Below are 72,089 nucleotides of genomic sequence, written 5' to 3'. Positions count from 1 at the left end.
GGTGTAGAAAGACGGCCACTTGATGAAGGTTCAGAAGGCAATGAACCAAGATAGCTAATAAACGACAAATAAATATTATATAAATGTGAAATAAACTTTTAACTAATTAACAAAAAAAGAACGGGAAGTCAATATAAATGAAAACAAAACCTCATCTTGAATTCATTGATTTCATGCATGTCTTCGTTGATGTTACTAACATTAAGTGAAATGAAAACAGCGGGACGCCCTTGAAATAAACAAAAATAATAAAGTATTCAAAAATTTCATAAATTTAAAAGGTAGATAATTTTAACATTATCAATACGAAATAATCAATGTATCAAACCTTCACGTATCTTGAATAACCCAAATTGTAACACGACAACTACGAGGGCTTGATTAGGATTTGACAGAATATAATTTGACATGTCAAGCGCGTATGATCCCCATAGAGTTAAAGGTAGTCTCTTGTTGTTTCTAAAAAAATGTGAGCAAGTTTTATCATATACAAAGATAACATATATTATAATATGAAATAAAAATGAAATTACCTCAAACCCTTTAACCTTAGATACATCATCTTGGTCTTAACACCATTAGATTTGATTTTGTCCTTAATTGGTGAGTAATTAGCTACAACGCCAATCACATCTATATTGCAAAAATTACATTAGAAATAAGTAATGACAGTAATAAGTAAATAAGCTCAAAAACCACTACGACAATTTAAAAACAAATATGATGGTTATTTTTTGCACTAAAAGAATTCAATTTGTATTTATTGTTGTGTTACACATATAGAAAATGTTACTAACCTACAACAAAAATATCCATATAGAACAATATATATATATATATATAACGTATAAGAAATTGTTACTAACCTACAACTTGTTTACACTTACAAGAGCTCGAGGTATTTAATGTTTGTTCTTGTTTTAAGTTGGTTCAAAGCTAAAGACGTATAAGAAATTGTTGTCAAGCTCTATTACTGTTCATTTGACTTACTGCTAATAAAAAAAACTGGTTTTTTGCCTTTCTCACTCTTCATTATCTTTTGTTTTGTATATGCTAAAATTGAAAGATCATGAAGAGTGAGAAAGAAAAAGAAGGAGATCATGAGAAGTGAGAAAATAATATAAAGTTTCTTTGACTTGATGGTAAATTTTAAGATTTTTAAGTGAGTTAGTTGTAAAAATGTTATAAGTTAGCTTAACTTCAATCGATGTTATTTGACATAAACTTATAACATCTTGCAGATAGACTTTTAAAAATAATCACTAAAATAGGTTTGCTGTTAAAACATTCTTTTTCTGACTCTATATTTTATTGGCTAAGGATAAAAATAATTTATATTAAAAAACATATATAACAAAAAAGGAATTGGATATTTTCAATCACGTACATTTTTATCTAAAAAAAACATATTTAACTCGTTTTTCTCAAAGTACCAGGAAAAAACTATTGTTTCATATTATCCATAATATCATTACTTGGTCTAATGAAATCAGAAAGACCGAAATCGATAAGCTTCATATCAGAATTGTCACTTTTGGACACGAAAAAAACAGGTGTTAACGATCTATAATCGATATCTAGAGGATGTGGTGGCGGTGATGGTGGCGGCCGTGGAGAGGGGCAATAGTAGTGGTGGCGGCGGCCGTGGAGAGGGGCAATAATAGTGATGGAGTTGGGAGAAGTTTGGGATTTAAGATTTGATTAGAATAAAAGATAGTAGGTTTGGATAACAATAAACTGGGTGGGTAATGACCCATGTAGAATCCATATTTTAAGAAATGGGTTAAAAAGTATGAGAATGGATGAGAGTGTGACAAGTGGCATATACACTACGTGAAAATTGACCTTCGGCCACACGAAAAAAGTGTGGTCGTAGGCTTTAGCCACACACATTTGGTTCAGGTCATATGTGGCTAAAGGTCGCGACACCGTGGGTATGATATGGCCACACACAATTTTTAGTTGCCTTATGTGGTAATAAGTGTGGCTAAATGGTACATGCATTAGTTGCTGGCCATCAAGAAGCCTCTTCAATAAGTGTGGCTAAACGGTAGAAAATGGTCACATGACAATTTACTATGAGTAACCACTGCATGTATATAGCCACATGAATTCATGTTTCAGCCACATGAATTTTATATTATTGTGGCCAATAGGGTTGTGTTAAGCTTGCATTGTGACCTATACCGTGTGGATATAGCAAAGAAATGTCCACTTAAATTTAATAATAGAGTGGCTAATTATATGATATAGACACTGGATGTTACATTAAAAGTGACTAAATATGTTTACTTGCCACTCAAACACTCCTTTGTAGATTATAGTGTGGCCATTGTCTTATCGTTTGTCACACATAATGCTTTTTGTAATTTAAAGTGTGGCTATTGTAAAACTTTTCGTCACACATAGTGAGGTACTGTGTGGCTAATCATACCTTATAGACACCGGAGGTTATTGTGAATGTGGCTAAAAATGTGAACTTGCTAGTCAAAAACTCCTTTGTAGTTTGTGGTGTGGCCATTGTCTTACCGTTTGTCACACATAATGCTAAAAATGTGAACTTGCTAGTCAAAAATGTTTATGTTCTGGCTAATGGTCATTTATAGACTCTAATTTTTGTAATTTCAGGTGTGGCTATTGTCTTACTTTTGGACACACCTATTTAATGTGTTCTATGTGGCCAAATTGTGTGTAATTAGGCAATATATAATTATTTTTATTTTTGTGCAGTAATATAAAACAGCTATAAGCAAGCATGACAAAACAAAATTAGAAACAAATTATAATAACAATAATATTCACTTAAGAAAATGTATATGCAAAATATCTTACAAAATAAAAAAATAACGACTACCTATATACTAGCTAAGGCGTCGGTTTTCTTGGCACTGCTCCTTGTCTTCTGTTTGGTCACCCGGTCTATCGTTGTGTACTTTGCCTTTGCCTTCTTGCCAGCTCTGTTTGGTTCTTTTGAGGATGGGAGTGGTGGTAGCTGGAACAATAGAATATGAAAAACAAATATGTATAATAAATGCCGTATCTTGTAATTGAATAGAACAAAATAATAGGCCTGCAGACGAACCGAACGTTCGTTTAACTGTTCATGAACCTTTCGGCTGGAAGTTCGTTTATGTTCTTTTATCTTTGTTCAATTACGTTAGTTTAGATTATAAACAAACGAACATAAACGAACACAAGTGTTCATTTTTTTAAACTAAAGGAAAATGAACATAGATATTTGTTCGGTTAAGTTAAAAGGGAACAAACCTCCTGGTCACATAAGATTAGGTGTTCTGGCCAAGCAACAAAAGTACCACGTGCGTTGCCAACAGTCACAATTTCACCTGCCTCACAAGGAATAATTGCTTGTTCCTTTATGACTTCATAAATACTAACTTCTCCGAGATTGCTTTTCCATGCAACTGTTGTGGAACCGGTGACCAATGAACTTTACCATTTGCCACCTTGTTACGCTTGTCATGCACACACAAACGACACTCATACACCTATAATCAAGCATGTGAAATTAAGATGGCTTAGTTGAAGTCAATATATAAGTACATACCCATGTTGGTGGGAAATTAACAATGTTTCGCGCAGTACATACCTTTATGACAGCAGGTGGGGAAGCTTCATCCGTAGATACATCAACTTTTCTTTTGCGGCTTCTCCGTTTTACCTAAAAACCATTCAATGAATCAATCAACAATTAAAGGAAAAACTGAAATTGCCAAATACTTACTTATGGTTTTTTCAAGCCGTTACTATCCGGAGTGTGGTGTAGTTGTGTTGATGCTTGGTCAACATTGTTCTCTACAGGCTTCATTGGTAATATAAAAGAAATTGGAATTGTTAGACTTATTAGGTTATAAAATATAAAAACTGAAATTGCCAAATACTTACTGATGTCGCGCTATGGGGATCGACTACCGTTTGGTCAACACTTTTTTCCACAGACTTGGCTTGCAATTCGGTAATAGAAAATGTGCACACTCACATTGGAAACCAATTATAAAAAGTACTGAAATTGTCAAATACTTACTGATGTCGCGATATGGGGAGTGGGTACCGTTTCGACAACTATTTTATCCGCAGACTTGACCTACAATTAAATTATGCAAAATCAGCACACTCACATGGAAAGTTAATTATTAAAACAAATCAATCAAACTGTCAAATGCTTACATGAGAAGCGGATTCTTGTTGCACAGCCTCACCTGAGGTTAAGATGTTTCCCACAGAACTGGCCTACAAATCAATTTATTAGGTTATGGAAAATGAAAAATCACATGGAAAGTTGTAATAAACAAAGAAACTGTCAGATACTTACTGGTGCTGGCATTTTATTTTGCGCCACAGCACTAGTACTTTGGTTAGAACCAACCTGGTTGGGAACAGGATTTACCTACGAATTGTGACAAAAACAGTGCCAATTATGTGTGTCGAATGCATTAATTAATATGTAGCATACGTCACTTACTTGACTTGCCGACATTTCCGACAACAATCCTTCGAGATGTCTGAACCTGGCCTCAAATGTTAACCGTTCCTTCTCACGGCTTGCTAGCATAACATTCGTAGATTCAAGTAGAGATGTCAACCTGTTCACCACTACATCTCTCTGCACCGCCTCATACTCAAGTTGGGCAATCCGTTGCTTAAACGAGCATTTTACCCGACTCACGCCCCAATATTTACCTGTTGTCAATCCGTACCCAATCCCTTTTAAAAACCCACCTTTCTCTTTGCCAAGCACTAAGGTGACGGCATCTGTGCACGGTTCAAGTGCCAGGGCTCCGGAGGCGATCCGCTCCTCATGCTGAACCTGCAAGAAAACAAATATTTTAATACACTTGTAACACGCTTATGTATCCACATCAAGTGTTGAGACAAGTTATACAGACTCAAGTTTTTTTTACACCAATATAAGGCAATGAATTGACTTTATCATGATTTAAAAAGTTTAATACTAAAACATACTAATTTGGTTGCCACACCTTCGACAACAACATTCTTGTATGCACCATCTTTGTCCTCCCTTCCTTTCATTCACATTAATGCACGGCCGGGGATCTCATACGGTTCAATTTCCTTCTTTTTGACCTTGTAAAATATTCAAGAGAAAGCAGCTGACGGTCATGCGTTAGACAAATCATTGAACTAGAGAGAAAGCAGCTGACGGTGATTACCAGTTTCTCTCGAAGGTAGGTATAACCCCCTCGTCCCATGTGATGATCAAAAAATTCTTTGCTCGAGCTCCCTTTGATGAAACCGATTTTTTTCTTCAACCACACATTATAATCATTTCATTATATTTAAACAAAAAACATAAACCATATATAGTCGATCAATCTACGTTTGCAGAGTAGAGGATTTATGCCTAAAACTGCTCTGATTGTGTGTACTCAACGAAGCGATCCCAGTCTTCTTGCCTGATCATCGTCCTATGTCCCTTGGGTATCGCCTTCAGCTTCAGAGGTTTACCGATGTTCGGCATAATGTATTTGGCATACATTTTTCTTCTGAAATCCCGAAGAAGGTGCCCGAGCCGATTCATCACAGAAGGCCTGTGAGACGCCTCAATCTCAAAATATTTCTGCATAATATAATACAATAAAGGTAAATTACTTCTCAAAATATAAAATACACAAATTAAAATTAAGAATAACCGTTATTTGTTCCCACGGTTTATCTCTAAGCTCTTTTGTGACCTCCCTCCAACTTAAATGTCTCAAGCCAACTATTTCCCTTACAACATCCCCTAAAAAACTTGCAAACTTTGATTTGTTTTGGCCAGTGAACCTACCCAGATTATCAAACTCCACTACCAGTCTGACACCACCAGAGTTTGCATATTCGGTACGTAGCTTAGGTAACCTCTTCAACCACCTTGTAGGTTTTTTCGTAGTAGCAAAACTGTTGATGGGTTCGATAGCCATCGTCCCTATATCATCGTCCCTACCAGTCTCACCGTCGTCGTCGTTGGCTTCCTCGCTTGAGTAGCCTTCAGTGTCGTCTGATTGAGCGTCGTCGACGTCGTTGGCTTCCTCATCGGAGTATAAAACATGTTCTTGTTCGATTGTTTCATCTATAAGCTTCATCGCCGTGCTGATTTGTGGAGTGGAAAATTTTTAATAATTTGGAGTGTAATTTGATTTTTGGAGTGTTAAATGTAATTTGGAGTTTTTGAATATTTGGAGCCAATATTTTGGAGCTTTTTGAGTTTTGCCTCCCTTTTAATTAAGAACCAATAGATTATTGGTATAGTTTTTACAGCAGAGAACCTGTGGATGAAAATAGACACTTTGACATAAGATGGTTGGATAAGCGTGTTACTTGCGTATTAGGATATTTATATATTTTTAAATAGACACTTTGACAGAAGATGGTTGGATAAGCGTGTTACTTGCGTATTAGGATATTTATATATTTTTTGTACATTAGCGTGTTACAAGCGTAATAGTGTTTTTTAACAAAGTGTTTTTTGTTTTACTTTTAGATTTAACCAAGTGTTTTTAGTTTTTTCGATTTGTTTTAAGATACTCCATAATTACCATTCATTAAAAGTTTTCATACAAAAGGCACCATTACAATACATTCCATGAAACAAAATAAGAGTGAATAACAAAATAGATGATACAAGAAACTATAAAAGTAAAGCATTTAAAAGCTAACTAACCAACATTCAACACAATAAACTAAAAAGTGTATCAATACAACCATACAAATATTACCCAGAGTGACCAAATCACAAATGTTCCAAAATTCACCAAACACATCACCAAATATTTCCCAAATGTTCCAAACATCACCAAATCACTAATCAACTTTCGAAACTAACAAACTACCTTCATTGAAGTCATATTCAAATATGCACTTATCACCGATCTATAAATCATTTTCCTCCTTGAAAATTTTCCATTTTTGTAAAGAATATCTGAATTTCAGCTTCGACACTTCACCATGGAGTTTCATTTTTTTACGACCTTCCAAAGTGATTAGCATTCCATCATAGGCATCAATCTTGGTAGCAATGTGTCCCGGAAGACGCTGTGAAAAGCAAATTTCAAATATACTTGTAAATAAAATAGAAATTTAAAAATTCAATTTACCAATTTCTTGGTGACGTTCATGTGGAAGACGATTTTAGAGTCATCATTTTGCTCATCAAGATGAATTGGGTTTTGGGTGGAACTACCTTGATTGCTTAATTGGTAGTTGAGAAACAACTTATTTGGACCAGGAAGGATAAATTCTATGCCATCTTCATGAAAGACATTAATATGAAATGTGTTATCTGATATGATTTCAAACACAACAAACGAACTACCTTTCAAGTTGGTTTGTTTAAAAACCTCAATCCATCCATCCTCTAGCCTATAACCCATTCCATCTCAATGACATGAAACGTTAAACAACATTCTATCTGGAGCAATAAGCTCGAAAAGCAAATTCATCCAATTTTCACCAAATTCTTGAATCACGTACCACTCAGGGAAATCCTGTTAAACATGTTAATTAAAGACATTTAAATTTGGAAACAATCATTAAAAACATAAATTAAAACTTACTAAGTAATGGACGTGTCGGTTTCTGACTGGAATACATATCATAGTACCGGATTGATCATTTACGTTTCTTTTGAAAGTAAACATATTCAACATAGATCTTGATTTAAGCTCAAAAACAACATATGTTCCAGCTTCTATACAACATTCTCTGATTAATTCAGTCCAACCGGTTCCAAAATAAAAGTCATCAAGTACTTTGATTATAACAACAGAAAACGTTCTACCACTTTGATCATAAATCAAACAACAGCCGGTATTCGATTTCATGTCAGCAAACATTGGTTGAACAGCTTTAGGAATGAGCTATAAGTAACACAAAAAATGTTCTTAGAATGTATATGTTGCAAAACTGTAAAATGTTTCATAAAAAAATTAACCAGATAATATTAACATGCCATCCTACTCATGGAATCGCTGTCGATATCTACCAGGAACTTAACTCCATTATTGAGACGTGGCATTTTTATGTTCTTATCAGGATAAGCGATCGATGTCTACGAATTACAGTAAATACGAATTACAGTAAAGCAAAGTAGAAGTCGATTTAGGGTTTTGAAGTTAAAAGGGGTTTGAATTTTGGTTTTATTTATTTGTACACATTTAATTATATATATATATTGGTTTTTGTTTTATAAATTTTTAAAAATAGTATAAAAACATTTACTTTTAGTTTTTTTTTACTAACATTCCGGTATTAAATTTCGTTAAAAGTTGAGTTCGTTTAATAAATCGTATTTTTTAAATAAAATTAATTTTTTTCCATTAGTGAAGTATTATCTTAACCATTAGTAAGATTTTCTGGATAAGATTTACAACTTCGTAATAGAGAAGCTCATAACATTCTAGTGTTATCATTATCATATGGTTATCATCATCACCATATGTGTTATGATGATGATCAACATCATAAAGTTATCATGGTTATCATGTATTATAGTGGTTATCATCATCATAATCATCGATCAGCGTCACCATGAAATGGCATCATCATCAGACGTGCGGGTAATCAACGTGGTCATTGTATAAGCTATCGTAGTCGGCGTTGATCATACTGGTAACATATATCTCGCTATCAGTGTCGTCATCATCGTCACACATCATCATCATCATCATCATCATCATCATCATCATCATCATCCGATTTCCATGTACGGGATGTAGTCAGCATCGTATGGGTTATCGTAAACAAAACGCCCAATATTAGCGATCATTGTCGGCACCATCTTATGAATTGTTGTCGTCATCAAATGACATCATCAGTCGTACATGCTACCATCAGTATGACCATCATATACGTTATCATGGTCGTCATCGATCATACGGGTTACATGTCATTAAACATCGGTGTCACCATCATCATCAACATATATATATATATATATATATATATATATATATATATGAGTGTGTGTGTGTGTGCCTGTGTGGCGTATTGTCATATAGGTACATATAATTGGTCATCGTCATATATATTTGTGATCATCATCATAGACGTCATGCTCGTCGTACGAGCTACAGTCGCCATCGTATGGGTTGGCATAAGCAAACCGTACCATATAGGTTAGCAACATCAATATGATAACCACCACCAACCCAGGTTGTTATATTAGCATCGTCTCGTCATAATTGGGCCAATCATCATGGTCATCATATGGGATAGCACCGTCATCGTCTCATATATTACATATCCACAATCATACTACACACCACCTACTACCACCATCCACCGCCCACATTCTCCACAACGACCTACAGCACCAACCACTAACCACTCTCCACCACTACCCACCACCACCACCCACTAATATTATATAAAAATATATATTTATTTATTTATACCCATCCACCACCACCACCCACTACCCACCACCACCACCCACCACCACTACCACCACCGACCTCCGCCACCAACACCCACCCACCACCACCACCACCGACCTCCGCCCCACCACCCACTGCCCACCACCACCACACATCGGCCACCACGAACCACCACACCTCCGCCACCGTCCACCACCATCTAATATATATATATATATATATATATATTGCTAATATACAATACAAACCGTACAATTAAAATTTAAAAGCACGCGCCTTTTTGCTACTATACAATACTAACCGTACGATTAACTCATCTATTCTGGAACGGCGATAATTATTCCCAAAATTCAACCTCGTAAGTCAATATTCATAAAAACCATCGACGATTCGTTTCTACTGTGAAGCACAAGCACAAGCCCCAGTGGTTTAATTATTCTAGAACGGAACCAAAATGAAGAACCCTAACTCATCTACTTCTGGAACGGAACCAAGGACGAAGCAAAAGCACGATAGGTCTCAGAATAAAGATGGAACAGGTGTTAATTTATGATTTTTTAGCGTTTTAGATTTACTTAATCTTAAAATATAAGCATTTGTTTGAATCTTCGTATGTATTAAAGCGTTTGATAAGCGTGCTGTTGTTGTAATACATATCTTTGTTTTTTTTTTAAATCTATGTATAATATTAAAGCATGTTATAAGTGTATGATTAGCGTGTTATGGCTTTGGTATGAGAATTTATCATTGTGATGTATTGATGCAGCGGTAAAAACCAAACAGAAGATCGAATCACGTTGATTCAATTCGAATACCGTGATGAACTTCCAAACCCTAAAAATCCCACCCAAAGGTCAGGAAAAATGAAGAGAAAAAAATAATTATTATAAAATTAAAGTCTATCTCTTCAGATTACATCAACATAATATAAATAGAGTTTCAAATACGAAATGGGCCTAATATGGGCCATGGGCCAAACACAAACCCAAAAACAAAAACATAAAAACTGACAAAAAAACATAAAATGGCCCATAACTTTATTTAGGAGTCGTTTTAGGGCTTCGGACAGGGGTAGGCTATTTGCCACAATGTACTCCTTGTCTCAAGCTTCGATTTGACTGGTAATGGGCCTGAAATGGAGTTTCGTGGGCCAAGTTATGCCCGTTTTCGTGGGCCACCTTTGGAGACACGATCATGGGCCTCCAAATATAACATGGCCTGTTCTTCAATACTTGGGCCTTCATCATTCCCTCCTGGATAGACAAAATTCGACCTCGAGTCTACAATGACCTCATCATCAGACGAATCCCCATAAAATGGCAGCAAGAGTTTGACATTAAAAACATCCGAACAACGAATATGACTTGGTAACTTCAGACGGTAAGCATTCGGATTTATTTTCTGCATAATCTCCACTGGCCCGATTTTCTTGGCTGACAATTTTTTATACTCCCCAACTGAAAAACGATCTTTAGTTAAAACAGCCCACTCAAAGTCTCCTACTTCAAAATCAACTTGTCTTCGCTTTTGATCAGCAGCCTGCTTGTACTTTGAATTGGCTCGAACCAAGTTGTCATGCACATCTTTATGAATCTCATGTAGCCCTTCAACAAAATCTTTCACCTTCTTAGGTACAGAATCAGAAACAGGAAGTGACATCAGGTCAAGGAGACCCCGTGGCTGAGCAGAATAAACCACCTGAAAAGGACTAAACCCGGTACTTCTATTGACAGCATGATTATGAGCAAACTCAGCTTGACATAGCTTTTGATCCCAATACTTCACATGATCACCCACAAGACAGCGTAAAAGATTACCAAGTGACCGATTAACAACCTCCGTTTGCCCATCCGTTTGAGGGTGATAGGCACTACTGAAGTTAAGCTGAGTGTTCACCATTTTCCATAGGCTGCGCCAAAAATGACTCAAGAAACGAGTGTCCCGGTCAGAAACAATAGAATATGGCAAACCATGCAAACGATAAACATCCCGAAAGAATAATTGAGCCACATTAACTGCATCTGTCGTCTTTTTGCAAGGAATAAAGTGCACCATCTTGGAGAACCGATCAACAACAACAAAGATCGAATCGTTACCCCTCTGAGTCCGAGGTAACCCCAACATAAAATCCATACTAATGTCAGTCCAAGGCTTTGAAGGAACTGGTAAAGGCATATAGAGACCCGCATTAGTAGCAGTGCCCTTTGAGACTTGGCAAATTCGACACCTTTTGACATAACGATCTACCTCTTTCCTCATAGTAGGCCAAAAGTAGGAAGACTGCACCAAATGTAAAGTACAGTCACGACCAACATGACCCTCCCCATGTAACTCCTGAATAATTTTCAACCGAAGACTGGAGTCAGGAATACATAGCTGATTCCCTTTGAACAAAAATCCATCATGCAGAAGAAAATCTGACTTCTGACCCGCTTGAACATCCTGCAACACAACTGAAAAATATGGGTCAGTGGTTAACTGCTCACGAATAACATCCAACCCCAGCACATTGATTCTCACAGCAACAAGCAGATTCCCCCTCCTGCTCAAGGCATCAGTAACACGGTTTGAAACACCAGTTTTGTGTTTAACCACAAAAGTAAACTTTTCAAGAAAAACTAACCAACGCCCGTGCTTATGAGATATCTTGTCTTGCGTGCGAATATGCCTTAGATAATCATGATCAGTGAATAAAACAAACTCTTTATGAAACAAATAGTGACGCCAATGCTTTACAGCTTGGACCACTGCATAAAACTCCAAGTCATAAGTACTATATCTCAACTTTGCCCCTGTTAAATTTTCACTATAATAAGCAATTGGTCGACCCCCCTGACTGAGGACCCCGCCAACCCCAACCTTCGAGGCATCAGTATGAAGTTCAAAAACTTGTGAAAAGTTAGGCAATACCAGAATTGGTGCGGTAGTGAGCTTTTCCTTGATAACCTGAAAAGCTAATTCTGCTCCCTCTGTCCATACAAACGTCTTTCCCTTCATGCAATCTGTCATAGGGGCCATAATGGAACTGAAGTGTGGAATGAACCGCCTATAAAAAGAAGCAAGCCCATGAAAACTGCGGACTTCGGTAATGGTGGTAGGAGTTGGCCAGTTTTGAACAGCTGCAATTTTAGATTCATCCACCTGTATCCCATCACCTGAAATAACATACCCTAAGAACAAAACTTTAGGGGTCATGAACACACATTTCTTTGTTGCTGCATAGAAACTGTCTCTGCGAAGCAAGGCCAAAACTTTCTTAACATGCACGACGTGCTTACTGAAAGAAGCACTATAAATAAGAATATCATCAAAATATACCACCACGAACTTCCCAATAAAAGGCCTGAGCAACTGATTCATCACACGCATAAAAGTACTAGGCGCGTTTGATAAACCAAAAGGCATCACCAACCACTCATACAACCCTTCACGAGTCTTGAAGGCTGTTTTCCACTCATCCCCAGGTCTAAGACGAATCTGGTAATAACCACTCTTCAAATCTAACTTTGTGAAAATAGTGGCACCACTAATCTGGTCAAGCAAATCATCAAGGCGAGGAATAGGAAACCTGTACCTCACAGTAATCTTGTTGATGGCTCGACTATCGACACACATCCGCCAGGTACCATCCTTCTTTGGAGTTAACAAAGCAAGGACAACACATGGACTCATACTTTCACGAACATGACCCTTAGAAATCAACTCCTCAACCTGCCTACGCAACTCTTCATGCTCTCTCGGACTCATCTTGTAATGTGGCCTATTGGGCAATTGTGAACCAGGCTCCAAATCAATATGATGTTGGATGTCACGCAAAGGTGGCAGCCCATCCGGCAAGTCATCAGGGAAAACATCAGAAAATTCCTCAAGTAAAGGAATCATAGCTTCAGGAATCTCAACTTCCTCAGGCACCGGTTTCCCTATCAAAACAAACACATTGTCTGCCTCCACCAACTCATCTTCAAACTGACTAATGGTCAACAGGTTACCCGACTGCTTTGTGGCTAGCTGCTTCGGCTTGCTAGGGACAAGCGTTATCTTTACCCCACCAAACATGAATCTATAAGAATTTGACCGTCCGTCATGTTCTATACTTCGATCATACTCCCAAGTCTACCCAACAACAAGTGACACGCATCCATAGGAACCACATCACACACAACATCATCTTTATATGTGGTACCGATAGAAAAATAAACAAGGGCTTTTTTGAGACAGTTACCTATCCCCCCTTTTTAAGACATTGAAGCTTATAAGGCTTGTGGTGACTCTCCGTCTTCAAGGCCAACTTTTGGACTGCCTCTTCAGAAATCAGGTTGTCACAACTTCCTGAATCGATAACGAATGTGCAAACCTTCCCGAGAATGGTACATGTGGAGTGGAAGATGTTATGCTTAAGCCACCCGTCTCCATCAGCCTTTGGTGTATAGCAAGAACGCCTAACCACCAAGTTCAACCCCACATCACCGGTCACAAACTCCTCCTCGTACTCGGGTTCTTCATCATACTCTGGGGCCTTTTCATATTCTTCATAATGTTCATCTTCAGATTCAACAAGCAAGTGCCTCTTACCAACCTGTTTACAGTCAACTTGCCGATGACCCGTCTCACCACATTTGAAACACTTCACCCCGCTACTACTAGCCCCCTTAGAAGTCGAACCAGTGTTGTTGGCCCCAGACCTCTGTTGACTAGGCACGACATGAGGTCCTCCACTACCCGACCCCGAATTTCCTCCAGCAGGGGCTAGTGAATACGAACCGCCCACCCGACGGTTTTGTTTTTCAAAAGCCAAGGCCCTTTGGTATGCCTCGGCGACCGTTAACGGATCAAAAAGATTTACAGAGTCCATGATTTGAACCCTTAAACATCCAATATACCGAGCAACGAGTTGTTCATCAGTTTCTTGAATAACATTACGAGAAATCAAATGATAAAACTCGGTCGTATATTCATCAACCGACTTGGATCCCTGTTTCAGATTCTGAAAACGTTGATACATCAACCGTTGAAAGTTGTGAGGTAAAAAAGTGTCCCGCAAACACTTCCTCATCTTGGCCCATGTCACGACCCGTGACTTCCCGAGTCTATTTCGTGTCATCTTCAACTGTTGCCACCATGTTGACGCCCTCCCACGTAGCCTGGTAGCAATCAAAGAGACCCGCTTATTTTCAGGGACCTCTCAGAACTCAAACACCTCTTCTACAATAACCAACCAATCGATGAACCCCTCCGGATCCAAACTAGTCCCATCAAATTCCGAGATATCAGTACGGATCCCAGCATCCCAACGCCGGTTTCCATCTCCACATTATGGTCTTGGTCCCCTCTCGTAACCTTCTTCGGAAGACGAACCATCATTACCAAAAAACGGATTATCGAAATCCCTATTTTCTGGGGCCGGCCTTCGACGATTCATCAAGTCAGCCATTCGATCAGTGAGTTGATCGACCACTTGATCCAGTCGTTGCTCCACCCGCACCATAAATCATTGTTCTAACTCTCGTTCGTAAACCTCATCGACCGGTCTTCTCCTTGGAGGCATTTTTGAACCAGAAATTCGGCTCTGATACCAAATGATGCAGCGGTAAAAACCAAACAGAAGATCGAATCACGTTGATTCAATTCAAATACCGTGATGAACTTCCAAACCCTAAAAATCCCACCCAAAGGTCAGGGAAAATGAAGAGAAAAAAATAATTATTATAAAATTCAAGTCTATCTCTTCAGATTACATCAACATAATATAAATAGAGTTTCAAATACGAAATGAGCCTAATATGGGCCATGGGCCAAACACAAACCCAAAAACAAAAACATAAAAACTGACAAAAAAACATAAAATGACCCATAACTTTATTTAGAAGTCGTTTCTGGGCTTCGGATAGGGGCCAAACCACCATAGGCGTTTGTCACAATGTGCTCCTCATCTCAATCTTCGATTTGACTGGTAATGGGCCTGAAATGGAGCTTTGTGGGCCAAGTTATGCCCGTTTTCGTGGGCCACCTTTGGAGACACGATCATGGGCCTCCAAATATAACATGGCCTGTTCTTCAATAATTGGGCCTTCATCATGTTTGATAAGAGTTTTCTATTTCCTTGTGATGTGATTCGTTTTGTTATCCCCTACCCCCGTGTTTTATTGTATGTATATGATTCAGTTGTCGAAAAAAACAAGACTGATAAAAGGAAGACTAAAAAATTTGCTCCGGTGGGGAAAACAAAACATGTTGTGGAAGCAGACTCTGATTCATACCTTGACACAAAAATCGACAGGTTGTTGTCAAAGCGGAAACAAGTGGAACACAGCACCTCTGGCCCGGACTTTCAGCGTCCGAAAAAGAGAGTCATTAAAGAAAAGAAGCCAGCTGAGAGGGGAAAACCTTTTGTTGAATTTGTAGACAAAAAATTAAAGAACAGGTGTGCACCTTGTAATATTGTTGATGCAGTGAAGGCAATGACCACTGCCCAAAAAACTTGTGTAGAAGAAATGGGTTTTAGGTCAATGTTAAGACTTCAAGTAACCCAAACTCCAACAACTTTGGGATTTAGGTTGCTCATGAACTATAATAACCGTTTAAATGAATTGAACATTGGGAGCGGTGTTATTAAGATAACACCACAAAAAGTACATGAAGTGTTGGGGATACCAATGGGTAAGATTTCTGTTTTAAACAAGAGTAGACCGAGATTGGGGGAAGATGTTACTACAGATTTGTTCAAAAATCAATTCCTGACAAATTCAAGAATAAGTATAAAGCACGTGAAAGACAAACTGGACACGGATCAAGGAGTTGGTGAACTGTTTAAGTTTAATTTCCTTGTGTTGTTCAATACCTGTATAGGATTTGTGACAAAATCAACAACAGTCAATCAACGATTCATCTCCGCAATTGATAAAACCTCGGATATTCCAAATATGGACTGGTGCAGCTATGTTATTGAAAACTTGAAAATGACAAAGGAAGAATGGAGAGGTATCAATGTTCAATACAACGGTCCGATCACCTTAATTGTGATGCTTTACACGCATGAATACCAGAAAAAATATGGTCCATTTGGGACTCTCGTAACGCCTGCAGTCAACTACATAGCAACAACTACTCTTAATAAGATGGAAAAATACTTGGCGAATAATGGTCCTCCCTTAGAAGAAGATGCTACTGAGGTTGCTGCTGTGACGTTTAGTGTTGACGGGAAATGGATTGATGCGGCTGCTGCTGCTCCTGCTGCTGTGACCGTTAGTGCTGCCGGGAAGGGACTTGATGAGACTGCTGATGTTGCTGTTGCTGATACAGCTGCTGTGACAGTTAGTGCTGCCGGGAAGAGACTTGATGAGACTGCTGCTGCTACTGCTGCTGTGACGGTTAGTGCTGCCGGTAAGCCTGGAGTTGAAGAAAACACTGCAGCTGAGGAGAAACAAGAACATGGTATTAAACTTGTTATTTTCTTCTAAAAAACTCTCATATCTCTTATCTCTACATGCATTTTATGTAATACAACATTATATGTAATTAAAAAACAGATGGTCAAAGTGCATCTGAAACAGATAATGCCGATCAAACAGCTGAACAAGATTTGGATGATTATGTAAGCGATTATTCACCTTTAAGTTTGCAAATGCCTATCGTGCTTGTTGACTATTATTTAACTCCATTACAACTGGCTGGGATAAATTGAAAATGTTTTGAATTAACAATAACTATATTACCTCCCTGTAGATTCCGTATCCGAATCTACATCCGGATTCTCTTCTGGAGTATGAGAGGGCATGATCCTCTCGTACATGCCATCCGAGGTATAGGTGGAGTCCCTAAGCCTTTGGAGGCGAAGGTTCACCTGACTACAGAATGCCCCATAAACGGGCACCGCCTTGAAGTTCTCCAAGTCGTTCAACTCGATGTACGCCACCTCTATTCCCGGCACTACCATATCAATGCTGAAATAATCAGCAGTCGTGTACCCAAGCCACCTAACCATTCGGTTAAGTTGTTGGTACGTGAAGGTGTGAGGGTGGACATAGTCCACATACCTCACCCTTTTATTCCTCCGGACAACGCCGGAAGAAAAGTGGAATCGTATGGTGAAAAATGTGGGGTCGTAGTAGATGGGGGCATGAGCACCCGGTGCACGTTCGACCCATGTTGAAGCCATTATCGAAAATTATAATCGAAAGAAAGGTGGATTGTGATTGTGATTGTGGATTGTGATTATGGATTGTGATTGTGATTTGTGGATTGTGACTGATATTTAAACACCATCGGAACCCGGCGGTACATCTCCCTGACAATTTGAATTTGGCAGCACAAGAAACTGTAAAGGCAATGATGACGTCGCCACTCGTCAAATAAACGTGCGGCCATTAATTACGTTTTTGACACGCTTAAACATATTTTAGTGTGACTATTTATCACTTATAACCACACATAATAAGTGTATATGTGACAATAAAAAACTTAGAAAAAATAAAACTAACATACTCTTTGGTCACACAACCTCGTATAAGTGACCATTAATTACATTTGGACACACTTAAAAATATTTAAGTGTGACCATTTCTCACTTATAGCCACACATAATAAGTGTATATGTGACAATAAAAAAACTTATAAAAAATAAAACTAATATACTCTTTGGTCACACAACCTCGTATAAGTGGCCATTAATTACATTTGGACACACTTAAAAATATTTAAGTGTGACAATTTCTCACTTATAGCCATACATAATAAGTGTATCCGTGACAATGAAAAACTTATTAAAAACAAAACTAAGATACTCTTTGGTCACACAACCTAGTATAAGTGGCCATTAATTACATTTGGACACACTTAAAAATATTTAAATGTGACCATTTATCACTTATAGCCACACATAATAAGTGTATCCGTGACAATAAAAAACTTAGGAAAAATAAAAGTAAACAACTCTTTGGTCACACAACCTCGTATAAGTGGCCATATATTTTAAGCGTTTTAGCCACATTACTAATAAATACAATGGTTGTTCATCATATTTCGCCACTTTATTAAAAATGTGGCTAGAAATGTGACATTAGGTCAAACAACGTAATATAAGTGGCTATATCTTTTACCTTTTAGACACATCTCTTATCAATACAGTAGTCGTTTGTCACATTTGGCCACACTATTAAAACATGTGGCTAGTTAAATGTCACAGTTTGTGGCTAATGCATGTGTTTTTGGTCACATGTATCAAAGATCAAACAATCTATGACTGTAGGTCACATTTCGCCACACGTTTTTATAATGTGGCTAGTTTTTGTCAAAGTTTTTTCAAAGTGTGGCGAAAAGTACCTGAGTAGGTATAGAATGGTCGCATGAAGAATAATATGTGTGGCCAAAACATTCTGGAAGGTTTTCAAACATGGTCAAAGACCTTTTAGCCACACATTTAAGCCGAAGTGTGGCAAATCGCCTAGACCACATGTGTGGCTGAATGTCGATATTCATGTAGTGATAGTAGTAGTTATTTATTAGAGTAGTAAGATAAGATTGTCATTTGTAACACAATATAGATCAATATGTTGTTTTCTACTTATCTACAACTTATAATTCTTTGCACCATCGCAACCTTAAACCTTCTATCTCACTCAATCTATCGATTGTCCCTTTTAACGAAGCTTTCTCCCCACTCTACGGTAACCAAATTGTCGTACCATCCAATGATGGAAAATCTGTTCAAATTATCTCCATGGACTAGAGGTTAACACACGGGTCGGGTTTTATTTCACGATACACATACAATCATGGCTTGTTCACTTCCTTTATCAAGCTACCAAACAATAGCTACACAGCTGGTGTTGTTGCTACTTTTTAACGGGTCGGGTTCGGGTTGACTTATTTTTTAAACGTGTTGGGTTCGAGTTGACCTGTTTAAGAAAATGGGTCGTGTCAGCTGACCCAAAACCTTTATTTTTTCGTCGTGTCAAGAATCACTACTAGAAAACAAGTCATTTTCCCACAAAAATTTCATACAAGTTTCCTACGACAAGTAGTTCCAACATATTTCCAACAAAAAAATAAGCTCCAACTTTGCTACAATATTATCTAATAAATATTATGTTAAGTCAAAAATAGTTTTTGTAGGAAAGTTGTAGGAATTTACAACCACATGTTTTTGTAGCAATTTTGTAAGAAAAGTTGTTGGAAAATGGCTGAAAACGATTTTCAAGCATGTGTTTTTCCAACGTAGCTTTTTGTTGGAAGACTGTTAGAAAATGGATTTTCCAACAAATTTCCTACGAATTCAGTTGTAGAAAAACGTATCTTTTTCTAGTAGTGAATTGACAAACCTAAATTGCTCATAGGATAGCAAGAAGCTGAAAGACTTCATGGTTACGTTTGACTCTTGAAAGTTTTAAATGCTTGACTCTTGAAAGTCAAACAATAGATTTCTCATCTATGTTCAGATATTATTTTGTTTTATTTGACAAAGGTTGTGGTAGAATATGTATTTAATATCTTGATGATTGTGGGAAAAAGGTAATCATAAGACTATCGGTTGTTGTTGAAGCATTCATCCTCTGATATTATGTTACCGTACGTTTGATAAAATCCATGTTGCAATCACATAAGCCTATTGTGGTTTAGATGAGTGTGGGATTTGATGACTTTTTAGTTTTTTTTTTTGTTTTATAATTGTAAATTAATATTAATAGAAAAAATACATTAAAGTAAATATATTACAAATCAAATGCCATGAAATAGTTTCTATCAATTAGGCGAATTACATTAAAATTGGGTCGGGAAATAAAAAAAATAAAAATAAAAAAAACTCAGATTTTAATTTATAAAAGTTGTATTGATTTTATTATTTTCAACTATCATCATTTGGTTGATGTCAGTCTCAACTAACGAATTGGCTGATAACGATTCCACATTTGATCATATTTGTTCCCAACGGTCTGCGGCTAACAGAAGTGTAACTTTGTTAGTTGTCGGTCGCCGGAAAAACGTTTTTGGCCAGAACACTCACTTTTTTCCGGAAAACTCAACATGTTCATCCCAAATATCTTTGTAACCTTAGATCGGATCTTTATGAACTATTTTTTAGTAAAAACTCCAAATTATTAAGGTCGTCAGAACCCTGGAACCATTGTTGGAATTAGTTGGTGATGCTCAATTGGTGGTGGTTGGTTGGTGGTGAGTCAGTTGGTGGTGGTGGTGTTAACGCTGAATTTTCCGGCAAAAATGTGACTTTTCAGCCAAAAGCGTTTTTTCGACAAACTGCAAGTAACAACGTTAGGATTCTGTTAGTCACAGAACGTTAGAAACATATACGTTAAAATATTGAACCATCAACAATCAACTTATTAGTTAGGATCGATAGTAATTAATAAAAACCAATACACCTTTATAAAACAATACATCCATAGAATAGTTTATAACATTTTTTATGTACTAGTGGAACCATTGTTGGAATTAGTTGGTGATGCTCAATTGGTGGTGGTGGTTGGTTGGTGGTGAGTCAGTTGGTGGTGGTGGTGGTGTTAACGCTGAATTTTCCGGCAAAAATGTGACTTTTCAGCCAAAAGCGTTTTTCGACAAACTGCAAGTAACAACGTTAGGATTCTGTTAGTCACAGAACGTTAGAAACATATACGTTAAAATATTGAACCATCAACAATCAACTTATTAGTTAGGATCGATAGTAATTAATAAAAACCAATACACCTTTATAAAACAATACATCCATAGAATAGTTTATAACATTTTTTATGTACTAGTGGCAGTTAAAACTAAGGCCCACTAGAAAAACCCATATCATAACATTTAATGCAAGCTTCTTTTTCATAGTTTATAACATCTTTTTTCTATAGTTTGATTTTTGTTTTTGTTTTTGTTTTTTAAATTTCAAACGATCATATTTGACCAAAGAGCACCCCTTCCAAACGGTCGAATCCAATGCGCTAGTTAACGCCCCCGCTAGCACACCCATGCCACGGTGTACGCGACCAGCGTGGAAGCGAGAAGGTGGTTACTTATTCATATAATTTAAACAATGAATTTGATTGGAATGCGAAAAATGTTTTTCTCGTGAAAAGTTGTAAATTTTGATTTAATATATTTCACTAGAGCTTGTGGTATTATGATTTATCTACGCCTGATGGATTGATATGTTCATTACTTCATTGCAATGATTCCTCAATGTTGTATGGTACTCTACTACCGATTTGCATTTTTCTAACCATTCACGAAATCAAACTGAGTGGAAATAAAAGGTAGGGTGATATTTTCTCGGTGACAGCTGGCGTTGGAAGAACATGAGGCTGAGTTGGCAGTTGAACGTGCCCGCCATAATTACCAGGACAGATTGATGGGTGGTAATACGGGTGGCACGTGTGTGTCATTATAATCGTGTTTATATGGCTATATGCGACATATAACTTTAATTAAATGCCCATTTTTTGAGGAAACTCCTCTATATACCGTGTATAGGGCTATACGACTTTCTCCCAAAAGGAAGGGTGCCCGGAAAAAAATCCAGAAAAAGAGAGGGTATTAATAGAAATCAATACTTTTATAGGTCCTTTTAAACCCACAAAAGTGGGGTGGGTTCAAAACTTCTACAATGTAATGTTGGATGTTATTTAATTGTTTCATTTTTAACACCTACATTTCCAGTTATCTTGCATTTCTAAGAATTTAAACTAACAATCACATTTAAGGCAAGCACTATAGTCATACGGCTAGACTAATAGGTGGGTATATTACATCCCTACCAAACACTATAAATGATATCAAACTTAAAGTATCAGCACAAACAATTCATTTTCCTGCATGCTACTTACGGGTGTAAATGAGTTGAGCCGAGGCTGAGCTCAACTGGGCTCAAGCTCGGCATGTTTTGATTTATGAGGGCTCGAGCTCAATCTCGCTCAGCTCTTGAGTTGTTTTTTCAAGCTTAGGCTCGGCTCGCTTATTAATTACTAATTAGTTTATATACACTTTATATTGCTTTTGTATATATTGGGAAACACTTCAAAATATATTAACTTTGGCTCGAGCAAGTTAAGTACCTTAAACGACTCAAATTTCGACTGCGAAGTGTTAACTTAATACATAGAAGTTTACATGGGGTAAAACTTAAAAATAAACAAACAAGGCTCACGCTCGAGCTCAATAACTAAGTGAGCTTTTATTTAAGGCTTGGTTTCAGCTCGTTTCAAATTTCTATATATAACTTGGTCGTTTGCGCCTCTTGGCTCTCTTCTACTACTGTTAAGCTATGCAGTCGATATCGCTGATATATCACCGATATATTAGTGATATATCATTTATTGGTCCTTTGGTGATATATAACTCAGAATGTCGGTACTGATAACATTAAAGATATGGACCGATATTGGACTAATATTTGACCGATATTCCCCATATCAGTATATTAAGTCTTAATTATCAACTTTTAGTGTTTAATATTTGTGTTTTAAGTCTTAATCAGTTTTTACTTGCTACGATTGTTAGTGTTTTGCAATTTGTAAAATGTTAATTTGTTTATGGTAGGAGACTATACTGAATTATTATTGTTAATTTGCTATATATATATATATGTATATTACATGTTATTAAAATTACTGATATCCCACCGTTATCTCACAGAGATAACCGATATCTCGGATATTCGTCCTTGACTGATATCCGATATTTTTCCACATTAACTACTTAGCTGTTAAGTTTGAAATGGTGTAACGTCGTAATAATAATAAAACAAAGTATTAAAAACAGTTTGAAAGAATACAATAAATTATATATATAATATATACAAACGAAAACATAAAAATCTTACGTGTCGCGATGTGGTCGCTCTTCCTTCTTTTGGAGTAATCAGATTTGTTTGATTTTTAAATGGAGGCTTCTCATGCATTTGACCCGAATTCATGGGTATGGATCTTACCAAACCCAAATATTCCTTAAACGGGTTATAACATCTCATTAAATAAAAAATTATTCCCACCAAATTATTGATGTAGAAATCCTATAAAATAGGATATACTAAAAATTAATATCTTATTTATTTTAAAAAAGATATATATATTATTTAAATTAAAAAATCAATTTTATAGTAAAAAATAAACGGGTCTTGGGTCCCATCAAACCATAGGTATATTATTAACTTTCATAAATATTATTTATAATTAAAAAAAACAATTTTATAGTAAAAAAAATAAACGGGTCTTGGGTCTCATCAAAAGCATATGGCTTTTAAACCGGGTTATAACATCTCATGTGAAACAATTTATCATCAAACCATAAGTATATTATTAACTTTGATACAATAAAAAAATATAAATTCAAAAAATAAACAAATATTAAAACAAACAATATAAAACAACCCCCGTAATACGGGGGATAAAAACTAGTAATATATATAAACGAAAACATAAAATCTTACGTGTCGCGATGTGGTCGCGCTTCCTTCTTTTGGAGTCATCAGATTTGCTTAATTTTTAAATGGAGGTTTCTCATGCATTTGACCAGAATTCACGGGTATGGGTCTTACCAAACTCATATATTCTTTAAACGGGTTATAACATCTCATTAAATTAAAAATTATTCTTACTAAATTATTGATGTGAAAATCCTATAAAATAGGATATACAAAAAATTATTATATGATTTTTTTTAAATATTATTTATAATTAAGAAACAATTTTATAGTAAAAAAAATAAGCGGGTCTTGAGTCTTACCAAACCTAAATAACTTTTAAACCGGGTTATAACATCTTAACTATTTGTGAAACCTTTTTATCATCAAAGTATATTATAAATTTCACTACAATAAATAAAATTAAACCCAAAAAAATATATAAACATTACGAGTAATATAAAATATAATACGGAGATAAAAACAAATTACTCATAAAAAGAAAACAACATTACTCGATCCTCTCTCTCTCTCAAAATATGGGGAACACGAGATCCATATCCAAAACCTTAAGATCCAAGCTTCCATGGAGGATTTGGATCTTCAATCGACTCAATCTGGAACACTAATTGTCGGTTCCAACGACGACCTTTTAACCGAGATCCTTATCCGTCTCCCGGTTACCTCCATCCTTCGTTTCAAATCCGTATCTAAACACTGGCGATTGCTTTTGAGTAACAGTCATTTAACCCACCGGTATGATAATATTAAACTTTCTAAATCTCCTCTTGGTCTTTTTGGTGACCTTGATTTTTATGTTCCCTTTGATGTTGAAAACCCAAGCCCTCCTCCATTCCGTTGTCTCGATTTCTACTTTAATCGTTCCGATGCCACTATCAAGCAATCTTGTAACGGTTTATTACTTTGTTCTGCCTGGTGTGAGTGAATATTATGTATTCAATCCCACCACCAAGCAACTCGCATTCATCCCATCTGATCTCTCCCCGGAAAACATCCGTTCTATGGCTCTGGCATTTCATCAAACAGATTGTGTGCACTACAAGGTTGTTTGTATTTGTTCTTTAGAGCCTGAACATGACTCGTTTCAGATTCAAGTTTACTCGTTTCAAACAAGGAAATGGAATATTTGTATCGAATCATTCTCTGCGCCTATATCCATATTTGACTCTCCGGTTTACTATAATGGAGCTGTTTATTGGGCTTCCGATTATAGTAGTGGCAGTAAGTTTGTATGCTTCCGATTAGACGCTGAACAATTGCAAATGCTGCCCTTACCGGTGGAGTTGATGTCTTATGAAAGAAACATAATGTATTTTGGGGAATCGAGAGGTCATCTGCATTTGATATCATACATGGATTACGATGAAGATATTTTGTACTTGAATATGTACGAGATGTTGACAGATTATTCGGGGTGGTTTGTCAAATATGAGTTACAGCTTGATGAGTTTGTAAGTGGTGCTTCCCCAAATACGGTCAATAATTACAGTTATGATTTTGAAGTTGTTGATGTGGTTAGAGGTAAAAAAGAAGAAGAAACATTCTTGGTGATGTTGAGTTCCAATAAGATGATAACGTACAATGTTCATGACAAGAGTTTCAAACAGATAGATGGTTTGAAACCAAGAGTTTTCACATACCCATTTTATAAACCTTTTCATCGATACATTGAAACCTTGTCTTCGTTCTAAAAGACAATTGGGTTTGTTTATGTTTTTTTTTTATCAATGTGCTTGAATTTATTTTAATATATTGGTAAACTTCTGGTTTATTAAAGTAGTGCGTGTTAGTTTGTGTTTTGCGCCTTTGTTTTTGGTGTAGGAAGTAGTATTGAGATTGTTATTTGAACCTGTTATATATAGCTAGAATTCTTAAGACTATTGAACCAGTTCTAGACTCCAAAAGGCTGTATGGTTCTCTTACATCTAATATCTTGATGATTGTGGCACAAAGTTAATTATAAGTTTATAACGATCTTTTATTCATAATCTAAACATGAAAATTGATCGTGTTATGAAGAAATGATGGATTGGTGTTGGGAGAAAGATGTGCAGTGGAATGCCTTTTTCCTCTTTATACTGTCATATCCGTCTACACAATAATGTATGTACATTGCATTAGCCACGAATAACTTTAGCTACGCATTACCAACGAGGGTGACGAGTGTCATTGTTCAATTTTATTTTTTTCGTGGGCTAACACTAATTGTGTCATTTATTTTCGTCTCATCCGGCTCACAGATGTCCGGAATAGATCTTTGATCATTATTCACTGGCACACTGCTTATCTGAATTGTGTCTTGTTAGTCTCTTGTACTCAATCTCTCTGATTTTGTGTATTGGATTTAACATTTGTCAAAGAATAAGCTACAATTCATGATTATTTAACAAGCATTATGAATAATATGGCTCAATTATATACGTAAATATTAGTGGAAAAGAGTTATAAATCTAACGTCTTTTCTAAAGTGGTTATGCAAATGAGTTCACAAATAAAGTCGACCAGTGGTACGGTGTTTTCCCTTTACAAAAGTGGTGTTTTTAAAACTTTGCAAATGCGTAGTTGGTGTTGTTTAGATGTTACCTTTTTTAACGAAATTTTAAAGACCTAAAAACCCATCACAATACCGCTAGACTAATATGTAGTGAATGAGCGAATCGGTAAAATAAAAACATGTAAATGTGTTTACAAACGGATGGATTTAAACATATGATTCGTTAATAAGTCGGTTATTCGAGTAATGGATGTGAAATATTATAGTGAATGACAGGTTGTTGAAATTCATGGAGAGCATGCATCCTTGCATATTTGTATGTCTTTTGTTCCCGTTCATATTCCCATTCTATATCCTTACTTTCCTTGTTAAACTTATTACTCATTTCCTTAATAACACACCATTAATATTCATAAATGTATACACAACTTGCTATATACATACACAATCATCATTTATGAGATTCATTGTCATTTGTAACACAATATAGATCAATATGTTGTCTTCTACTTATCTACAACTTATAATTCTTTGCACCATCACAACCTTCAAACCTTCTATCTCACTCAATCTCTCGATCGTCCCCTTTAACGAAGCTTTCTCCCCACTCTATGGTAACCAAAATGTCATACTATCCAATGATGGTAAATATGTTCAAATCTCCATGGACCAGAGGTCAACACACTGGTCGGGTTTTATTTCACGATACACATACAATCATGGCTTGTTCACTTCCTTTATCAAGCTACCAAACAATAGCTACTCGGCCGGTGTTGTTGCTACTTTCTATCTTCAAAACAATGAACCGAAGCGGGACGAGATTGATTTTGAGTTTCTTGGACATATTGATGGTGAAAAGTGGGTTCTTCAAACCAATGTTTATGGTAATGGAAGCATTAATAAAGGGAGAGAAGAAAGATACACGTTACCATTTGACCATTCTAAAGACTTTCACAACTATAGTATTCTGTGGAATTCGGGTCGGGTCGTTTTTATGTGGATGAATGGCCCATAAGGGAAGTGGAGAATGTTGAAGGTATGGGTAGTGAGTTTCCATCCAAGCCTATGTATTTGTATGGCACCATTTGGGACGGGTCAGCCTGGGCTACACACAAAGGCGAGTATAGGGTCGATTTGCAACGTGGCCCGTTTGTTATGGATTATTCTTTTGTCATAAACGGGTGTCGTATTGACCAGTCTGGGTCAACGTTAGCTGAGTGCAATATTGATATTCCTAGTGGTGAACTTTCTTCAGATGAAAGACTTACAATGAAGTGGTTTAGAGGATGGTGTATGACATATTCATATTGTGATGATAGGGTTCGGTATCCGAATTCTTTACCCGAATGTGAGGTTAACAGTCCAGGAATGCCACCTGTATTCCCACCTGTCGAAGCACCAATATCTGGGGCAAGTAGCAGGTTCATATAGTAGTAAAAACCTTACCTACAAGGTTCTATATATATTTATCAACTGTGTTACCATTAATTGATTTTAAATAAAAACAATAATCGAGTTCGTTCACAAGATGACAATATGCAACCCCCCCCCCCCCTCTTCCCAATTTAATTAATTCGTTAATTAACAATCGGGGATTACTATTATCAATAAATTAAAGCGAGGTCCCCCATGGACATCGTGGCGATTAGATGTCTACCCTTTGTCTGAGAGGTCAAGGGTTCAAGTCCTGGTACGCGTGGTTAGTAAAAGTAAATTAGAAGCCATTCACAACCCTAACTAAGACCCATACAATTCTTTTTATACCCAATAAAATGGAAACAAACTAAACACAACAACGTAATCCTCGACACCACTAGCAAAATTGAAATCTGAGTTTAGCAATTTCACATTAATCCAATCGCAATAACTTCATTATCTTGACATAAAAAACCCAAACATACGAACCTCACCTAGTAGCAGCTCTAGCACTCATGGACGAATGATAATTCGTGCTCCTCTGTTTCCTATACGAACTGTAAACGTCATCATACTGACTCACTTCATTCGGGTTAGCCGTCGCCCCGAGCCCCAACCGACCGGACCCACTTGAACCAGGCTTCTTCTCTACACTTCCATCTGCAAACATCCCAGTCTCCGGGTCCACCTGTAAATTAGCCGGCGGAGGTATACACGCACCGCCTTTACGAACCACAGGCTCTCGTTCATATTCGTCTTCATCATCACTACCATCAGCCCGCATGGGCCCCTCAGATGGGTTCGGTTCACCAATTTCCTTAAAAAATTTTGAAACTTTTTCCAGAATTTCAGATGGGGTTATTGTAGACGGGGGTATAACTGTCGGGATATCTAACGGGCTCATTGGAGAGTACGGTACACCACTACCGATTTGCATCTTTCTAACCATTCCGGGAATCAAACCTGGTGGGAATAAAGGGTAAGGCGATACTTTTTCAGTGGCAGCTGGCGGTGGCAGGACATGAGGCTGAGTTGGCAGTTGAACAGGACCTCCATAACCGCCAGGTGGGATAGATGGTGGTAATACAGGTGGCACTTGTGTATCATGATAATCATGTTTATCAGGCTGCCAATGCACAACATTTTGTCCTGAACAAAATAGCAAAGTAAATAACAAAGTAACATAACTGCTGTACATGTTTGTTTGACTTTGATTTTGACTTTACCTGGGATGGTAGACGAGTCAGCCTTGTTTAGTGGGCCATTCAGCATCTCATTCTCGAGTGTGCGTATAGTATCAGGATCATAAATTTCTTTTGATGCCCAAAATTGTACAATTTTTTGCAACCGTGATTGATTTTCGTCTTTGTTTATCGGGTTGTGGTAAATTCTTGCAAGCATGGACCCTAAAACATGCCTGAATGCAAGCGCCTCGTTGTCAATCTCATGTGGATTCGCACGTCTTTGCAAGCTGCAGTTAAGTATCAAGAATCAACAAAAGTTCATAACTAATAATAAATAGTAAAATTATTGATAATACCTGTCAAATAGGATGTCATTAGCAAGGTAAATAATATGCAACTGTCTTTCAGGGTCATCAAGTGAAAACACTCTGTCTCTAAGTGCCTCTGCTAAAGCAGGTGCAAATGGTGATCTCTGCATGAACCACATTTTGGCACCTTTAATGGACTCTTTGGTGCCTGTGAGACTGTTGACCACATTATTCATTTCTGCAGCCACGTCAGCCGGAAGTGGGCCAGAGAGACCTTTGAAAGGTCTAGAAGACTGGTCAAACTCGGGCCGACCATGACCAAAAGGCTGAGAATGTTGATGCTGCTGCTGCTGTTGATCATAATATGGCGGATACTGGTGTTGAGGCAGTTGATGTGCACCAGGACCCGGGGGTAAATGTGGGGAGTTGTAGATAACAGGATTAGAAGTGTGCATCATGTTAACGGATGGCGAAGGGAAAGGCGGTTGGTTAAACATGGCGCCAGGTGGGCGGGTGGCTAACCAGAGTTTGTAGCGGTAGTAACCATGGCCATCGCCGCCAAACAAGAAACTATAAGCGGGATTATCTTTCTGTTTCTCCCGGATCATGGCTTCAAACTCGGGCCCGTTTTTGACAGCGTACTCAACAAGTTTATCAATGCATTTTTGTTGGTCAGGGTCGGATGGAGGGGCGGCAGGTGGTGGTGGTGCATCGTTTGGGTTATGGAATTGAGGTGGAATATGTGGCGGGAAAGATGGTGGTGGTTGTTGGTGGAGAAGGTGGAGATGGGGGGCAGGGTGAGGGTGGATTTGTGGCGGTTGCATGAGGGGGTGTCGGGGAAATTGTTGGATTTGTGGGTGAGGCGGTAGATAAGGAGGGCCGCGAACTGAAGGTAGGAATTGTTGATGTTGTGGGTGATAACCGTAAGGCGGTGGCGGCTGCTGCTGCTGCTGCTGAATGTTGGCGGCTTGTTGCTGTTGCTGTGCAAATGCCATGGCGGCAGCAGCGGCTGCAGCATAATCATGGCCCTGTCGGTCCATTAATCTTCAACAAGATGTGTTCTTGAAAGACACCTAACATTAAGTAGAAGTAACACATTGATTAAGAAACAATGACACTAACGTATAACTATGAACTATGATAAAGATAACCATACTATAGGACACCTTAGCACACATAACAGAAGCTCAACACGTGTAACCAACGCCGCACCCGTGAGTGGCACCTAAACGTGTGACATGGCACTGAAACACGCGTAACCGACATTAAACATGTGTAACCGACGTCACGCATAACCGGCTTTGGTTAGTCATGCGGAGCCAGTTACACGTTGGGTGTAACCGCCTTTGAGTTAGAAGCTGGATTACGTGTGTTAAGTAACGCCAAACGTGCGTTTCCCAATCTGGTACACATAACCGGCTTCAGAATGCGCTTAAATGGCATTTAAATACGCGTAAGGAACGACGTGCACGTAACTGGAATTAAACACGCATAACCAATTCCGGGTGCGTAATCAACGCCGGTTACTCGTGTGGAACGCTGGATTTAACTCGTGCCGAGGCAGGTTTACTCGTGTTACGTGCCACCGGACGCGCTTTTCCCAGGCGCGGTATGCGAAACCCGCACCAGAAAGTGCGTACCCAATGTCAGAACACACGTAACCGATGTCGAAAACAAAAAGTAAAGCTGAAGTTTACTATAGTTTATAAAAAACAAATGTTATACCAACCTGTTTTGACCCGAAACCAGTCCCAACCCAAACCAATTACCAAAATAACCCGCTCGACTCGACCCATTTCCAATCCTAGATTAGATGATTAAGCAACATAGCATTCAAAACCATTTTGTAACTTTATTGTTCTAACATTGCAAGTGTTAAACCCTATTTTCTATAATTGCAGCCTGCTAATTATATGTCCACAGGTGAAACATCACACATAAACTATTAAAGCTGATACAATAAAGCTAAGGCTATATTAAAACCAAAATAATAACTTAATAATACACGACGTGCTGTAAACCTTACTGAATTCGGTGCAGATGTGAGAAAAATGACCAATTTTAATGCAATCAGATCGATTATAAAAACCCTAAAAAACATGAGTACTCACTTGATAGTAGAAATTAGGGCTTGTAATTGTAATACAATAAGAAGATCACAAAGTCGTTTTTGCCGGAATAAATTGGAGCTCCGGCGGTCGGAGAAGCAAAGATTGGTGGTGGGCTTGATTGTTGTGGTCTTGTGGAGGTTCAGGTATATTGCATTTTAAAATTCAGAAAAATAATATTGAAATCTATAAAAATAAAATTTAAAAAAAAAATAAAGAAAAATACGGGATTATATATTCGTTAAAAATCAAGGGAGTGGTTAGGGACTCTGGGTTGTTTACGAATCGAGCTTAATCAAACACAATCTTGCTCATTGGTTTGGTTTGAAAGCAAGTTAAACTGAGCGGGTTGAATTTAAATAAACGGGTGATATTTTTTTGCTTGAAATTCGTTTGGTTTGAAACTGAGCGGCTTGGTTCGGCTTGATTTTGTATGGTTTCGTACAAAGTTTTCAACTTTAAATTTCTAAAGCTTCAAAATATCATTAATTCAAGACTTTCGACTCTAAAATGTATAAACTTCCAACTCTAAAGTGTCTAAAACTTAAAATTAACAAGAAAACATATATAAAACAAGCAGCTATAACTTAAATTTGAACTATAAATTTAAAAAACAGTATATTTTTATACATATACATAAAAATATACAAAATTAATAAATAAAAAATAATTCGAGCAAAACAAACCGAACTGAACCGAACAAGGCATTGCTCATACTTGGCTTGCTTTCAAACTAAACCGATCAGAACGACTCATTTCCAAACCAAGCCGAAATCAAACGAGCATTTTTCAAGCAATTGTCGAGCGAGCAGTTTGAACAGCTCTAGAAGTGATGGTGGGGGACTTGGGGGGGGGGGGGGGTGATGCATTATGTCATGTCGTCTTTGCGGGGGTATGCAAGTAGGCGTTATTTGAGTATGCTTGCACTAATGAGTTATCAATTTTCTTCTATAAGTAGCCATTTAACTTTTAATTGTTTTATTTTCTAAAAAATCGCATACCACTCGTTACTTAATAGATATAACACATGGTAAGTGAGCGACTCTCTGCTGATTGGACATTTATGTAGTTATGTGCTCTCTCATCACTCATAATACATATATGAGTCAAGCAATTTATTACCCGTTATCAAATCTTACTTAGAAAAATCAAATATAAAAAAGATTTTTAAAATGTTGCATTATATAAAATCATACTAACTTCACTTCTCATCTTGTGAAACAACTCAATTCCATATTCATGCCTCTTTGCATAACTTAGAGTTGTTAGTTAAACTTTACAATATCTTAGGTCAACGAAAAAAAAATGTTGCGAAATATGTATCAACCACAATGGTCTAAACTCCTCAAGATCCAATTCCATGTGACATCTTACAAACTTGAAAGAAAACAAACTTCACGTCCATTGCAACCTTGTAGCAAACTTAAAGTGTGGGTCCCCCCCTCTCTCTCATACACACATATCATATAATATACATATATGCATACATATTTTATATTTTTTAATAGGGTTGTAAATGTTTGTTGTTGTGAAAGGAAAGTGAGATTTTTGAAAAAAGTTTGAAATATGAGATGACAATGATGTGACGATTTGCATGAGTTTGTTGATATGGATGCTCTTAAAATTCGTTTCAGCCATCCAAAAAAGTTTAGGAATGAGGTTGTCCATAGCCCATATAGTAACAAAATAAGCTTCCTTGTTAACAAGAGAGGATAACGTACTAAACCAAATGTAATACAATTATACAAAGATGCACTAGATCGTTTCATTGATCAAAACTAATACAAATCGAGAAGCTAATAACATGGGTACATAACATGACTTACATTGTTCAACTTCAAAAATATATTAAGCGTACAGACAATTAACAAATTATAGCAAATGCAGGGCAAGTAATCACGTACTCCTCGATTGCGCCCATTATTAAAATTTCTGAGTCAAAACATAGAAAACATAAGTTAGGCCACAACATTTACATAATCATGTGAGGTGATCAATATTTATCTATAACTATGTAGTCAATATTGTTGATATAGCACTGATATATCGGTTATCGGTCCCTTGATAAAATAGCGGCGACATTAACCGATATTAGTGTTTTAAGTCTTAATTATCAATCTTTAATGTTCAATGCTGGTGTTTTAAAGTCTTAATTAGTTCCTAACCTCCTACTTGCTAACATTGTTAGTGCTTTGCTAGTTGCAAAAGGTTAATTTGTTAACAATCGGAGAGTATACTGAATTATTAGTGTTAAATTGTTATATATATGAATTTATCATGATATTAAAATTACCAATATTTTACCGATATACCACCGCGATAACCGATATCTCAAATATCGGTCATTGACCGATATCCGATATTTTTCCGCATTAACTGCTTAGATCTATAATACCATGAGTTTTGAAGTCCCATTCATCAAGCATCTATTTCTTGACTGACGACGGATGGACTCCCTTTCTTTTGATTCCCAATATCTGGATGGATCTTCTTCCTCAATATCTTTCTCATCAACTGTAAACATAAATAGCATAAACCCACATTAAAAGAAATTAGTAACAAGACATGACACCTTAGAGAAGTCTCATATTGTTTTATTTATGCACAAGATGTTAGGGTATACAAGAATACACCGTCTCAAATAATAACGAGTTTTGGGCGTAATAATTATGGATGAAATGAGAGGTACATGATTAAGCGTTTCTCTTGAGGGTAATACAATAACGTGATTATAAACAAATTAAGATCCTTAACTCGAACACGATAGGTATGTGCATCTTATAGTGTTCAAATAAGAAACTCACTTGTTTTGTTTTCCTGAACGGTTGAGCTAAACCATCTTTTCCGAGTTTCTTCTTTGTCTTTGTGATCAAGAAACTCTTCATGGACTCATTGTCGTTATTACTATTGCTATTACTGCTACTATTACTGTGATACGAAACTTTGATCATACGATCATTAACTAGCTCGTCATTCTTGAATAAGTCACTTTCAGAATCTGCCCGAAACAAGTCAGCAAGGGTTGTTCGCTTTCCACTCTTCATGATATTAGTTGCATCTTTCACAACAACTTCATCTTCTTGATGCTTGTTAGCTTTAGCAACATGATCTTCTTGATGATCAAGTCCATGATTAGAAGATGGTTTTTGCACCAATGGAGATTCCATTTCTTCATCATGATCATCATCATCGTCAACGAACAACACTTGATTACACACAAATGTGTCTTCTTTCGGCTTAAGATCTTGAAAAAGATCGTGCCCCAACGTGCCAATGGTGAGTATACCTTCTTTCCAGGCATCACATGCACCGGAAAATCCTTCATTTTCAAGTAGTACTACCTGGTCATAATTATCGATATCCTTCTTAGCACCTTTATGAACAAATTGACGATGAACCCAACCGAAGATCTACAAGTTAACCAAAAAAAAAAGCAAAATGTAAAATGTAAAATGTAAAATGCCAAATGCAAAATGAAGTATTTAGTTATATGATATATAATTAATAACATGTAGATATATATAATTAATAACATGTAGATATATAATGAATAGTAACCATTGAATACCTTCATTTTTCTTGTTTTTTGAATGAAGTTTAAGTTGATAAAGATTTAAGTAGAAACATAGGATATGTTTTATTTATTAGGTGCATGGTGGCGACAACGAACAAAGTGTTAATAATAATAATAGGGTTTAGGTGAAAAAATGTACCAAAGTGGAAGGGGGGCTAACGTGGTTGGAGTCTTGTATAGTGACACGTATGTACGAAATCTTTTTTTTTTTCTTGATAAATTCATTGGAATTAGTTGGTTAATGTCTTGGTATCGTTATAATATATTTTGAAACGATAGATAGGGATTGATTATGAATGTAAATATGTATGTATATGTTGTTCACACGAGGTGATTAACAAAATCAAAATAACTTCATTTTTTTGGGTGAAAAGTCCGATCAAAAGATCTTCGGGGCTTGCCCCAATGGCCAGGAACATGATGGATGACCCAACTGGGTTTTACCGAGATTGCCAAGCCAAACTCGGATGCCAGCGTGGATCCCGATCATGTCAACATAGTTGGCCTGAGTGGGGTGGCGGGGCGCGGCGTGTTCGCGCAGTGAGATAACTTAACTGTAAAAGTCACCGAGCGAAAAAAAAAAGATCTTCGTTTGAGTGAGAGAAATAGTGCAAGTTTAATTTTATTAAAATTTTCAATGTAACTTTGTGTTTGGACCTTCGGCCTGTTTATTTTCTTTGTTTATCTGTACTTTGGGTCTCTTCTTGTAAGTTGTTCTTTTTTCTTCTTTTATTTTATTTTATTTTTTTTTTTTTTGCGTTCTTTTTCGGTTTTATATAATTTACTATAAAACGATTACAATAAAGTGGCAGGCAAACGGGCAACAAGCTGCGCCGCAACCCCCTTTTGAACAGCAAAGCCAATCCTGCTAAAAACGAAGCTTTGGGACCTAGAAGCTGAAGAGGTTCCGTGTACGACGCGCTGAACCCTACTCAAAAATTTCACAGCCTCTGGAGCCAGAAAACCAAATGTATCAAAGGCAAATGGTAGAAAGACATGTTGATTATCTAAACAAGCTTTCTCGTGTTTAACAACTTTGCCCGATTCAGCCTTCAACGCAGCCTGACCCACAACAAACCCACGGTCCCTGAGCCCAACAAGAGGAGACACTCCTGTAAGATCCACACAGGCGTGTTTCCCCCTGCCCACCCGAACACAAGAATATCAGCTGGTCGTAAAGTAGACCTCCCTTCAATAGGATCCGTGAGAAAGTTAACAGGGGCCTCCTTTTTAGCAGAAATCCATGCCCGTTTAAGAACATCACACAGAACATCCCTAACCAGATCATGTCTGTATTTAAAGCCAGGCAATTCTTTGCAATGCACCGCATGGTCACCAAAAGAATCCAAACAGACCTTACGACAAATTGGGCAAGGTTCATCCGTCGGGAACATAGGGATCATTAACCGGTACTTAAGGATAGCCCGATACTCCAAACTCGACATACGTTGGCCTAATCCTTCAATGGGGATGGCCGTTAGAAAATCCTGAGCCCGAGGAGCCCGAAGGCATTCAAACACCGCCTTTTGGCGAGGGGATAGATCAAACTTCACTTCTAAACTATTGACGATTCCACTAAATAAGGCACTCGCCACAACAGTTGGGCTTTAGGGGGGGCGGTGTCCTTATTAGAGAACCCGCTAAGATCAAAATCTGGAAGTGAAGTACGTAAACGATCCATCGCACACCCATAATCAGAGTCCAACCCATAAATATCACAACCCCGAAGAATATGGTCTTGCAAACACCACGACTGTGCTCTCGAAGCCACAAAAGCATATGTAGATACATCCTCGGCCGAAAACAGAGACCCAACCCCCCATAACGGATCGGAAGTGATGCCAACCTCCATTGGAGATCCCCAAAGAACGGACCTCCACAAACCACGATGTCCTCAATCGCCCTCCGAAGACCATTGTCAAATATAGAAACAGCTTCCCCCACATACATAGGTTGGCATGTTCTCAAACCGAACAAAAGCTTGGCGACTCCCATACATGAGCGAAGCAAAAGAAGCTCGCATTGAGGATCCCGAAGTCTTGGGAGACAGCTTATCAGTTCCACAGCGCTAGATGCCCTTTTCATAGCCAAACTGCTGATAAACCCCGCATCCTGGCTTACAGCACCACCAAGGAGTTTCACGCCAAGCACCGGCCTTCCAATCCCGCAAGGGAACAACCCCTCCTGTGCCTTCACCCCATTGCATGTTGGCCAAAATAACTCTGTTTTCTTAACGTTTAATTCAAGACCCAAACGAGGCCCCTCAGACCTGATAATATCTAATGCTTTGGCTACCTCTCTAGTATCCCCGATAATCGTGCCATCATCCAAGTACCAAGCATGAAAGAGAAGCTTGCACCGATCTCTGATTTGGTGAACAAGTGGGTGCAAAGCTAAGGCAAAAAGGAGAGGCCCAAGAGGGTCCCCCTGTTGAACCCCAGTGGTGGATTTAATGAAAGTATCACCCACATATAACCTAGCCGACTGCCCAAATAAAAAATCCACCCAAAGAGAAATGGAAGGACATCGACTCCGAACCTCATGTAGAAGGGTCGTCCTATCAACTAAGTTGAAGGCATTGGAGAAATCAACAGTAAGCATAGCCAATGACCCATCCGAATGAAACTGATTTAGAAACCTGTTCGCGCTATGAAGCACGGCCTCTGCCCCACTGGGGACTCCCACCCCAAATTGAAAGTCACCGAGGTATTTAACCATCTCCTTCCCGACACCCCTCATAGCCACCTTAGAGACCAACCGCCTCCAAATGGCCCCAACGGCAATAGGTCTAATCCCATTGTCCGGTTTAAGCAACGGCGTAAGTGGGGCAGACGCAACAAACTCTGCCAACACCTTAGGACACCTTCCCCCCAAAAATAAATTAACCACCGCAGAGATAGCCTTGAGCAAACCATCCGCAATCGGAGACCCCTCTCCGCACAACGCATCTAAAATGTGTTGGGCTCGCAAACCGTCCCGCCCACACGAAGTCCCTTTAGGGAAAGACTTAATGCACCCAAGCACACTATCAACGTCCACGACAAGGGGAGACTCAGAAAGCAAGAAAGCAGGCATAATCGGAGGTGCCATGATGGGATGCTTAGACAACAAAGCGTTCAAAGTATCCTTACCGAAAGGTGCAACCCTTGAAGAGCATAATACCTTGACCGCAGCAGTGAAATGCCCGTCCGCAACTTTTCGCAAACATTGTTTAACATTGGCGCCCAACCCGGCGTTGTCAGACTCGGGTACAAACGCATCACCACCCGGGGCATCTCCTAGGGGTTGGTTAAAAAGCGATATAAGGAGCTCAAAGAAACCGTCACGGTCACCCCAAGCGGATAGCGACCGTTGAATAATTCGGCATTGCTCAGACTTTCTATTGCCAGACCTGCGTTGCTGACGATTAGAAGGTCTGAAAACTCGTAAGGTGCAACGTGGTAACAACAACAGTTTCACCCACGCCTCAACAGACTCTGGCATAGCCGCCACCTTACCCAGAGCACCCACTAAGGCTTGGGAAAAAGCCATACGACAACTATGAGGAATGTTTTTAACAGTCGTAATAGGAAGAGTGAAGACACGCTCAAGGAGAGCTACATCCACCTCCACCCTTCCCACCGCGACAACTTCCCTCCCAACATGTGGCTTCGCAATCCCCACTATATATTCCTCCACATCTCCCGTGACACACTTGTACCAGACCGACCCGACATCATGATGGCACCCCCGACGGAGAGCATGTGACTCCATACACGCTCCACACATCCACCTACGCGAGACCTTTAAAGCCTCACCAACCGAAATAAACAAATCCAAATTTGTCGAGATCGCCTCCCGTAAGGTCTCTTTCTTGTCATCCGATGACAAATGAAGCCGCTTAATATGTGCGGCCAATCGAACCCCCTTGGACCCCGGTAATCCATCCGGGCAACAGTGGAAGCCTCTAAACGGACACGGCCAAACAACCTCCTCAATAGCCCCGGTCATACCACCCCCGACCCACAAAACACCCTGGTAGCCAAGTACCACACCAAGAAAAATAATAATAAAACAAAACTCGAGTTGAGTTTGAGGAATGAACACCCGAACCAAAGAGGAAGGAGGAGAGCAACCACCCGTTGCCCTCCCCTCCTCAAAACACCAAAAACAAAGATTATTTCATTGAGGCGTTTTGTCAAACACCTGGCGGGCAAACTATTTTCTTCAAAATTTTAGTTGATGATGATTCCTTTTTAAATGTGAAAAGAAAATGAGGAGGATGAGGATAAGGTGGGATAGGATATGTGGAGCGTTGGCGTGGCGGTTGAGCGGTCAGTTATAGTTGCAGTGAAGCAGGATGATAACCTTGCTACTGCACTAAGAATAAGAAGAAGAATTAGAATGGTTGACCGCCACCTAAGCAATGGCAACTTCAAGTTGGCTGTCAAACACTTGCACTCATCTCCAACTTCCGGCTTCTCTGCTGATTGACCGCCACCTATAGGTTTCGGTCATAAAATGCAGTCGCAAATCCCCAGTTTTCTGAAAATGAAGAGTGCTTATGGTCATCCCTTCTCCAGAACCTTTGATGGTCGTGCATTTAGTAAAACAACATCTTCTTCGTGCTCGAAGTATTCCACAATCTTAGACAAGAAACCAGCATCCTTATTGTTCTTGCTCAAATGTTCTGTAGAGGAAATAAGCTGTATCACAGCTTCTTTTATTGGGCTTTCAAAAGAAATAACGTGCATACAAGCGGTGGTTCAAAGATACACATTTCATATACTTTTTTTCTCATTTAATCAAATTTAATATAGGGATATTTACATATATCACATTTATAAGTTTCTTATTACATATTTAACCAATTAAGGTCTCACATTTCTAAGTTCGAAAAGTGATATATTTTTAACACCGCCATGAATGGGAATATGTGTAAATAGTTGTTAATTAGGTCATTAAAGGTAAAATAGTCATTTAGTTATTTAATTTTAATGAAATGGATAAGTATGTAATTGATATTAAGGACGAACACCTTGCAATCCAAAAGGTGACGAGCTCTCCAATGAGGCGTCCATCCGACTTTTTCATGTGCTCGTTCATGTCTCCATCTGTTTTTTAGTGATGTCCATGCTTGAAAACTATGATGCACAGAAACGCCTAAGCATGTGGAGTCCCCGTCCCGGGGACGTGCAGGGGCAGATACGCCTGCGAAACAACGCCGAAACCTTTCCCGGCCGTTTATGAAAATCATGGGCAGATCGTAATACGTCTCTGAGCTTGGGTATGGCTTATTCGAAGTTTCAGGATCGTTTCCTAGCGACCATATAACAGTTTCCGGCAGAAAATCCGACGCCGATGCCTGCAATTTTTACCGGAAATAGTTGCCGGAAGTCAGGAAGAAGAAGAAGAAGGCGGTTGGGTATTGTTTTTTACTTTTAGGGTTTAAATAAGTTTAAAGTGTTTTAACTGTTAACCCGTTTCTCTTTCAATAGTTTACATTCAGTTCTTGCAACTTGATTGTTTTTACATAAGAAAATGTAAAATTAGTTTGTGTATTTCAACAATTAACCCCCCTCTATCTTTACTAGTTTATATTTGGTTCTTAAACTTATAAATCTATACATAAAGTTTTAAAACTGACATTATAAATTTATAAAATAATTATAAATAGCTATTTATTATATATTTGTATTTTTTTATATTTCTTTTTTCGTACCCGTATATTGGACTTTTAATTTTTGCCGTTTCCCGTACCCGTAACGTCACCGTATCCTCGGTCCGCCACTGGTTCCCGTGCTATTTATCTTGAAATTTTGGTTGAGTTTGCTTTTTTAGTGATGTCCATGCTCGTCCACGTTTCCGTCCGTTGTAAAGGCAAACTTGGGTGAGTTATTAAAAAAAGCCTCCATCCGTGTTATTTCTTAATCGAGAGGTCATCTACATTTTATATCAAAAACCAATTGCGAAGATAGAATATTGAACCTGAATGTGTACGAGATGTTGAGGGACCGTTTGGGGTGGTTTGTCAAGTATCGAGTACGGTTTAATGAGCTTCGGGGTTTCCCGGAGATGTTCGATTATGATTTGGGAATTGTTGATGTGATTAGAGGTAAAGAAGAAAAAGAAACATTCTTGGTGCTGGTAACTCCGGGGAGGGTGATGAGGTACAATGTTCATGACAAGAGTTTTAATGAGTTATATAGTCTAACCGACGATGACTTATATGATGATACCTTAATGGATGACTTTTATGATGAAACCTCAACTTGTCATCGTTACATTGAAGCATTGTCTTCTTTGTAAAAGACAATTACGTTTGTTTAATTTTCCGTTATTAAGGTGTTTGAATGTGTGTTTTAAAATATGTTATCTGTGTAATTTATATTTTGGCTTAATTGGATTGCGTATGAAGAGTGTTTGTGTGCCTTTGTTCCGGGTGCAGGAAGGTTTATTGGGATTGAATATTATCTAATTATGATTTTTGCAAAACAATATGCACCTTTTAATAATCAAATTGACTAGTTATTTGTTACATATGATGAGCAAGAAGCTGGAAGGTTTAATGTTTGTCTTACAAGTTGACTCTTGAAAGCCAAAAGTCAAACAGCTGATTTTTTTGTGTTTGTTGAAAACTTTGTTTATCAAGAAACCGAAATCCATTCATTTCCAATCTGCAAATGTTTACTTTAGCTTAATTAAATCGTGTATGCTTTGTGTTTGTGCGCTTATGTTCTTGGTGTAGAATTCGTATTGGGATTGGTTTCTGTTCTGGTTCGGGTCTGGTCAAGGAACCAGTTTTTATGCATCTCTAGTGTATAGGGCTTAATACTTGATCTGGGAGGTTTAACGACTAACGAGTGAGGAACGGTCATAGATAATGTCATTAAAGGAAGAATTCTTCGTGTCTCCATCTTTAAGACACGAGACCGGAGTTGAATCAAAGGCCTTCGTCAATGTTCACTGCTAATCAGCTATAATAATAAATGGTTGTTAGTTTAAATGTTACAGACGTACAGTTGCTATAAATTTATTTACAAAACTTCTCTGGTGCAAAAATAACTATGCCCACATCATAAAAAACTATGCTTGAGACAACGTAGAGTGACTTGACCATCGAAACTACATGACGGATTATGCGTCAATGGTGAGTTATTTAACATAACCTAATATTGACCCATTTGTATGGATTTTCAGTGGGTGTTACATATTCTCTCCTCTTAATTTTATCTCACAAGAGAAGATTATAAATACAAATTCTTTTGCGAACTTCATTTCTCTCTATCCTCCACGTGGCTGTCTTCCTCATCCACATAGACTTCAAATGCTTTACAAGTCACCCATTGAAACAAATTACAACAATTGGGTTGGCCCAGTATCTTTGCAAAAAAATATGGGTTTATTATATTTAACCAAATCCTTATTTATACACAATCATTTCTCAAAACTTAAACGCAACTCTATCTCATTCTTTACAAATATTCTTCCCATTCTTGGAAAAAAAACCAACCACTATGCATCCATTTAATCCGACAAGGTTCGGTTTTAGCCAATATTCAAACCAATAAACCGACAATCCCAATCGAAGCCCAAACACCACCAAGCCCACTCAATCGATCCCGACATGTCGGTGTTAAGTACCCTTTTATGCTTTTAGTTATTTTAGTATTATAATGTGACTCGATAATTTTAATGTAATATTTATTTATTTAATGTTTTTTTTAATTTTATTTTATTAAAAAATAGAAAAGAAAATAGATAACAATAATTGAGTAATGATTGCATGAAAGTTTTATCACTACGTCACTTTTTGCAAAACTAGTTAGTCATTGCTGGCTCAGAAGTCACGTATCAAAAAACCCTATATGTATTTAGTTACCACTACGTATAGAGTTGCTCATTCCATGTGTGAGAGGGCCCACCACCCTCCACTTTCTATCCGGAGATCCGGACGAACATCTCGCAACCTAAGACTATACTCTATCACAAACCAAACCAACCCAACTATTTATTAAAAATCCAATTTCTCTATCTTTCACATGTACAATCCAACCTAATCCAATATTTCACTCACTATCACAATCCAACCTAAACCAATATTTTATTAAAAAATATGCTTCATTTTTTATCAAATTTATATCAAAATGTTCAATATTTTTTTATAAATAAAACCATGTTGTCACATTTTTTTATAAAGGTTAAAAGTTGTAATTTTCATGAAAAAAACAAGTTAGATATAAAAGTTTGGTTGCAAAGTTGGATTGTTGGAACAACCTAAGTTGCAACCGGTTGTGAACAAAAAAGAATTTCTAATTATTTAATTAAAATGCTTTTTTTATCATTTTGTGCCATCTTGCAACCGGTTGTGATAAATGGGCGTCATAGTGGATAGTCTAAAAGGGGATGACTCCTCCAAAGGGGTGTTCGGGCCTTGTCAACGTGATTCGTCCACGTCCCCATCCGCTTTTTAGCGATGTGGATTCTTTTAGTGATGACCTTGGCTTGGTTCATCTTGCCACGAGAATAGTTAAGACGCTTAGGCTATGTGTAGTGGAGGAACTACAAATTAGGCGAATTGCGACACGTGACGCCCAGTCAGCAAATGGTAGGAATTTGTTTTTGGGGTGTAATGGTGTTGTAGTCACTCCAGTGCCACGTCACCATTTTTTATTATTTTATTTTTGTAATTAAACAAAACAAACAAGAACCATTTAAGTTTTTAAAGTTTATTAAACTAACTAACCATAAGAAAAATAAATTATAATCAAAATAAAACACACCAAAAATTAAAATAAAAAATGCATATAAAAATACTAATCTATTTGTTATCTTTGTCTTCGTCCTCGTCCTCGTCTTCATCTTCACCTTCGTTCTCCTCATCGTCTTCGTCCTCGTCTTCTACTTCAACAGGACGATTATCCCACACGTGTTGAACCAAATCCGCCTTAAGTTGGTTATGTATCTTACTTGATGTGAGCTCGTGAATGTTTTGCGTTCGTTGCTCTGCGATTGGTTCAGGGCACTGTTCTGGAACGCCACATGGTATATAATGTTGACATATTGCTTTGCCAGTATCTTCTAAAATCATATTATACAATACGATACACGTATACATGGCATCGCTCATTTTTCCATCGTTCATACACGACATGGGTTTTTCACATAATGCCAACGTTTTTTAGAACCCCGAAACACCTCTCGACATCCTTTAGTGCGGACTCTTTCTTCTTAAATTATTCTCTTTTTTCTTCGATCGGGTCTTGAAATGTTTTGACGATGATCGAGTACTCTGGATATATCTCATCTCCTAAATAGTATCTATGAAGATAGAAGGTATTGTTGACATAAAACGGTGAGACCGGTATGCTACGGCTGATGTAATACTTTAGCACGGTGGACGCGTTGATAACGTTTATCTCGTTGTTGGACCCGACGGAGCCGAAGTAGGCCGACCAAAACCAGAGGTCGTGGGAACAAATGGTTTGAAGACTAACCGTTTGTACTCCATGGTCACCACGAGTGTATTGACCTCGCCATGCGGTTGGACAGTTGCCCCACTCCCAATGCATGCAATCTATACTCCCGATCATGCCAGGAAAAGAATGTTTGCCTTCGTGTACATTGTATATGCGAATCAGGTCGTTTGAAGTTGGAATCCTCAGATAACGACCAGCGTATAATTGTATTATTCCTATACAAATAAATTATTAAAAAATATTTATATTAAAAACAATAATTAATGTAAACAATTTAAATTTTACCGATGCAAAAATTCTCCAATGAGTCTCGCGTCGTTTTCTCAGCCATCTTTAAATACCCGTCGTTGATGTCGGTCGTGTTGTCGTATGCGAGGATGTGTAGCGCCGAAATACACTTTTGGATGGTGGTGAATCCTAAATATCCTCTTGCGTCGGGTTTTTGTTGAAAATATGTATACTCTCGCTCCAAATCTCACACGATGCGCAAAAATAAACGCTTAGAAATCCGAAAACGAAGTTGAAACGTAGCGTCGTTAAATGTAGGTGTGTCGTTGAAGTAGTCCTTCATCAAACGATCTTTCACTTCGTACCGATCCCGAAGGATATACGATCGCCTACGTGGCAACGAAGAGCTAGTAGAGCCAGACACTATCTTATTGTCGTCGGCCCGCATTGCGCTTATGACATCTTCTGTCTCCTCCAACGCTTGTTGTTACATTTGACAAATTCTCTAACTCTCCTTATTTACCTGATCCCAAATTTCGGAAGAGTTCGGGGGAATCCGGGGAATCCATTTTGAGATAGTATGAAATGAAAATGTGAAGAAGTATGAAATGGTGAAAATAGTTGAATTAGTTTGGTATTTATATTTGAGTTTGTGTATGATATGGTGAAAATGGTTGAATTGATTTGGTATTTATATTAAGTTTTTTATTTAAATTTTCTTTCTTTTTTAAAAAAAATGACCGTTCAACGGTCACTTTATTATTTAGTAATAATAATAATAATTATTATTATTATCCTTCTCCTCCGGTGACAAATGTGCCCCCCTTATCGCCACACATTTCACGGGGGTGGGGGTGTGGGGTGGGTGTGGGGGGGCTTGCCCTTTATCGCCTGAAGTTGTAGCTATAATAATATAGATATAATAATAGTAAAGGTAAATACCGAAGGGCCTTTGTCATTGCATTATTAAGATGTTAGATTTCAAGAGGTGAGGTTTAAGACTTTACGTACGGTGATTGTCAAGAAATTAGACGTGTGTGTTTTAAGGCTATGTGTAGTGGAGGGGCTACAAACTGGGGCGTTTTGCGTCATGTGGCGCCCAGTCAGCAAAGAGTGTGTTTTTGTTTTTAGGGTATAATGGTGTTGTAGCCACATATATGTATATATATATATATATCTCACACACATGTATATAATAATAATATAATTATAAGGGAAGCAGGCGAGAAGAAGTTGAACCCCCCTCCCCCCTTATCGCCCCACAAATCGCTAGGGAGGCAGTGTTGTCGCCTGGTTTTGCCGGATTTCGCCCCAAGTTGGAGCCTACTACACATAGCCTAAGAGTAAAACTAAAGTGTGTGTGGATTGTCCTTTTTGGAAAAAAGAAAAGTGTAAAGGAGTTTGTTTTTTTCTATTCGGGAACTTACACATGTTCATTGTAGTGCAAAACATCCAACATGGGATGGTAAGTCATGTCACCAAGTGTTATAAATATAAAGTATGAAAATCTAATCTCATGCTCGATGCTTCAATGCTATAGACGACGTCTTGAACCGCTATCAATTTGAGTTTTGAGTTTAATGTGAAATCACCATATAGCAATAAGTTATATATAAAATCTATCAAATTTATAAAATAAAAAAAGATTGTTTTTTCAGGCTCTACTTTCATTTGTCAAAACATGTTAGGAACTTAGGGCAATACCTAAAACGTCATTAAAACAAACATTTTATATATATTTTTTATCAATGAATATATCATTCTAATAATATAGTAGTTGTCCATCTCGTTTAGAACACTCATTTAAAGTTGTCTGTATACGATCTGTATAAACCTATACGACTCTTGTAGACCAAACATCATGGGGTAGGTGGTGTATGTTTTTCTCTAAAATCTCTACTCCACCTCTTTTGTCTCCACGCGCAGACGTCTGCATTATGTTTGTTTTTTTAAAAAAATTTCATTAAAAAGTATTTCTGCGTCCTTTTATCCTAAAAGTAAAATGAACTTATCACTTCTAACATCTTCTTCACACTTCCAAACCCTAAACAAAAATATATATCGATCCTCTCCTCTACTTCATCCTCAAGCAGTCACAATATCCTCCAACCCCACCATCGCCCCCTCTCCTCCATCACCCCCCCCCCCCCCCCCGAAACCCCACAGTCGTCGCCCCCTCTCTTCTACCCCCCACAACTGTCGCCTCCCTCCCCTCCACTCCACCCTTACCGTTGCCACCTCTTTTCTACCTACATGTAATGTAACCGATTATGTTATGTTTTGATATTGATTTTTGCATTGGAAAATTGATTTGTACTTCAAAAACAAACAATATTCTTCTTCCATAACGCATAATTTTAGTCCACCTCTTCTTCTATAAATGTTTGTGAATGTTATCTGCAGACATTTTATCTATGAAAAAACAAACTGCATCGTAGTGTCCCAATGTATTCTAGAGTTTTTTCACTTTTTAATAAAATAAATTTGGCCATTCAAAAAAAATATAAAAGAAAAATGTCAAGATATATAAGAATTGCAAAAAATAAAAATAAAATAATAATATGAAGAGGTATGTCCCAGCAGAGGCGGTTAGGACCCGCAAGACTTCCTTAAAAGGAGACGTCTGCGCAGTTGAACACGCAAGACTCCTTAAACGGACGTCTGCGCAGTTGAACCCGCAGACTTCACCATAGGGACGTCTGCGCCGCGACCTACCAAACCTGCAGGACCCACCACGCTCAGAGTTGTGACGATCTCACATGCGGTACGCAAGCTGGTCCCGCAGGAAATGCCTCCCTATGGTTTCCAAGTATCCCCTGTTCCCGCAGGTGCGGATACCCGCCATTAGGGACTGGTCACCCGCGCAGCATGGCTACACGCATAAGGCTCAGACTCGTAATAATTCAGTAGTCACCTGAAGAAGGAATGAGCAAAGCCGGGAACATTCCCGCATAAAGGCGGGAGGGGGAAAACTCCCGCCTAAATGAGCCAGTCCGTATAATAATGGAGGATCTTTTGTGTGATACCTGACGAGGTATGGACAAAAGATCTGACCAACGATACGACAGCTCACTGACAGCAGCATGGCAACACGCCACAGCACTGTGACCATTAGCCGCCGCCTGCTCACCAACTCCTGCCATACCATGTGCCTAGCCTGTAGTTGGTGGAAAAGGAAAAGTGAACAGCACGCCTGGTCACTGTCAGCCGCTACCTATCCACCAATTACCAGCAGAGCACGTGCGTAGGCCACAGTTGGCAGAGTAATAGGCCGGCTAAACCTCCTTGGAAACCCACCTTCGGCTATAAAAGACATCAAATGGTAATATCATTTCATCATCTAATATCTTGTATAATTTACCTGATAACTGCTCTAGTATTATTAATATACTTTTATATTCAAAGAGTAATATAGACTGATTCTCACGCCGGAGGGTGGTCACAAGGAGGAACCCCCCCCCTTTCTTAGTGACGAGCTCACGGTGTCTGTTTTGCAGGTTATCGGAAGAACCATCTTGCCGGAATTAACCCCTCGTGGGAAACGTCTATCTAACCCTCAGGTTACTCGTAATCTGTCGGGGTTCGACTGGTGTTTCTTCATTGGCGCCATCCGTGCATAAAGCTAGAACTTTATTTTTCTCCAGTTTTTTCAAAACTTCTGGACAGATGGTTAAGGATACTCCGGTCCCGAAACCAAGTAACCAAGAGACTCCGGTAATTATGACCCCAGCTACAAGGGGGAGTACCGAGTACATAAACTTTACGAACACTACCCCAGCTACCCAAGCCGGGGCAAGTGAAGTAAATAATCAGACACTGGGATTCACCGATACCCAGTTAGAAAATCAACAGACGAGGCTCCCCTGCCAAACACTCGATGAGGTTAAAGCGTGGGCCGAAGCACGTCAAAAAGAGTTCCAAGCTGAGTTGGATGAACGTTTACGTTCAATCCAACAAGTGGAAGAATTCAAGTACGATGATGATTCGGAGGAATCCGAGGAAGACGCGAACCCTTGTCATAGGGCGAAAGGGAAGCGTAAAGAAACGGATTCCCAACCGAGAAGGCGTTTTGGAGAAGCATTCAGTCCAATAAACGGGGGCAACAGCCCACGGGACTTCTCCAAAACATTCACGCCAACTGCGGCAAGGGCAGGAACGTCCAAATTCGCAAGGGACATTGCGGAAGCAATCGCCCCAAGAAGTGCCAAACAAATGTCTAACATAGGCACGTACGATGGTATTTCTGACCCTGATGATCACTTGAACAGATTCATCGCGGGGGCGACCGTCAGTAACTGGACGGAACCCACGTGGTGTTATATGTTCCAAATGACGCTGGTCGGGGCAGCTAGAGCGTGGTTCGACCGTCTGCCGGTCCACCACATCTACGATTGGGCAGACTTCCAACAGAAGTTCAGCCAACACTTTAGTCAGCAAAGAAAGTACACTGAGGAGCAGTGGACAATCCTCAAGTGCGTCCGAGAGGACGAAGAATCTTTGCCTGACTACATCACTCGCTTCAACTCGAAGAAGCTAAGCCTGGGCAACGTTAGCGAAGATCTCGTTCGCGCCGCTTTCATCCAGGGCGCAAACGACCCAGAACTCATCCGCACCCTGACGGGCAAAGATGGCATGCCATCCACATGGGATGCCATCATGACTGCAGCTAAACGCTTTGCGGAAACCGAGAGGCAACTGGGTAGAGATCTTCCACAGAGCACGAACCTCTACACCCATAAGACAAGGGAAAACAACGTCCTTACCGCCCGATTAAACAAAAAGCGGAAGCTGGGCATTTGGCAGTCAAGGGTAAACTTTGACACCCCGTCCGGTTTCCAACATCGGTTGGGCGGAAGAGATAACGTGAAACCGGAGAAGAACTCCAGGTGGACGCCACTCACAAAGAGTGTGACCGAGATATTCGCCACGGAGGAGCTCCCGTGGCCAAAGGCTCCGTTTATCCGGCATCGCCACAACGCTGATCGGAGAAAGTATTGTGATTTTCACAAAGTCAAAGGCCACAACACTGAAGAATGCTTAGACGTAAAGGACTTGGTCGAAGCATTTGTTAAGGATGGGACACTCGCGCACCTTGTGGCGAAGTGAGCGTCGAGCAGGCTGATGCGTGAAACCCACCTGGGGAAACGCACGAATAAAAATCGCAGCTTCAACAGAGACTACATACTGCGTAAACAACGAGATCCCGAACAAGATACATGTCGGCTCGATGGTGCTCCCATCCAAGCCACGCCTAATGGGAGCTCAATTACACAGTTTGTATGTAGATAAATTCCAAATTTGTAAAGAAAAGGCCTAGAGCCACTTCTAATGGAAACAATTCTCCTTCAAATTGAAGCTGATGATTTTATATTTGTATTTTATGAACTTTGCACATGAAGATGCCGGTATTCGCCGCATCAAGTGAAGAATCGTTGCGTGGGGAAGGCGGCAAAACCCGCACAAACCCAAAAGCATCAAACCTTCACGCAGGTAAGTTAAAGGGGAAAGGTTCAGCCATCCCACTATGTGAAAGTGCCGGTATATCCGCATGAATCCTGGTAGAGGAAGCTGAACACTAACCTATTAACAACCACGCGTTGAATGGTCGATTCGAACACTAATGCCGGTAGTCATCGCGTCAAGAAGTCATTGCGTGGGGAAGGCGGTAAAACCCGCACAAACCCAAAAAACGACAGAACCTTCACGCAGGTCAGTTAAAGGGGAAAGGTTCAGCCATCCCACTATGTGAAAGTGTCGGTATATCCGCATGAATCCTGGTAGAGGAAGCTGAACACTAACCTATTAACAACCACGCGTTGAACGGTCGATTCGAACACTAATGCCGGTATTCACCGCATCAAGTGAAGAATCGTTGCGTGGGGATGGCGGCAAAACCCGCATAAACCCAGGGAATGACAAGACCTTCATGCAGGACAGTTAAAGGGGAAAAGTTCAGCCATCCCACTATGTGAAAGTGCCGGTATACCCGCATGAATCCTGGTAGCGGAAGCTGAACACTAACTCATTAACAACCGCGCGTCGAACGGTTAAAAGTCATTCTGAAAGGATAAGGAGAAACCTACGCGCAGGTCAGACATAGGTAAAGTTTAACCATCCTACCAAGTGCAAGTGCCGGTCCTATCCGCACACGCACAAAGGGGGAAGCAAAACTTCAACCTACTGAACCACATTCAAGGTTAACTTATTCTAAACACTTGGGAAATCGCTAATTTAAACTAAGTATGCAAGTCATATAAGGTTTATAAAGCAATGAACCCAAAGGAAATAACAGTCTTATCCACAAAAAGATTTGTATTTCACAAAGATATATTACAAAGAATGGCTGGGTAACTACCCGCCTACAAAACAAAATCTAGTCTATCCTAGCAGCGGGAAGGGATCTTCAGAATCAAGCTTCAGGACCACTTCCACTTGGACCCGCCCCATCAGTGGAGCGTGGCGGTTCAAGGAAAGCCTTGAGGATAGCAAGTCCATCATCAGCAGCAGCGACTTCCTTTACCTTCTCCACCACCGGATGCGGGAAGGCGGCATATTGGTTCACTGCTTGGTCATATGCAGCTTCGGTGTCCGCATCGAACAAAGGGAAGTTGGAAGGCGGGACGCCTTTCTCAACGAACCCTAGACCAAGCAGGAAGCCGGCCTTTTCCCCATCCTCATGAGAAGCGTTGAGGGCTGCGCTCATGGCATCATCGTAAGTAGTCTCTGAGAAGACCCGATGCACAACCTACAAAGAAAATACAAGTGTCAAACACCTTTTCTATGAACAAAGGAAAGCGTGAAGACGTAAAGCTAAACATACCTGAGTCAACGCTTCTCGAAGAAGCCATTCCTTGGCAACCAGAGCTTCTTGAAGGGCGGCTTGAGCTTGGGTGCAGGCGCGTTCGGCTTCGCTTTTGTTAAGGTTGGCAAGTAGCACTTCCTTTGCGGCAGCCTCTTCGACGCCCTTAAGCTTCCGCTCGGTATGGTCAAGCACGCCCCTCTGGTCCAGGATCTCTTGGAGCTTCTTGGCATCTTCCATCGCCAGGGCATCATGAGCACGTTGGAGAGCCTCTAATTTGGCCTTGAGCTCCTCGTTCTCCACGCGTAAAGGCTCAGCAACGGCTTCAGCCTTGGTGGCCCTCTCGGTTGCGTTCCTCGCAGTCTCCTTAGCCAGCCGAAGCTGTTCGTTAACAGCTTGGGCAGCCTTGGAGCGGGCCTCGAGTCGCGCTTGAACCTCAACCTCGAGGGCCTTGAAGACCTTTTCCTTCTCCGCAGCAGCTGCGGCCAATTGTTGGTTCTCCTCCCGAAGAGCCCGCGCTTGAGATACTTCCTTGGCGCGAGATGCTTTCAACTTGTCGTTTTCACGACAAAGCAGCTCGACGCGCGGCTGCATCCGGGCCTGGAGAACCCGAAGCTCATTGGTTAGCCTACCCTCCTGGTAGCTAGCCATGGCTTCCCCCAACGCACCATGGGGAGCAGCGTGGCGAGCCCATTCCACGCACTCCACAGGGGTACGAAGGGTTGTTCCTCGGCGGATGTTCCATCGCGGAACATACACTTCATTGGAATCCGACACTGCAAAAGAAACAAAACAGTTAGGAAAAGATGAAGAAAAAATATAAAGGCTAAAAGAACCCTACGCACCTGTAGGGTCGATCACAGGCCGATAGCCACCGAACCTATCGCCTGAACCTAAGGGAAATCCATCCAAAAGGTCGGGCAGATGGGAAGGTGACAAAGATTGGCGAGAAGCCCTGCGCGTACCTGATGGGCCGGCCGTCGTTGCCGGTGGCGGAGGCATAGTAGCGGCCGCCGTGGTCGCCGTCGCGGTCGCCGCCGCAGAATCTGCGGCAATCGTAACCGCCGGCTCGGTGAAAGATGCTGTAAAAATCGCACTTACCACCGGCGGTGACGTCATCTCGGCTGGAACAGTCGGCTCAAAGGAGTGAGCAACTGATCCAGCGGAAGCAGGCGCAGGCGCCTGGGTCGTCGCCTCAGGTAGGCTGACCGAGCCTACCGTCATCGGCGGAGAGGTACTCCTCTGCGCTCCACCCTGGAATGCGTCAACATCCACGCCTGCACAAGAAGATAAGTGTTTCAATAAATTTATAAAGTGATAAATCTACAAAGATGAGATGGATGTCTGTACTTACGGGTTTTTTTGAGCTTGAACGTACGGACGGGCGGGGACGAACCCGATGGAGCCGGTCTCTTGATGCCGGTCACCGTCGTCGTCATTGGTTCTCCGGAGGTAACAGTCGTAGCCTCCGGAACAGTGGTCTTTTCACCACCGGGGTTCCCCGCCACCTCTTCATTATCTGACTCAGTGTCAGATAGGAGCACTGGATCGGCTGTGGAGGCCGCCTTCTCCTTCCCTTTCCCGCCGGCAGCCCTCTTCTTCCGCACTAACGGAGGACCATCTGCGGATTCCTCAGAAGAAGACAGGATGTCAGGAATTCCAGCAGCGGGTACAGCACTGAGGGGTGGAGGAGAGAATAACGCCTTACTTGGCCGCCGGTGGCTCAGGATCTCGTGGCCCAGCGGATAGACCTCCACAAACCGATCCGCTGTTTGCTCCAGGATGGGCAACTCGTTCTCGTCAAGAGCACGAGTACCCACCCGCACGGGACCGTCAGCTTCCCGCGGGTACAGGAGCGACTCCAAATCGTTCCCCTCTGAAAGAAAAGAAACAGTTAGAAGACAAACTCATATCAGCAAGAAAGACAAGACATACCATAAGGAATAGAATTCAAACCGTATTCGAGAAGGATGGGAAACCGAGACGCCTCCTTCCATACCCGGCTCATCCCCAGCATCACCATCCCGGACTCCGGAAACCGGTAAACCGGAGACTGGACCCGAGATATCTTCGCGAACCACTCCGCCTCCTGGTAGTTGGAAGCGTGAAGGCTCGGAAGCGCTTGCCCCTTCTTAAACTTCATGGCAATGGGGATGGCGCGGGCAGAAATGTAGAAGAACTCCCGCTTCCACGATCGGAGACTGCGCTCGGTCGCGCAAATCTTCAAACCCTTGATCCGGGTTGTCAGGGTGTACCACCCCTGGATGCACCTCCAAGTATAGAAGGTCATCAGGCGGTCCACATAGGGCTCAATGCCCAGAATTCGGCACACCCACTCGAAGTGCCGAATCTTGGCAATCGCCATCGGATGCACCTCGGTCAGGTGCACACCGTGCCTCTCCAGGACACGGTACACAAACTTTGTCAATGGGAACCTAAGGTTCCCATAAACAAAGAATGCAGCATATACCCCGATCTTGCCACTGGGGGCATCGTACACAGTCTGCTGAGGTTCAGGAAACTCAGGCTCAAGAGACTCAAGCATGAATTTCCTGACAACGTACTGGTACAGATCGATAGGTAGAGCACACTGGCACTCGCCAGCAGTACTCCTATCGTCGGCTACAGCTTCAGCATCATGAGAAGACATATTGCAGAGGAAGAAGAAACGATTTCGGAGGAATGCTCAATTAAATAAGAGAGTATTCACCAGAAATCGCCTTAGAGATGAAGAGAAGAAGTGAAGATGTGAATTACAAAGGACCCTCTCCCCCTTTATATAGGGATCGCAATTAATGCGATGAATTTAATGCGGAGGAGAGAGAAATTGAAGGTGCAATGAAACCGTGACATGTGGCACCAGGCAAGCTGGCAACAGCTGTTGAAAGGACGAGTGAATTTAATTTAGCGGCCACGCGCCCGAAAAATCGCGCCCACGCGCCGTAAAAAGCGTCTGGAATGACCATATAATGTCACGTCGCCATAACTTCCAGCACGTCCTGACACAGTCAGAAGAAACCGTCGCACGACGACTGTTCTTATACTTTCACCAACTTTTCAAATTTCAAAAATTCAAAAAGATTCGAAAAGTAAGCGGGAAAAACCCCTTACCCTGGCTATCCAGTTGACCGTAAGACGGCTGCGGGTACAGTGTTAAGGCAAAACCCTTCACATACCTAGCACCCGCGGGGAACAGAGGCCAAGAAAACCCAATTATGAAGCCGGGTGCGGGTACAGTGTTAAGGCAAAACCCTTCACATACCTAGCACCCGCAGGGAACGGAAACCGGAAAAACCCAATTATGAAGCCGGGTGCGGGTACAATGTTAAGGCAAAACCCTTCACATACCTAGCACCCACAGGGAACGGAAACCGGAAAAACCCAATTATGAAGCCGGGTGCGGGTACAGTGTTAAGGCAAAACCCTTCACATACCTAGCACCCGCAGGGAACGGAAACCGGAAAAACCCGACTATAAAGCCGGGTGCGGGTACAGTGTTAAGGCAAAACCCTTCACATACCTAGCACCCACAGGGAAGTGAAGCCGAGAAAATCTTGGCATTCCACCCAACTACAAAACGGGCACAGGTACAGTGTTAAGGCAAAACCCTCCACATACCTAACACCCGTAAAAAGTCATACCTCGGCACCCAATTGTAAGTCGGGCGCGGGTACAGTGTTAAGGCAAAACCCTTCACATACCTAGCGCCCGCAAAGGATTAAACGCCAGGAACACCTCGGCAACCATAAGTCAGGTGCGGGTACAGTGTTAAGGCAAAACCCTTCACGCACCTAGCCCTGCAGGGATTTAACGCCAGGGATACCTTGGGAGTAAAGTAACTAATAAGACGAAGTGCGGGTACAGCGTTAAGGCAAAACCCTTCACGCACCTAGCCCTGCAGGGATTTAACGCCAGGGATACCTTGGGAGTAAAGTAACTAATAAGACGAAGTGCGGGTACAGCGTCAAGGCAAAACCCTTCGCATACCGAGCACTCCATGGGAATTGAAACCAAGAAGGATCTTCTGGGCCATGCTTGCAGAAACGGGATTAACATCCCCGCATAGCGGGAACGTCAAGAACTAGATTGTTTGAAACTTCAGGATGGAATTGGTGGTTATAACATGATTGATCACTATGTTCAAAACCACCAAGACCTCATGGAGAATCTACACAAAAGGTTCTAAACGCTCCTGACTTGCGGGGAGGTTACAGACCTATCCGCATCATCCCAGAGATCAAGCAGAACATTGGGAAATTCTGCGTGACATTGGGAAACCCGTGGGTAAGACTTCCCGCGGAAAACCCATAAAACTAAACCCTTTTCAAAAACCCCTTGCTTAAGTCCAAAAGTTCACCTCACTTTATTAAACATTCATGAGAAGAACATTGGACTGGGGGGACTTGAAGAGGTAGGTCCCAGCAGAGGCGGTTAGGACCCGCAAGACTTCCTTAAAAGGAGACGTCTGCGCAGTTGAACACGCAAGACTCCTTAAACGGACGTCTGCGCAGTTGAACCCGCAGACTTCACCATAGGGACGTCTGCGCCGCGACCTACCAAACCTGCAGGACCCACCACGCTCAGAGTTGTGACGACCTCACATGCGGTACGCAAGCTGGTCCCGCAGGAAATGCCTCCCTATGGTTTCCAAGTATCCCCTGTTCCCGCAGGTGCGGATACCCGCCATTAGGGACTGGCCACCCGCGCAGCATGGCTACACGCATAAGGCTCAGACTCGTAATAATTCAGTAGTCACCTGAAGAAGGAATGAGCAAAGCCGGGAACATTCCCGCATAAAGGCGGGAGGGGGAAAACTCCCGCCTAAATGAGCCAGTCCGTATAATAATGGAGGATCTTTTGTGTGATACCTGACGAGGTATGGACAAAAGATCTGACCAACGATACGACAGCTCACTGACAGCAGCATGGCAACACGCCACAGCACTGTGACCATTAGCCGCCGCCTGCTCACCAACTCCTGCCATACCACGTGCCTAGCCTGTAGTTGGTGGAAAAGGAAAAGTGAACAGCACGCCTGGTCACTGTCAGCCGCTACCTATCCACCAATTACCAGCAGAGCACGTGCGTAGGCCACAGTTGGCAGAGTAATAGGCCGGCTAAACCTCCTTGGAAACCCACCTTCGGCTATAAAAGACATCAAATGGTAATATCATTTCATCATCTAATATCTTGTATAATTTACCTGATAACTGCTCTAGTATTATTAATATACTTTTATATTCAAAGAGTAATATAGACTGATTCTCACGCCGGAGGGTGGTCACAAGGAGGAACCCCCCCCCCTTTCTTAGTGACGAGCTCACGGTGTCTGTTTTGCAGGTTATCCGAAGAACCATCTTGCCGGAATTAACCCCTCATGGGAAACGTCTATCTAACCCTCAGGTTACTCGTAATCTGTCGGGGTTCGACTGGTGTTTCTTCATAATAATAATAATAATAATAAAAGAAAATGGACAAATAGAATAGAATGAACTCGAGCAGCCGACCAACAACAAACAAAACCTAACTTTATTTCCATGGATTCCGATCATCAATCTGGAGCTTACATTGGTTCCAACGAAGACCTTTTAACCGAAATCCTTATCCGTCTCCCAGTTACCTCCATTTTGTCGTTTCAAAACCGTATGTAAACAGTGACGGTTGCTTTTGAGTCACAAACACTTCACCTACAGGTATGATAATCATACTAACGTTTCCAAATCTCCTCTTGGTCTATTTGGTCCTTATGGCATGTATTATCCCTTTGATGCTGAAAACCGAAGCCCTCCTCCTTTTCGTAGTCTAGATTTCTACTTTAATCATTCCAATGTCACTATCGAGCAATCCCGTAACGGTTTATTACTTTGTTATGCCATTCACAATGGTCCTAGTGAATATTATGTATTCAATCCCACCACCAAGAAACTCGCATTCATCCCGTCGCCCCCGAAAAGAATCTGGTCTATGGCTCTGGCATTTCATCAAACAGAGTGTGTGCACTACAAAGTTGTTTGCGTTACTGTTTTAGACCTTGATAGACACTTGTTTCAGATTCGAGTCTACTCGTCTGATACAGGGAAATGGAAGATTTGTATTGAATCTTTCTATGTACAGGTTCCGAACATCCGGAACCCAGTTTACTGGAATGGAGCTGTTCATTGGGCTCCCTGTTATCGCGATTTATGGTACTTCAAATTAGATGTTGAAGAGTTACAAATGTTGCCCATGCCGGAGGAATTGGGGTCTTATGATGAACTATCTCCAATGTATTTTGGGGAATCAAGAGGTCATTTACATTTAATATCACACTCCAAATTCGAAGATAGAATATTGAACCTGAATGTGTACGAGATGTTAAGGGACTGTTCGGGGTGGTTTGTCAAGTATCGACTACACTTTGATGAGCTTCCGGGTTTCCCCTACATGGCCACTTATTATACGGTAGTTGCTGACGTGGTTAGAGGTAACGAAGAGGAAGAAACATTCTTGGTGCTGTCAACTAACGGGAAGATAATAAGGTACAACGTTCACGACAAGTGTTTTAATCTGATATATGGCTTGCAAACCGAAGATGACTTTCCTGAAAAACCCAAAAATTGTTATCGTTACATTGAAACCTTGTCTTCTTTCTAAAAGACAATTACGTTTGTTTAATGTTTCATTATTAAGGTGTTTGAATGTGAGTTTTAAAATATGTTGCATCAGGCATGTGAATTCATCAATGTTTTGTGTTTGTTGAAAACTTTGTTTATCAAGAAACCGAAATCCACTCACTTCCAATTTGTACTTTGGCTTAATTAGATCATGTATGGGTTTGTGTTTGTGCGCTTATGTTCTTGGTGTAGAATTCGTATTGGGATTGGTTGCTAGAACGTGCTATCTAATTATTGATTTTTTGACAACAATATGCACTTTTTAGTAATCAAATTGCGTGGTTTTTAGTTCTAGAGTTCATATGTTGAGCAAGAACCTGGAAGGCTTCAGGGTTCTCTTACATGTTCTAGGTCATACTGTGGTCTGGGGTTGTGTCAAAACGGGTTCACTTTAATAATGTATCACTTTGGTTGGGTTGGGTTTGGTTTGGGTTAACCATTTTGTAAGCTGTTTTAATGGTGAAGATTATGAACCGGTTCTGAAGCTACAGGTTCAATTGGGTTGAAACCGGTTTCTAAGTCATAATCAGTTCGGGTTGGTCAACAAAAAGTCAAAACCGGTTCGTGTTTTGACTGGGGTTGGTTTGGTTAACCGGTTTATAACCTGTTTTAATAATGAAGGTTATGAACCAGTTCTGAATCTATGGGTTCAATCATGTTAAAACCGGTTTCTTTCATACTGGGTCCAAACTGGTTCGGGTTCGGGTCTGGTCAAGGAACCGGTTTTTTGCACCTCTGGTGTATAGGGCGTAATACTTGATCTGGGAGGTTTAACGAGTGAGGTACGGTCATGGATATAATGTCATTAAAGAAGGAATTCTTGTTGTCTCCATCTTTAACTTGCATAAAGAATACGAGACTGGAGTTTAATCAAAGGCCTATATTAATTATGATCCAAATGGTACTTGGAGTGCGTTTATTTTTGCTCATTCAACCAAGCTTAATATATATGTGTGAGAGGGCCCACCACCCTCCACTTTCTATCCGGAAATCCGGACTAACTCCTCCAATGGGCGTCCAGGCACCTTGTCAACATGATTCGTCCATGCCCAAATCCGTTTTTTAACGATATGGATTCTTTTAGTGATGACCCTAGCTTAGTTCATCCTACCACGAGAATAGTAGAGACACTCACACTAACATTTACTTTTTAAAAGTATAGATAATAAGGGGGTGTTTGGTACAGAGAAAAAGAATGGGAAGAAATGGAAATAGAAATGGGAGAGAAATGGAATTGGAGAGAAATAGAAATGGGTGGAGAATTGACAATCATTTCCTTTGTTTGGTACAATAGAGAAATGGGTGGAGAAACGGGAGCAGAGACGTGATTAGGGTTCCGCCTCGGCATCATCATGGTGGAGAAATGGTGGCTCAGAGACGCGTCGCAACACCGCGAACGGAGTAGAGCGTCATCATCATCGCCGCGCAACATCAACACCGCGATTTAGGGTTCCGCCTCGCAACACCGCCTCGCGATTTAGGGTTTCGTTTTGGCTCAGAGACGCGAACGGACGTGGCTGCGGCGTCGGCCGCCGTGCCGGACGTCGGCATCATCATCACCATCGCCGGTCGGAGCATCATCATCATCATACGCGAAAGGAGTAGAGCAGAGACGCGATTTAGAAGCAGAGAGAATTCCATTTCTCTTCCAAATGGAGAGAATTGGATTTCTCTACTTTTTGCCTACACCCAATTCTCAGAGAAAACCAATTCTCCGCCCAATTCTCCGCCTAATTCTCCCAAACAAGAGAAACCTAATTCTCCACCCTCAAATCTCTCTACCAAACACCCCCTAATAGTAAAGGTAAATACCAAAGGGCGTTTGTCATTGCAATATTAAGATGCTAGATTTCAAGAGGTGAGGTTTAAGTACGATGATTGTCAAGAAATTAGACATGTGTGTTTTAAGAGTAAAACTAGAGTGTGTTTTTTTCTATTTAGGAACTTACACATGCTCTAGTCCCGTTTGATGGTAAGTCATATGTCACCAAGCGTTATAAATATAAAGTATGAAAAACTAATCTCATGCTCGATGGCTTCAATGTAATACAGGATGTCCTGAACCGCTATCAACTTGAGCTTTGAGTTTGATGTGAAACCACCATATAGCAATAAGTTATATATAAAATCTATCAAATTTATAAAATAAAAAGAGATTGTTTTTTCAGGCTCTACTTTATCTTTGACATGTTAGGAACTTAGTGCAATACCTAAAACGTCATTAAAACCAACATTTTTTTATATTTTTTATCAATGAAAATATCACTCCAATAATATAGTAATTGTCCATCTTGTTTAGAACACTCATTTAAAGTTGTCTACATACGATCTGTATGAACCTATACGACTCTTGTAGACCAAACATCATGGGGTAGATGGTGTTTGTTTTTCTCTAAAAAATCTGCTCCACCTCTTTTGTCTGCACCCCTAGTATCAACGCGATGGTCTGCATTGTGTTTGTTTCTTAAAAGGCATTTCATTAAAAATGTTTTCGCGTCCTCTTATCCAAAAAGACATGAACTTATCACTTATAACATCTTCTTCAAATTTCCAAACCCTAAACTAAAAATAAAATATATCGATCATCTCCTCTACTCCATCCTCAAGCAGTCACAATATCACAATATCGATCCTTTCCTCGACTCCACCCTCACCGTTGCCGCCTCTTTTCTACCTATAGGTAATGTAAATGATTATGTTATGTTTTGAGATTGATTTGTGCTTAAAAAAACAAACAGTATTCTTTTTTCCGAATGCAGAGGTTTGTTTAGACCATTCCCATTGGTGAACTAGTTTGGGCTAAAACACTATTTAAAAATTAAAAAAAATGCAAAACCGTATGTAAACACTGACGGTTGCTTTTGAGTCACAAACACTTCACCTACAGGTATGATAATCATACTAACGTTTCCAAATCTCTTGGTCTATTTGGTCCAAATATATATGTTCCGTTTGATGTTGAAACCCGAAGCCCTCCTCCTTTCCGTAGTCTCGATTTCTACTTTAATCATTCCAATGTCATAATCCAGCAATCTTGTAACGGTTTATTACTTTGTTATGCCATTAAAAATTGTGTTCGTGAGTATTATGTGTTCAATCCCATCACCAAGCAATTGGCATTCATCCCACCGGTCCCTAAATACATATGCTCTATGGCTCTGGCATTTCACCAAACACATTGTGTGCCCTACAAAGTTGTTTGCGTTACTTCTTTAGAGCCCGATAGACACTTGTTTCAGATTCGAGTCTACTCGTCTGATACTGGGAAATGGAAGATATGTGTTGAGTCTTTCTCTGTACAGGACACGCTCTTCCTCCAACCGGTTTACTGGAATGGAGCTGTTCATTGGGCTCCCCACGATCACAATTTATTTTACTTCAAGCTAGATGTTGAACAGTGGCAAAAGCTGTCTGTGCCGGAGGAGTTGACCTCTATTGAAATATCGACACTATTTTGGGGATTCGAGAGGTCATCTACATTTAATATCAAAAACCAATCGTGAAGAAACTAGTTTAATTGTTTACGAGATGTTGATGGACCATTCGGGGTGGTTTGTCAAGTATCGAATACAGCTTGATGAGCTTTTGAGTTCTTTTCCGGAGATGGTCAATCGATACCGCTATAATTTTGAAGTCGTTGATGTGGTTAGAGGTAGAGAAGAAGAAGATACATTCTTGGTGCTGGTAACTATCGAGAAGATGATAAGGTACAATGTTCACGACAAAAGTTATAAGGAGTTAGTTAGTAACGATGACGGCTTCCTTAGGCTCTTAAGTTTTCATCGTTACATTGAAACCTTGTCGTCTTTCTAGAAGACAATTAGGTCGGTTAGAATTATGATGGCAATTGGTGCAGTAGCTGCACTTAATCCACATGTTACATAAAAGCTTGTAAGTTTTGTTATTCCTGACTAGGTAGCAGGATAATGGGTCAAAACAGGGGATATATTGTATGTTGATTATTGTTTCTTTTAATTTCTAGCAGTAGCGGTACCAAAATTTCTTAATACCGGGCGAAAAAAGGGAAATAAATTACATAACATCATACCAAAAATTCAATTTTCTAAACATTATTACCCGAACTTACAATGTTTAAATTTCCAAGCTTATAACATGATTAATTATAGCCATTAGTCATAAACATCTTGAAATCGACATAAAATACCCAGTTTTGGATCCGAACCGGGTGTACCGAACTCGTGGGGTACAAACCAGGTGTCGGTTCAGAGAAACCGAAACTGGTTCCACCTCTACCTGGTCAAAACCTAGACTTGACTCGGCCAAAAACCAATAAAACCCGGCAAAACCCATACATATCCGGAATTGGTTCCTACCCGACCTGGTTCTTGACTTTGTTGACCAAACCCGGTTTGTGCATCTCTTGACGCCTAGAGCCAAAATGATTCATCTTGGGCCATAATTGAGAATTAGAAAGAGAAATGTGACTAATGTCTTTATCCAAAGAGAAATTATGTGTTACTTGTAGCTTTGGCTTCAAATATTCAGGAATACTATATGACTTCAATTAGTTCATAAGTTGCTTGGCTTGTTACACCCCATAATGGTTCACGTTGTTGGCGTGACGTCTAAATAATATTAGATGCACTAAGGTGAACGAATTACCTTTCCAATAATGAAATAACCACGCGTGGTAAAAAAAACATAACATTTTATAGAACACGTTTTATAAAACGTACAGGATCAACTAAACGAACACTACTTGGGTCCAGTCATGTCGCTACTTCGCTTAGACGTAAACCCTGTACATCATCATATGGTCATTTGGCTAGTTGTTTGGTCACACTACTCATGTAATAAATAGTTTGTATACCAGGCAAATTGATGCATTTTCATTACAATATATAAATATATGTAGTTTGCATGTATGATTTTGGTGATTCACTTCGAACTCTACAACCAAAACATCACAAAACAATGATTTAAACACACAAATGGATAAAACTTAATCAGGGCCGGATTCAACACGAGCACGATGACAACTTTTTCATCTCACTGATCTCCAAATCCTGACCTCCATTGACATCAATTTTTAACCCTTTAAGTGTTACCGAATCCCCAATATTCCGAGCATCATTATCCAAACTCTTCTTAGAAGCCACAAAATAAATTTCCTCTAGTAACTTAAAAAAAGCCGCTTCCACATTGTCACCCGTGAGGGCCGAGGTCTCAAAGAAATATAAACCCTGATTCTCTGCAAACTCTACCGCGTCTTCAGATGGAACTGCCCTCTTATCTTCAAGATCAACTTTGTTGCCGATCAAAGCAATGACAATCGAGTTATCTGCATGGGCCCGAAACTCGTCGACCCGTCTTGCCACGTGATCAAAAGACTCTCTTTTGGTTATGTCATACACCAACATTGCCCCTAATGCTCCTCTATCGGTATCTATAATTAACCAATAAATTATGCTGTTAGTTGTGTAAAAAAAAAGTTTGAAAAAAAATCATGATAACTGAATTAAAGTAAAAATAATTGAAAATTAATAATAAACATAATAATCCTAATGGCCTAATGGGGCCGAACCAGGATGGCCTGAAAGTAATATGCACATGGAAGTACTAAGGACATTGCTACATCATTCGTGTTGTCTACCAACGTTTTATGTTATCACACTTGATGTTAGTTTTTGTTCATATAGTTGTAAGTAAAGTATTTATTTATATATTTGATAGGGTGTTCATTTTAGAAATGATTAAACCGAACCGAGTTACATATTTGATTTTCGGTCAAAACCAAATAAACCGAGATCATATCGTTATTTAATTTAGCTCAACTCTATTACAGAATAGTAAAAGAAAAGTTTAAAGAACAGTAAAAAACTAGAAAATAATGTTAGATTTATTTGGTAGAAAAACGAATCCATTTCCGGTTCAGTTTTGAACTTTCTGAATGTGATTCCGTTTGGTTTTAGACAAATTAACCAAAAATTAAACACATGAACACCCCTATTTAACTAGACATAATATTAATGAAAGTACCTAGATTTAAAAATAAATAAATGCCTTAGATCAAATTAAGTCATGTGATTTCTTTTAACTATGGTGCCATGACAGAATTGTGCTCAAAATGAAATTTACATGTTGAGTTTTGGTTTAAACGGGTCGAATGGTCAAACTCGCTAACATGTTCAACTAAACGTGTCAAAATTATCTCAGATTGTTATTTCACCGGGTGACATGTTTATACTTAAATTTATTTAGAATGTGTTTTATCTATATCAAAAGTGAAATGGACAAGTTAAGTGTGATAGTTATAAACACAACCATACTTTACTTTTTGTTGTAAATTTATTAATTTAAAATAATAATATGTAAAAATAAAAAATGTACATAAAAATTAAAAACACCATACTCATGATTTTCATGTTCGGATTCAATCCAAAAACACAAACACAACCCGTTTAACCCTCCTAGTTTACCAAAAGAAGTATAAAATTTACCTTTCTTGGCCAGCAGTGTCCCAGATCTGAGCCTTGACGACTTTCGACTTAATAGTCAAAGTCCTCGTCTGAAATTCAACTCCAATGGTGGATTTCGAATCAAAACAAAACTCGTTCCTAGTAAATCTCGACAACACTTGCGTCTTACCAACCGCTGAATCACCGATCACCACCACCTTATACACATAATCTATCTTCTCATCACCATTACTCCTCCTCGCCCCATTCTCAGCCGCCACACCACCGCCGCCATTCATCTCTGCATTCATATGTAGCAAAACAAAACAAATAAGAAGTTGGTATGTTTTGTTGGTGTCTTTTGTTTTTAAGGTAGAAGGTAAGTGTCACTTTGTTGTGTTGATATCTTTATATCACTGATCAAGGCGAAATGCCCGCCAACATTAATTCACCAAACTACCCTTTATGATATTTCATTTTATTATTATGACTTACATCAATTATTATTATTATTAAAGGTAAAAAGATTTCCAGTTGTGCAGCTTTTTTGTTATGACAAACAACCACCACATATTCAACCGAGTTTAATCATTTCTTTTAGAATTTTAAATTTTTAATAATAAAGAAACAAAAATTTAAAACAAGGAACAAGAACTAACTTTTAATAAATACAAAATTGGTTAGAAGTTAAAAAAACAAGTACCAATGGATTCTGGTTTAGATTTATTTTTCTTTTATCTATCATTTTTTTTACTTTATTTGTTTTCAAATAGGTGGACAATAATATGAACTAAAGGGTTCGTAGTTTATCAGTACAAACAGTGGCAAAGCTTGGACAATGACACCGGGGGGCAGACTCAAAATGTATACAAAATTTCACAAACAAAGAGAGCCGGGCTCAAATTTTTGTCCGAAAAGGGCTAAAATTACACTACGTATAAAAAATTTCGGCCGAAAACGGCTAAATTTTACACTACGTATAAAAAAATTGGTCGAAAACAGCTAATTTTTACACTGCGTATATAAATTTTCAACGGAAAACAGTTAAATTTAAAGTACGTATAAAAAATTTCAGATGAGAACAGGTAAATTTATACAATTGCGTAGAAAAATGGGGGGGGGGGGGACCGGGCCCTAAGTAACCTTCACCCATGGTACAAAGGTGTGTGAAAATTTGTTTCAAAACTTCCTTTTGACCAGCAAAACGAACTTTTATTATTATAGAAAACAATTACATCAAAACACAATCAGCAAGGTGTGGAATCGATACAGCCTCCCGTTTCACTCCTAATCCTAACTAGTTTATATATTTAGTCTGTTGATTAATACGAGAAATAGATTTATGAATAGAATTAGAGATTTATGAGTTTAACTTGTCTATCAAAAGGTAAGTATACAACAAATTTTGTTACTGTTTGAAAATATATATATATATATAGATATATATATATATATAGATATATATATATTAATATATATAACAAATTTTGTTATTAAAATATAAGGAAATATAGCACCGACAAAATATTAATCGGTGGAAAACCAAAAAGACAAAAACAAAAGTGGTAAGGTCCGGCAATCGTACATAGGTCATTAAATACCGGCAAATCACAAGTTTGTGTCTGTCCTTGGTCTTGGTCTTGGTCTTGGTCCCACTTCCTCAAGCCCAATTGGGCGTTTCAGCCCATTTCCTTCCTCTTGAATTCGTTGCGGCAAATGATACAATTAGAGGTAGAGGTGCACAATTCGGGTAACCGGTTTTTTAATAACCGGTTTTTCTTTTTTAATATCCTAACCGGTTAGACTGGTTAATCGGTTTGGTTACTAACCGGTTCTTCCACAAAAATACCCTAACCGGTCTAACCAGAACCGGTTAATACCCGGACCGGTTAACCGGTAACCGGTTAAAAAAACCAGTTTTTGAAAAAAAAAAAAAAACTGGAAAAATAAGAAAAAATCTGGAAAAAATAAAAAAACCTGGAAAAATCATAAAAAACTAAAAACACTTGTTATTGATTGATTTTTTTTACCTATTTTCATAATCATAACTTGAAAATAAACGTTCATAGCTTTAAACAATACTTATAACTTGAAAATAAACGTTTATAATCTACATGACATTGAATTCATTCGTTTATTCTTCCATCCGGGCTTCGGCTTCATTTGTTTATTTATTCATATTCGTTATCGTCGTCTACATTAAACACGGGGTCTTCTAGGTCCGGTTCGGGACTACTCGATCGCACCGAATCATCATACATTTGTTCTTCCTCGGTTAGTGGTTGTGCGGCACCAATTGCTACTTCTTCTTCGTGTAGCTTTTCTTCAACAACGAGCTCTCCTTCAAGATTAGATGTATCTTGGATACGGTCCGCCGCATCCAAGTGGTCTTTTAAGCAAATGCACATTGGTGTTAGCCTCGTCCTTCGTATCGTTAGAATCCTACCACTCAAAGAAAAAACACTTTCCGAAGCTACCGTAGAAGCTTGGACGGTTAGTAAATCACGGGTCATGGCGACAAGCACGGGGAATTGTGGTTCCATTTGCTTCCACCAACCCAAAATATCAAAGTTTTCAAAATCATTTGCCGTGAACATAAAATCGGTTGCACCATACCGGTTTAGCTCGCTATTTGGTGCGCTACCACGAGCTCTTTTAAGTTTATCGTTTCTTATATCGTTAAACAAACTTATGTTTGGGTTACTTGATGACGACGAGCTTTCTCCAAAACCCATTGATTGTCGAACGCTCGTTGTCGAACCATATTTAAGAGAATAATGTTCAAACATGTTTTCTAAATAAGTATTAAATTTTCTCACTTTTTTTGATGCACAATTCGGGTCTTCTAAATGCAACTCCGAAGCCCAAACAATTTTTTCGATTAAAGTTTCAACCCCGGTAATGGTTAAAGTCGGGTTCAATGCGGTGGCACAAGTAAAAACCGCCGGCAATTCTTCAAAATATTTTCTCAATTTTGATTTCATTGGAACTATCATATAATCATACATTGGATCAACATATTCAAAATCGTTTATTTTGACACAAACTAATCAAATTTGAAGAAGAACCAACGGACTCATCGGATAATAAACTCCCGACAAATAAGTGGTTGCGGTTTTAAAATATTTAAGCAACTCGCTTAACTTTGAAATCATTTCCTAACCCCTCACCGAAAATGCCCTAACTTTTCGTTTCTTAGCAAGATTGTCATGAAATAATTCCAAAGTCGGTCTTTGTCTTTACCCGTTATCAAGCATAAAGCAAGTCGAATTCCACCTAGTAGGTACGTCAAAATACGGACCTAAAGTGACGGAATTCGTATCGATACACAATTGCAAATATCTTGTATGTCTTTGCTTACTAGCTCTAAAAATATCGGTTAACATTTCTCTAAAACGCTCAGTTACTTTTTTTATTTGCTTAACTTTTAAACCGTTTTGCACAACCAAGTTAATGATATGTGCAACACATCGAGTATGAAAGAAAACACCGTCACAAATCGGTTTGTATTTTATTTTTAGTTTTTGAACCGCGGCGATATTATTTGACGCGATATCGAAAGATATTGATAAAAGCTTGTCTTGTAATTTAAATGTTTGTATAACATTATCTAAAATATAAAACAAGTTTTGGGCGGTGTGAGAATAACTAAAGTTCTATTCATTTATGCTTTTTGATAAGATTAAAAATTTGTTTTTTAAAAGCTGGCTTTTAAAATGGTTTTTTGAAAAAACCAATAAGTCAATAAGTTGTTTTCGAATTCAATCCCAAACATGAGCTGACTGCCATCTATTACAAGCTTTGTAATGTTACTATAACTTAAAACCGATTATTAGCTACAAAAAACTTGTACTGTCTATTTCTGACACTTCTTGCTTTCATATATCCGTGAAAATATACACAACACATATTATTTATAGAGTTTAGCATCAAACGCTAAATTAAAATGTGTAAAATCAAGCTATTTTTTTAACTCATTCAAACACATAACCATATGATTTCAACTCATAACACACCATTTAAAATAATGCCATTTGTAGCATAAAACGCAGACAGTTCTTATAAAATTCAAACACACCATACAAATATACAATTCTCTGATTGCCATAAGGACTAATTCACCCATCTATCTTTTTGGTTGACTTCAAATGACACTTTGGAATTATAAACTTGACCCAATTCTTGCGATTAAACCTTGAGTTAACTAAAAGGGGTGGCGGCGCAGCTTGTTACCCGTTTACCCACCTCTCTGTTGTAATTTGATCCTTTTATTTAATATATGAAAACAAGTTGAGTTAGAAAAATAAATTGTTGTAGGAACGTGCTCAATACATAACTAATATAAGACTAAGTGATTGGGTTATTCAATTAAAAGAGTAGAGAGAGAAACAAACAAGTTTCAAGAAAAATATCTATTTTGGTAAATATTTTTCAAACAACACCTAATTGGTAAATATTTTTTCTAACTACACCCATTTAGTAAAAAATTCCAATAAATACACGACAGATGGTTGAGGAAAACAAGACTAATTCTTTCATGTGGATGAAAATAAAACGAAGTATAATTTCTTGAAATGAGATTTATTTTCAGTTTTGTGACATTTCACATTTGAACTTGAAAGGCTTGATATTTTGATGTGCATTTCTAGCTTTTTGCTATTTTTATAAATTGTATAATATTTTTCAAAAAAGAAAATGGGTTGACAAGGCTCTTTCCATGTTGCTGCCTCCAGCTGTGATGTTCCAAAGACTTGAATCCTTGACCAATAAAGTTCACCCCTTTCATATTACAAAATTCAACTCCTGGAAAATGATAAATGTTTTTTTTATATAATTTAACTAGTCATCGGACATGCCTTCAATGGACATGTTTAAAAAAATACGACTTCATAGGTTATTATTTTAAATTATGTATATATATTTAAAAATTAAAATTTTAAAATCAGACGACTCTGGTATAGTTAAACCATATTAAATATTAAATAATCTTTTTCTTATCGTAAACTTTGCCGAGTACTCATACTATCACGAACAAAGTTGTGTTTAGAATAACAAACATTTTGCGTCGTAACTATACCAATGTAACGTAACGTAACGAAACAAATTGATACTAGACAAATAACTTTATTTCCTACTTGGCTGCTTATTGACCGGGCAAGTGGTGACTTCCTTTCTCTTCTTTTCAAGTCAATACACTTAGGGGGTGTTTGGTACAGAGAATGGAAATTGAGAGAAAATAGAAATGGAAATGGAAATGGAATTGTAGAGAAAGAGAATTGGTATGGAGAATGAGAATCATTTCTCTTGTTTGGTACACGAGAAAATAAACAGAGAACTCTACCATACCCAACCCCACCTCCACCCAACCTGACACCACAGCCCCACCGCAGCCCCACCACCACAGCCCCACCACCACCAGCACCACCACCGGCTGCCGCCACCAAACCCCCTTCTTCAACCACAGTACACAAGAAATTAAAAAGATTCAAATTTTTGGAACATAAGATATAGAAAAAGGAGGCTCAGATCTGTCATCACTGCCTCTTTGGAGATTTTGTGGTGGTGGTTGTGGTGGCGATGATGATGATGATAATCAGAAGCCACCTGCAACCACCGCCGATTTCCACCACCACTGTCACCCACCTGCGACCACAATCAACCGGTTACCATCTCTGTGTTCACCACTGCGAACGGCGGAGAAGGGGTGGTGGTTGCAGACTTGGAGACGAGGTGGCGGTTGCAGATTTGGAGACGAGGTGGCGACCGGAGACGAGGTGGTGGCCGGAGACGGGGGTGGTGGCCGGAGACGAGGTGGTAGTCGTAGACGAGGTGGTGGCCGGAGACGAGGTGGTGACATGCTATGAGGAGGCTGCTGAGAAATGGATTTCTCTTTGTTTTAAAGAGAAATGGAATTCTCTAGTTTTAGAGAAATAGAAAGAGAAATAGAAATGAAAAGTGGAAAACAAACAAAAGAAATATTTCTAATTCCATTTCTCCCCAATCAAATCCCTCTACCAAACACCCCTTATAACTTCTCTCTCATGAATTCGCCAGAAACGGCGACAATTCAAACCGCGAAGTTGATCATGTGAAGTGTTGATCGATCTCAGCTACATTTCGCCATAATTACATGTTAACTTCCTCCCATGTCAGCTTATTATTTTTATAGTTTTGCAGTTGACTCCCAAAGTCTTTTGCAAATTTTACATGTTTAATTCCATTGATATGTGTTTAATATAATAAGAGCATTTGGACTCAATTATTCCATAGACTTAGTCTTAACCATTAAAGGTGAGGTCATCCCTTTTATTTTATATTACAAAATTCAAATCCGAGAAAATGATGCATGCATGTTTTTAATTATATAGTATATAGTTTAAATAGTTGTCGGACATGCGTCATGCCGTCAATGGACATGTTTAAAAATGACTTCATAAATAGTTATTTTAAATTATGTCTATATATAACTAATTCTAAAATAAAATATAAAAAAAAATTAATGAATATTAAAATAAAAATAAATGATATAAAAAAATTAAAATACTATATTGATAGGTAAACTAATTTTCATAGATTGTTCCGGTCCGGTTAATTATGATATAGAAGGGGGTGTCAATTCTTGACATGACCTGAAATCCGACACGAAAAAATATAGGTTTTGGGTCCGCTGACACGACCTTTTTTCTTAAATAGGTCAACCTGAACGTGACACGTTTAATTAAACCGGTCAACTCGAACCCGACATGAAACCCAAAGACATATAAATACTGAAAAAAGCAACAAATCAATACATGAATCAATTTATAATGAGAAATTCACAAAATTAATCTTACATAATTTCTTTCAATCCAAGCTTTTTAACGTTACACATAAGAAGGTCGATTTGATATCATTCATCGTTTTAGCCATCATAAAAGGAACATTATTAAAAATAACATGATTTTTGTATTCCCAAATTGTCTAGCACGTTTGAACTGCTATACATTTCTCCTTGTCTTTATATGCTACCTTGGATAATCGAGTATCTATTCCATCAATCCGAAGCGTTGGTAATGTAACCCAATCATGTATGATTGACAAAACCCATTTGATAACGCTAGTGAAAATCTAAGAACAATACTCATTCACAATTGATACATCAACCACACCCATTTAGCCATCACACACAAACACACACACACACATATATATATATATATATATATATTACAAATGATAAACTATTCAGAAAGGGTGTGCGCGGCGCAGCTTGTTGCCCGCCTACCTGCTATGTTGATGTAATATCTATGTTTCTATATAATGAAAAAAATCACAAATTTCATTTTGTATCTATATGTTTATCTAGTGTGTATGTGTATATAATTTTAATTTTAGTTGGCCTCTATACTACGGGTATGTTTGGTAAAGAGCTTTTAAAGATTTTAAGATTAAATCCATACTCAATAATAACAAGAAATATACATCTTTAACTAATTTAATATTATGCTAATTTTTTTACAATAACTTCCGTACGTTAACTTTTAAAAATTAACTAAATACGCACGTGTTTAAAATTTATTTTCTCAACATTTTATTATAAAAATTATGTGGAAAACAAAGTTACATTATAAACATGTCCTTTTTAGGTATCACAAGCTATATCATTT

The 72,089-nt window shown here is 39.1% G+C and overlaps 2 protein-coding genes and 2 pseudogenes across 3 annotated transcripts; 1 reads left to right on the top strand and 3 right to left on the bottom strand.

The window, feature by feature from the left end:
- Positions 1-24,367: 24,367 nt before the first annotated feature.
- On the top strand, positions 24,368-41,233 carry LOC143589998 (F-box protein At5g07610-like; annotated as a pseudogene). The gene is made up of 2 exons (XR_013145387.1): positions 24,368-25,131; positions 40,804-41,233. The product of XR_013145387.1 is annotated as an F-box protein At5g07610-like (transcript).
- LOC143589990 (SUPPRESSOR-OF-WHITE-APRICOT/SURP RNA-binding domain containing protein 1-like) lies at positions 28,029-31,420 on the bottom strand. The gene is made up of 4 exons (XM_077070600.1): positions 31,316-31,420; positions 29,253-30,277; positions 28,939-29,183; positions 28,029-28,861 (listed from the first exon to the last, which is right to left on the bottom strand). Exons 2-4 carry the CDS (start codon positions 30,242-30,244, stop codon positions 28,203-28,205), a joined length of 1,896 nt encoding a protein of 631 aa, XP_076926715.1. The 5' UTR covers positions 30,245-30,277; positions 31,316-31,420; the 3' UTR covers positions 28,029-28,202.
- LOC143590001 (protein TILLER ANGLE CONTROL 1-like) lies at positions 33,581-34,886 on the bottom strand. The gene is made up of 3 exons (XM_077070608.1): positions 34,881-34,886; positions 34,117-34,722; positions 33,581-33,826 (listed from the first exon to the last, which is right to left on the bottom strand). The coding sequence occupies exons 1-3, from the start codon at positions 34,884-34,886 to the stop codon at positions 33,731-33,733; spliced, it is 708 nt and encodes a 235-aa protein (XP_076926723.1). The 3' UTR covers positions 33,581-33,730.
- A 21,770-nt stretch (positions 41,234-63,003) lies between the features above and the next one.
- LOC143589992 (ras-related protein RABA3 pseudogene) lies at positions 63,004-64,754 on the bottom strand (annotated as a pseudogene).
- Between the last annotated feature and the right edge of the window lie 7,335 nt (positions 64,755-72,089).

Source organism: Bidens hawaiensis, unplaced genomic scaffold (assembly GCF_021521415.1).
Source record: "Bidens hawaiensis isolate Kalapana, Puna unplaced genomic scaffold, B.hawaiensis_p1.1 tig00038085_1, whole genome shotgun sequence".
Taxonomy (NCBI): Eukaryota; Viridiplantae; Streptophyta; class Magnoliopsida; order Asterales; family Asteraceae; genus Bidens; species Bidens hawaiensis.
This window is presented reverse-complemented; position numbering and strand designations above follow the sequence as displayed.

Bases quoted from the DNA above. Each gene is read 5' to 3' on its own strand.
- LOC143589990 (XM_077070600.1), bottom strand. From the start codon at position 30,244: ATGGACCGACAGGGCCATGATTATGCTGCAGCCGCTGCTGCCGCCATG. The intron at 29,184-29,252 runs GTATTATCAATA...ACTTAACTGCAG, and splicing joins AATGACATCCTATTTGACAG to CTTGCAAAGACGTGCGAATC. The intron at 28,862-28,938 runs GTAAAGTCAAAA...TATTTTGTTCAG, and splicing joins TGACTCGTCTACCATCCCAG to GACAAAATGTTGTGCATTGG.
- LOC143590001 (XM_077070608.1), bottom strand. The intron at 33,827-34,116 runs GTGAGTTTCTTA...TTATGTTTACAG, and splicing joins CGTTCAGGAAAACAAAACAA to TTGATGAGAAAGATATTGAG.